Raw genomic sequence first — 72,089 nt, 5'->3', positions numbered from 1 at the left:
TTTCACATGACGTTTGTTTATGTCAAAGCCTGTTATTGTTGGCTGCCGTGCGTAGCGAATAGACATGATGTTCTCGATCGTGTCCGACTAAGGGAAATTCGTCAATTTTTCAAGTTTCGAGGCTGCTTGTGAAAAAAAGTAGATAGGTTCAGTAGGACTTCTTGCTATCATCTTGAAGTGTAACATCTTAACTTTCAATTAAGAACAAAGCCGTTGAGATATCTGGTCTGGATATTATTTTACAACATTTTGAACTAAATTACCCAATTTTGCGTCACGGAGGAGTTCCTTAACTTTCTCTATATAGTAGGGTCTTTGACTTATCAGCGTGCTAATTATAATAAATACCTATGGCTGAACGGTTCAAATTTCACAGTAGGAAACAGCAAGTGGGGGAATCCGTGTCTGATTATGTTGTGAGTCTTAAGAAATTAGCCAAAGACTATGGCTTTTAAGATTTTCTGAATCTAAACTACACGTGGTTTTTTTTTTTTTTTTTTAATAAAACCGGAAGCGACGTTGATTGGCTGCCACATCTGGCACAACCGTCTTATTGCACCACCAAGACTTGATATGTGAACTGTTGATTGGTTTATATAATATGGACCGTGTTAAAAGTGTTTTTCAAAGTGTTTGATAAAAAGTTGTATTTGAAAAAAAATAATGAAGATCAAGAAGGTCTTTTGAGGATAACTCTTATTCAGTGTAAATTGCTTTGTTTAGCAAATTTGTGAGACGATTTTAAAGAGTTCTGAACGATACATAGTGTGCTCTGAGTCAGGAATATACAGTAAACCATAAAAGGGGGAGGAGTGTATTGACATTATTAGTTCAATGTGTGCTCTCGCTACATTATGTTGTCAGTATTAGTAAAACGTCCGGTTCCGGGTTTTCTCTTAGAATAAATTTTGTTGTTAGATCACCGCCATTTGCATGAGTTGTGTTTAGAGTTTCGAAGGAACCCAAGATATTACAGTTAGGACTATGAAGAATTAAGTCTTCGGATCTATATCGCTTTCGTTCAGCAGCTCATGCCGTCATACCATCAATAGACTATATATAAAACGTGTACTAAACCTATAATTTGGATGACAATATACATGTAATTACAAAAAACCTGTGTATCGGAGATCAGAAATAACAGTTATTGTTCTAGATTTCCTGATATTTGATTAAGTAGATAAGCCATACATTGTATATACGTTGTATCGAATGTCATAAAACATAATGGTTAGATGTGGTACCTGTACAGATGTACGAAAAAATTACCTGTACAGATATACGGAATATTTACCTCTACGGATATACGAAATAGTTACCTGTACAGATAAACGGAATATTTATTTGTACAATTATACGGAAAAATTTCCTGTACAGATATACGGAATATCTACCTGTACAGATGTACGAACCATTTACCTGTACAGATATACGGAATATCTACCTGTACAGATTTACGAAACATTTACCTGTGTACAGCTGTACGAAAGATACATCGAACGTTTCTAGAGATACAGAATGAAAGGATGATAGGATTTATTTGCTATTATTTAATTTTATATACGAAATAAAACAATGCTTATAACAGCATGCAAAAATACAAAACAAATGTACTGAAATATATCCAAGGCATAAACATAGAATCGTGAATAAATTACACTACCTACCAGTCTCGGGAATTTTAAAACATCACTTTTTTAGCTTGATATTTGTTTACCTCCGCAAACTGTCCGTGTTTGAAAATATTGGAGATGATAAATCTAGCACAATAATCTTATCAATAAGTTAGGGTCCTTTGGCCAGTCTATGTATACAATACATCTGTGTTAACTGCAAATTCAATGTAATCACACGTACTGTATCTTCTTTCTCAGCATAACTAAAACAGCTATCTGGATTTATATATAAATACCGTTTTTATAAGCAATTAAGCGAGGTAAACGTTAATTATTTGTCTGATTTCTGTCTTTCACTACAAACAGACCGGTAACATTACATTGAAATATCGATTATTGTCAGTGGAGATTGAAAGTCATTCTTTACATCCCAGTGTCGTTACTTCGAGTGACGTTATAGATACGTCATGGTAATTAATACAGTCTCAGACGGCACTCAGGAGTGAAACGAAGGGAAGTAACTCTGATCTAACAGAGTGAAACGAAGGGAAGTAACTCTGATTTAACAGAGAATCTAACAGAGTGAAACGAAGGGAAGTAACTCTGACCTTACAGAGTGAAACGAAGGGAAGTAACTCTGATTTGACGAAGTAAAAAGAAGGGAAATAACTCAAATAGATCAGAATGAATATAGATAACGTCGATTGGATATATATGTCCGCGCTTCGGTGATATGTGTTTATGTTGATGAGGACATTGCCAAAAGCATTGGTCCAATCAGAATACACAACATTATAACCTGGCAACTGTCGCTATGGTGATGTCGATATACCGAAACCACCAATGAAAATATTCAGAACGGTGATGCCAAATATTAGACCGACGACACTGTTGTTGAGCTTACTAGCCCTCGGATCTTCTTCTTCGTTGTCCTCTGTGAGGCCGAGGATCAGGATGAGGACGCCCACACACACTTGTAGGAGGAGCGTAATACTAATTAGGACAATCAGTGGCCAATAGTATCTGTGGGAGGAGCCATATTCGATCACGCTCTTTAATTGGCTGGTATTGGCTATCATCAACCCCACATCCATAAGGCCTTCAGCCACCGTTTTCTTCTTGGCGTAGTACGTTTTTGACATATTTCTGAAACAGAAAAATTAACTAAAAATATTAGATATGCTTTGCTTTTAAACAATTTTCATTGGCTTATACATGGTCAGTGACGTTCAATATATTGCATATTGTTTCAGTGTTTCCATTTTTAGAAACACCGATGTTGACATTCCTTTGAGAACTCCATTGCACGAACACTGCATTCTTCAGGGTGCCGTTCTTTGACTAACGCTTTTTTTATAATTAATTTGCGCATTATATATTGTTTTTGACATTTTTGAAGAAAAGACATATTTAATATATTAAGACTTTTGTTGAGGTCTATAATTGATATTTACGCCCAAGTTTTCAATTCCAGAAGCATTGGTTTGCTTCTTACGAGATCCATTTTGTAGATACGTATTATATGACAAAAACGTCTTTAAAAATAAAGATATGTAATGAATCGTTACAATTATTAAGTATTCGATTTCTTTTCATATCACCGACAATCTATGTACAGTAGACGGACTTTATCTTTAAATTGAGATTGATCTTCCTCCTTTCGTGAGAAATTTGGCCATATTGATTGCAAGTATTTAGGGATGTCTTTAATTTGTTCTGTTTTTCAATGTTAGGCAAAACTTTTGTTCTTTTTTACCCTTTTTTCCAAATGTTGTAATGGTTTAATGATGTTACTAACTTAGCAGCCGAAACAAATAAAGTTATATGGGTCTATATATATTTCAATCTGAGAGTTCATTTTCAGTAAAACTACATAACTTTTAAAGTTATGTAACATCTTTTTTTTTTTTTTTTTGTCAAAATGAAATTTACCTCTGATCTAAATAGGAGCTTACCTTTAGACTCGCTATCCGTGGTTGTATAATTCTCTCCCGAGGTGTGATGCGATGGTATGACGTCAGCGAGTGAAGTCAGATACTATTTCAAACATTTGTAAACGTGCACAACGAGTAAACTTTGTCAAAGTTGTCCTCTTTGTTTTATTTATCCAAAATGGTTCTTAGTATTTCCTCTGAAACTACTCTGATGTTTAAGGTGAAAATATAATCACGATACGAGAATGTCTGAACATATACTGGGTAAAATGGACGTCAACTGTAGATTTGTTGTAGAGACACTGAGCCAGTGATTTAGAGGGGTTGTAATTTACCAGGGCCCAAATATGGGTGTCACCGCCTGGCGTATCTTAAGCCTAGGAAAGATTTATTTCTTCGCTGATAACGTGGATCAAAGTGTGGGTGTACATATATAGTTGAAGTCTGGTCCTATAAGAATCGATTTTCAATTAATCATCAGCAAGTGCTCGTACAAAATGTAATGAAAATTTAGTTCAACTGAATTCATACTTTTTCCTTATCAGACTTAAATATCCAGTGTTTCTGTGTTGTTGTGATCAGATGTACAAGACACGTACATGAATGAAATATCACTTTTGATAATTTCACTCGCTTTTGACATATCGGAATGCAGCATTGACAGTGAAAATATCATTTTGATTGTTACGTCTTTAGTTTTTGCTAAAAAAATGACGTCATATTTTTGTGTAGAAATACATTTGTATGACGTTATGCTCACAAAACAACTACGTAATTATCGCAAGGGCAAACAACTCTGTAAATTACAATGGCGGAATAACCTTTGGCGGAATGTTACTAATAAATAGACTATTCCTCGTTTCTTGATGAATACCGGTAACATATTATCTCGTGAGGTGGAAATTTGTGGAGTTTCGCACACGTGAAAAATATAAAAGTTTCCACCTCACTCGATGTAATATAACTGGTATTCATCAAGAAACAAGGAATATCCTCTATGTATGCATGATGTAAAAATCATAATGAATATGAAACTCGGTGCATCAAACCCGAAACATCATTGGCCATGAAACTAGACTTCGATATATATAAATTATGGACCTTTGCTGAGGTTCATATATGGTGTTATACCACCCTGGTAGAATAAATAATAACTGGGGCGTAGCCTGGGGAAATTACTTGTGATTCTACAAGTGTAGTACATTCATAACACCATATGAACCAAAACAAAGGTCCTTAAGTTTTATTTTAGATATGTAGTTTCTTTGACAAATGTCAATATAATTCTCTGGTGCGCAAGTTTATGCACAAGTGAAAAAGTTGGTCATAGAACGTCCACCTTGAAGGAACTCTTGGGCAATAAAAAAATTCACAAAGGGTTATTGACTTGGTGTATTCTAAAAATGCCGAGAAACACCGAGTCCGATATAACGTCAAAATTATTCTCTGATATCTACCTCCGCGTGACCATGTAGTAGCCAATGAGAATTCTGGCAAATAAGAGCATATATAATACTATATAATGACTTCAAATTAAATGATGTATTATGTATATGTGTTGGCGTGCCATTGTTCTCAAAACAATAAGTTTTGTTTGTGACCTTATACAATATTGATTTGTGTACATGTACATGTGGTTCCTCAGGGTGGTCTCCTATTAAATTCTGTATGTAAGTTTATAACAAGTACTTTGATTCGATGAAATCAGGGCAATGTTACACTATATGTCTTTACAGATCACATCCTTAAATGACCTGGCTGTTACTGGAACGTTAAACTGATTAAACAAAACAAAACAACATACTATATGTAACCATTAAATCATTATTCTCAATATCTTTTGGGGTTATGAATGATAAGACAAAAAACGGAAGGACAATAGACGCGAAGCGTCTAAGAAAAAGAATGTCCGTCCGTTTTTTGTCTATGACTTCATTACCCCATAGATATTGAGAATAATGCTTATGATTTAATTCAGATAACTCAATCAGGTACTAATAAGCCATATATTTCCGTGATTTTACTTACTTTTAACAATAAAACAAATTGAGTTGTGGCGCATTAATATTATCAATGTGTTTAATACGTACTTGTGGCGTACAACGGTCGATTTCAAAACATATTCGGTCCAAGCAGTTGTACTGCTTTCACGGTGAAACTGTTGACGCTGACGTTTCGGCTGGTTTTTATGTACATTATTAAATAGTTTTTCTAAAAAACGGAATCAGATACTGTGTAACTATATTTTGTGTATTTACAGAACATTTTTCAGTCGATAAACAGTTGGTTTACGCTATGTAAACATTTTCTTTGTGCTTTCATTTTTGGCACTATATTGTGACGTCGGCAATGTACGACTGTTATCGTTGTAAATAGTCTGGAGGGCCTCCACTTTGCCTCCACATTGCCTCCACTTTTTTCATATAAGGTAAAATGTGGACGCCCGAGGGGTATATAAGGCGGAGCGATTACTGTGATTTTAAACGTCTCCTCCCGGCATCGGATACGTATTCTTACGCCATTTTGGTTCTCATGACAAATTAGTAGATAGGCCTACAGGAGTTATCTCCCTTAGATTATAGGAAAGTTGGCATAACTTATAATACAAATCGTCTATTTATCAATAGGGATTATTACAAGATATTTAGAGATGAATCTTGTAATAGAGGAATTGATAACTTAATCAATTTCCATAAATAATTTGTACTGAGGTACAAGAGTCTAGTGTACTCTTGTATCTCTATTACAAGATATAGTTAATCTTGTAATAGTGAGATTGATTATTACTTGATCAATTTCTATAAATTATTCTTAAATTCTATAATATTTGTATAGGATAATACAAGAGTCTAGTGTACTCTTGTATTTCTATTACAAGTTATCGTTAATCTTGTAATAGTTGAAATTGATTACTTTGATCAATTTCTATAAATACTTGTTGTTCATTGTTCATTACACCTACACAGTGGTTTGGAGTATTTGAGTATTTCTATTGCAAGATATTTGGAATTGTGAATCTTGTAATAGGGAAATTGATGCATTGCTCAATTTTCCTAATTAATTGTAGATAATTACATGTGTTAATACAAGAGACTAGGGTTTCTCTTGTACCTTATCTATTACAAGATATTTGGGTTGAATTTCTTGTAATAGAGAAATTGATGCCATATTGATCATGCTGTAATTTTCTATAAACTACTAACTAAATATACAGAGTTAACTATTAACTTTATTCTGTTGTCGCGATTGTTGCTATTGCATCTTAGTTATCACTTTGTTGTTTCTTTATAAAAAGACACAAGTCATCATATTATAACAGGGCTAGTTTAACTATCAACTTAGATAATTGTACATTTGTACTCGCTACCATTTATAACTTTCTATATTCTATATTCTGGCATAATCTCTAATTGTACAGTAATTAGAGTGATAGAGAGTGTGATTACAGCGAGGGAAGCAGTGATGTTCGTTTCAATATTCTTATCAAATAATTCAGTCTGGCCAATGACAGTGCCGCTTTTAAAATTCCCCGCGAAAACGTTCTGTATTTATGACGTCATAGTAGTTAACATACAATACTTTGGGTCTATGGAAAATAAGTTCAAAGATCTAACCAATAAAATGAGTGTAACATATGAAATTAAATTACTTAAGCATTGAAGTCACTATTTTTTAATTTCATCGGGGTATGAAAGAAATTTGCAAACAAAATTTCTTTCATACCCCGATGGAATTAAAAAATAGTGACTTCAATACTTATAATTAATTTCGCAGGCTACTTTCTAAAATGAAATACATTTACAAGTACGATTCCATTGATTTTTTCCAATGGATTATTTTTTCCAAATCAATACGCAACGTCAATATTTCTATTGTGACGTCATGATAACGTCGGGATTTCCGCGCCATTCTCGGATTTTTTTTTTTTTTTTTTCATCGCGGAATGAAAAAAATGAATAGACCAATCAGAAAGCCAGTAACAAAGAGAAAATTAATTATAAGAATGTCAAAATATTTATTAACATAAATATTTGGACATACAAAAGTCTCCATAGACCATTTTAGGGGTTTTCGGGGTCTACTCGGTGAAACAGACTCTACATAGTGTATATACTTAATAAATGTAGCCAGAGAAGGGTGGATAGACACTGAGACAAAAGCATGCCCCGTCTTAACTTGTCGAGCCAAGGGTATTAGTTCGGTCCTCGTAGTAGAGGGGAGATCGGAATGTACCTTCATAGCTTGGCTATAGCGAAGTTGGCCCCGTCTATAGCACGACAAAGGCAACTCCAACAATGTTAGAGGTATAGCACGACGAGACATTTTTGATCATTACTTCGTGTCTAACTATCTCGGTATTGTACATCAGAAGTTCTCAATATCGAGATCTAATATTATTGGATTAGACAAAGGCAAAACATACATCCTGTGGGTCTTTACAAAAATCGTGAATACCGTTGACATGTTCAATGGGTTTTTTTTCAGACATCGTCCTAGACTACTATACATGTACATTGCATACAAAGGCCGTCACTATGATCTAACACACCATCGTTCTCAATCTGATTTTGGAAATTGGCGGTGGCACATTTGCATATATTGTAGATTATTTTCCTGATGTGCGTGTATAACGAGACAAACAAAATTTCATTTTTACAGTAAACCACCGATATTATTTCAGTGACTGGTTAATACACACATGGACATGTATATAATACATGCACATGATCCACTGCAAATTTCCTAATCCGCTTGAAGACAACTTTGTGCTCGTTTTGATGAAACGGAAGTACTACCGCCTTAATGACTGCACGTTGTAGATTTGTGTAGAATTGGATTGGATGATTGACCTTTTCAACAGTAATAACGTGAAGATGCAATACTAGCAATGTGATGGTTTGGTGTATGTCCATATTGAAATACACTGCAAAGCCAAAGCCTTGTGTTGTCCATAGATAGTTCCATAGAAAGGAAAGATAATCGGATAGAGACAAACATGCCACTTAATCAACTTGGGTTTATTGGTTTAATTTTAGGATGATTTTATTAATGTAGATTCGTGTCGTACAGGGGTATTGGAAGCCAACACTTTTGGTACAATGTATTAATCGATTTCATATATATTTCGGGAGTTGTCTCCCTTAAACCATATTTATTTTTAGAAACTTTCTTTGTATATTAATATAAAAAACAAAGCTTTTTTTTAAAATAGGTCTTATACACTTTAATGAAAATACACAAATTCAGTCATGACGACAAAAGCTAAAGACACGAACTCGTCCTATAATCTTCAAATATTGAATCGGCCACATAAGTATTGCACTCATGTGCGTTATATATTCAGGGCCTGATCTTGTTGTTTGTACAAACCAATATTGTATTATTGAACTACACACGTGCGTTACATGTGCTGAGTTTCACAGTAGAGATAGATGGCGGCATCCTTCAGTGCGGCCGGGGTGTAGTAGTGTAAGAGTCGGTCCTTCCACACAGCCCATGTCTGGGCGTCGGTCAGTTTAGGGATTGGTCGGTTCAGGAGGGTGATGGGGGTACCACTTACGTAGTGGTCAGCTACCCATTGGACAGCGGCCTTGACCCCGTTATTGTCAACGTCGAGGACACAGTCACACGTGGCCTGAGTTGGCGTGTTAGATTGAATGTCCTGCCATGATGTCGAGTATATCTGAAGGATAGAAGGAGGGTATGAAAATGGTCAATGTACATAGTGGCGAGGGGATTCCTTTAAAAAAAAGGTCTTTCTCTCTTTCTGAAGAAACACAATATGTGAAACATATGAATTCATGAAATTGAACTGAAAATGCAGTACATTCAGAAATGCTATTAAAATCGCTACATATTTTTTGGTCTCTTTTTCCATTGCTTAACATGATTTGCAATCACAGTGAGTGCATTTCAGGTTAAAATTCACAGTACTGGCTTTTGACTCGCTAGTAATTAACACACGTATACGTACCTTGTGCCATAAGTCCCACATGTGGAACACATGTGCCACACGTTCAATAGGTGACCAGTTTGGGCCGAGTCCGTCACTGGAATGGCCGATAGTGGACAGAATACCGTCGATAACGTTCATGGTCATAGTGGAGAATCCACTTCCGGTCTGAGTCTCTGGCGCGTAGGGCAGCACTTTCTGGCTCTGATTGAGATCCTGGTTGACGGTGGGGACCCTGTTTTTGGCAGTAGCCCGTGGGTTGAACAGTCTCAGGGCGTCCACTGTCATTGAATGGACTGCGTGAGCGATTGTTTCATTGTACTTGGTGGTGAGTCCAGCTTTGGCCAAGACATCTTTGCAGTGTCTGTATCAGAAAGAGGTTAGGCATTGATCGGAAACAAACAAACTTTGAAGAATTTTCATAATTTTGCGAACAAGAAAGACACTTCAGTCTCTCATTCCTTTTCAAATGCTATCGAATCTGCTGTATTTGAATTTGAACGCGCCGTAACAGCTAAGCCCAACAGATGGTTCTTTTTTTGTAGCGTGCCAAGCACTTTGGTCCAAGATGGCGGATCCACGGTTGTCATCACAATGTGTTTTCTTTGTTGAAAGCAAAACAGAAAATATTCATATTCGATAAAATTCTATTGATAATGTATTTCAACGTATACCGAAACTGTTTAGGTAAATGCTTTCATATCCGTTGTATTGTTAAAATAAGAGATACTTCTTTTTTCATATTTGAAGCGTAAAAAATGTACAGGTATCTTTCATATGAGTGACGCCATCTTAGACGCGTTTTATTTGATGACGCCGTATCAATTCAGTACAACTTGTACGAATCTGATAAGTGAATGAATGAGTGGATAATTTCGCCCATCACAGGAGATCAGTGTTATGGCACAAAAGTGAAATAAATGTTGTAAATATACCTGTTTGGCGCTCCCAAGGTCAGGGCCACACAAACAACAATAGTTAGAAGACGTAACATTTCTCTGATATACCGCAGTAATCTCTCCGGCAGAGATAAGACTACGATCTCTTATATAGCTGTCATACGTTCGTTATCTTGCTCAAGGTGATCTTATATATAGGTAATACGGCCAAACTAAATTCTGACCAATATTTGTATAAATATACACTAAGCGAATTTACTTTTGACACGGATACTGTACGTGGAAAAATGATATAAATGACATTGTGTCCTGGACAACAAATGTTGTTTTTCAATGCGTAAAACGTTGATTTTATCCAGATACAATTCATATCTGTAAAGCAGAAAAACATATAGGGATTGGATTTCGTTTTTATGTTAACCATGCTTGTATATTTACACTTGCTAGGCTTGGTCACTATACGCTAATACTAGCCGATTTTGTTTACCATAACTGCATGGTAACATTGAACTTTGAACTTGCGTAAGGAAATGTTCTGTGCAACGTAAAAGGACTACTTTTTTTAAAAAGAAACACATGGCTTTGTTTACATTTTGACGCAACATTACGTGTATATTGTTGTTTTTTCATAGAATTTTGGAAAAATGTAAACAATATATACATGTTTTATATTTATATATGATTAAAACAATTTTTAAATTAACAATGGTATAAAGAAACGGAAAAATATCCCGACCGGGGCGACGTGCTTTCATTTTTGTTAAAAATGATGGGTGTCAAATGTAAACATTACCTCTGTGCCTATGTTCGTCCTACGATCGAGCCTTTGGGGTGGACGGGTGTGAGACCCTCTGATAGATGTCAGTTATAAACATATCCTCTTGTCTTTGTTCTTTGAGTATTTAATCATGTGTATTATAAAACATGCACCGCTAATAATCCACGTGTTTGACAGTTCCGCGTCACCACAAATACATTGTATCCATCGAACACAAGTGAATTTGGATCTAAGCGTAGATTATATAATCACATGCTCCCAAGGAATGTAATAATAGATCAAGTCAGGACGACATCACGAGAACACAATTGAGCTACTTGAACAATCGGTGTTTTGACAACTCGGAAAAAGCTAAAGGAGTGTAAACTTGCGTCAGCCTCGCCTCCCTGCACAATAACGGACACAGCAAAGTTGGCCGTGTACAAATTCCGTTTAATGTTATTACTGCTATATATACAACTTTTTAGCAAAAATGTTAAATATCTATTTAAAGTTCTGATCTGATTAAATATAATTATCTCTGAAATTTACTTTGTTTGTCATGTATTATTTTACACTAAAATATTGAACTATTTAGTCGTCGCGGATGAATAATTCTACTTACGTGAAGCGTCCATCAATCGCTGTTCAATTGAGTAAGCACAGCGTAAGCGTTAGCGCCCCATATTGAAATATATTCTTAGAGGAATTGCTCCATACAAGCATGGTTAACATAAAAACGAATCCAATCCCTATATTAACACTCACACGACTTTTTTTATTTATATTTATGCAATAAAATCGTCATTTGAAAGTGACGTAATTATTCAATAAAAGTCGGTCAAAAGTGGGGGAGGAGCTTAGCACAATTGCACAGCGAATGATGAACGCTGCACGTAATTGTAGAATTATTCATCCGGGACTGACAAAAAAGTTCAATATAATTTAGTGTAAAATAAACATGACAAACAAAGTAAATTTCAGAGATAATTTTATTATAATCAGATCATTAACTTTAAGTAGGTATTAAATTTTGCAAAAGTTCATATATAAACGTAAAAACATAAATAGTATTTTTTTCACGCCACATGTTCGTGGAAACTTCGGTGGACCGTTATTGTACAGGCGAGACGAGGCTGACGCACGCTTACAACAGTGGAGTTTATCCGAAGTAGAACAAAACACCCGTGTTCAAGGAAGCTAAATTTGTTGAGATTTGACGTCTGACTTGACGATATTACATCCTTCGGAGCTTGTGATTATATACATGCTACGCTTAAATCCATCGCCATCAAGGTCTATAGAAGAGAAACAACTTCACGTTGATGTTCGATGGATACCATTGTAATTGTGGTGACGAATCGTAGACTGTCAGAACGCGTGTGATACCTGCGAGTTGAGCATGTTTTTTAATACACATGAATAACATTCTCCAAAGAACGAAGACAAGAGGGATATGTTTATAACTTGTCACTCTCTATCTGAAGGTCCTCACGCCCGTCCACCCAAGGGCCCTATGTTACTATTGATGATATATAGTAAGATAGGTCACGTCCTCATTATGACGAAAAGTGACCTATCTTAGAGGTAATGTTTACAAAAGACTTCGTATGACGAACACCACATACATTTTTAACAAAAATGAAAGCACGTCGCCCCGGACGGATAGATTTTTCCGTTTCTTTATACAATTGTTAAATTTAAAAATTGTTTGAATCATATATAAATATAAAACAAGTATTTATATGTTTACATTTTTCCAAAATTCTATGAAAAACAACAATATACACGTAATGTTTGCATCAAAATGTAAACAAAGCCATGTGTTTGTTTTAAAAAAAGTAGTCCTTTTACGTTGCATAGAACATTTTCTTACGCAAGTTCAAAGTTCAATGTTACCATGCAGTTCGTGTCATTCTCCACTAAATGTACAAATTCCATTATAAGTGTCCTCTATCAAAAACGGAGACTTAAAAACCATGTGTTGTATATCATGGTTTGTTTCCACTTGAACACATAATTGATTGATCTTCGAAAGTAATCAATGTTTGTACCTCTGAGCCAATTAAGAATTTTTCTCAACATCAATTAAATAGGCTCTCGGTGACGAATTTCTGACTGTCCTCTGTAAAGCTAAAATGTATTTCAAAAATTCATCTGTGACTAAGAAAATGGGGTAAATGATACATTTTTATTTCGATCAATATCATAGATATTAGCATATGCAATAGAAATAGACAAGTAATGGGCACACTAAAATGCTTAGTTATTTTTTTATATAACTTATTTTACTCATTGTCACAAACTATGCGTCAGAAATACGTAACCAGATCCAAAAAAATCATGATACACATTGATGTGTATTAATCAAATGTCCCACGTTTTTTTTCGTGATAATGAACTTTAATATGTATACTTACTTTTAACCTTAATGACAAGGACAAAACAATCGCATTTAACAATTAAATTGGACATGGTGCGATCTAAACTTGAAAATATACATTTTACGCAACGACATCAACATGATACCGTTAACTACTATGTACTTGAATTACCTAAGAATGCCACTTTCCCACAGAGATAAAATTCACATCACAGTTTGAAAAATATATAATAACAAAGTGTTGCAATGTTTGTGGTTTGGTCGACAAGTCACACGGTGTCCTTAAAATGATGAGAGGGGTTAGTGTTGCAGTACGTTACCCGACAGATACGTTATGGACAAATAACCCATATCGACAGAAATTCTCACGCTTGTCATAAAACAATTCGAATAAGCTTAACCACGTGGCAAGTGTCCGAGATATTGGTCCAATAGTTTACACAAGCGGGAAGATACTTAGTGTTGCCATGGTTGTGTGAAACTCGGAAAAACGAAAAACCTTTACTAATCCATTAGTAATTACCTGGACATAGTAACATATAAATACATTTCAGATATAATAATAACATATATTTCAACACTAGTATATAGACTGTATTGATTAAGAGCTATTAAGGTGTTAATATTAATTGTTAAATTATACATCACATATCAAAATAGTAACGTATCTGTAATAAAATGATCACGTATCTGTTTGATGAAAGATGTACCTTTAACATCTTATAATTTAAGTGTAAAAACCCTTTAAAATAGTGTTACATTCGACTATTCAAATATACATTTTAATATAGCCGATATATTGTTAGAATGTTTGTTTATACTAATGATACGGAAATTGTGATATAGACAACTAAAATAACGTATCTGTTATAATTATGGATAACGAACCTGTCATATTTGGTAACTGATCAGTACTTATTGTACGTAAACCTAATTAGAGTGAACTATGGTATTCATATGTGCAATTTGTTTCAGACTAGAATATGGGTCAGAAAATGTACTAGTTTAGGGTTAGTATTGTAGGCAACATCAGTATGACGAAGACTGATACTTTTTCTCAGGTGAAGGAAGGCGAGACAATGAAGAATGACTTTTACCTTTTCCTTCATGTCACATAACATCAAAACCAAGTGTACACGTGAGATTTCGTTGGCCAATAATATCCAGACGACTGTTTATCCTGAGATTATCACATCTACCGAGTACAGCAGTGCGAGCTTTTTTTTTTCCCCAACTTAAATTACAAAAACGCTGAAACCATCCGCAGTCAATGGGAATGACTGGAGTATACAGATGACGTTAGCCAATATGGTACAAACAATAATCATACCCCTTCATCGACGCCGTGCATTCAATAGTTTTGAATCTATCGTTTGATAATTTCGATGTTTAGTAAGATTTGACTACAGTTTGAAGCAGATTCGTGTTATTAAATTGAGTTTTATTTTCCTAATACTTCATAAGACATATACCCCAAGATCACAGATCTTTAGCGCTGGCTAATTTAGGCAAAAATCATCTAAAGTATTGAGAAGATAATGAGCACCCGCTGAAAAGTACGTTTATCTTAGATGCATTTCGACGTGAAATTTATGAAACAGTAAAAACATAATAATCCTGTCAGATTTCTACAGTCATATATTAAGTAAGTTGTGTAACATATACGTTACATGTTTAAAGCAGGATGTTTTGAATATCCTATACAGTAATTTGTGAGATTATACAAATACAGTAAATTACTGACATGTACTGAATGCAGATAAATGTACAATTTGATAATAAGGAAAATATAGTAAACAAAATACTTATGGTACAATTTTTAATATGAAATATTACGAACAGACTTATGAAATCATACAAACCAATATTCCACATAAATGAACTTCACGATAACTTGCAATTGTGATAAAGACAAGTAAGCTAGATTCGGCGAGACGGACAATATGGCGTTTGTAATGGAAAGAAAAGAGCCAAAACCAAAGCAAAAAAACAGATTAAAGTGTATATTATTATTGTGAGCATAACGAATGACAAACCTCAATTTAGTTTCATTTTAACAAAAGTCACGGTATACTGTTACTTTACCAAAAAATGATGGTTGACTGTAACAATTATAACTTGGTCTTTGAGTAAAAGATAGGAGCCAGCCCTTTTGGATTTAAAAAAGTAGAGATATTTGCCAAACAAATGGACAATACATAAGAACTTATTTCATTTTCATATTTTATGTATTTCATTTCTGAAAACATGCAAATTAAAAAAAAAAAAAGTATTGGAGAATGAACGAAGTTATGGAGAAAACAAAAACGGCTAGTATTAGCGTATAGTGACCAAGCATAGCAAGTGTAAATATATAGAGATAGAACATGATTTTATTACGTTAAAGGTGGATGAACGCAAATGGATACAGACATACGTATTCAATGTAGCGTCGTTAGCTCTACATGTAGAATATGTCTGTATCCCATTGCGTTCATACCACCTTTAACGCAATCAAAACAATATTCAATCTATATAATTTTGCATAAATAAATCCGCTTTCACGTCAAATTTAGAACGGTGATGGTTGTTAAGTTGGGTAACTGTACGGTAGTCAGGATGATCCGATTGTTGAATGTTATATAGCTGCAGTTTGGTTTATAATACAACATTGACACTTTTCAATTATTTTCAAAATATATATATATTTTTTTTTCAATTTGATAATATATCAATAATGTCCATTTCGAATAAAAATTGAGATAACCAACGCGGAACGACTACCGATATTGTATCGTTGTCAGGGTATTGAGGCGGTCCGAAGTGGAGCGAGCCGCCATACACTGTGACATAGCCTATTGATGGTATGACCGTTGAGTTGCTGTATGTTTGTCATGTATGTATTGGTCTAAGAACGCGATTTAGACTAAATTCTTAAATAGTCATGACTTTTATTTTATTGTACGGAGGAAAGTCATATGCTTGCGTGTGTGTAGGCCTATTTTGAATGCTGAGACGGGGCTATTTAAAACTGATGATACTGTTTCGGAAAGGCTACCTGTAATGGTATTTTTTCCCTGGAAACCTGTATTTGATCTGTTAACCTATTGTTCGCTTAGACGCTCCCAGAATTTTTCACTGACAATCAGATGTTCTGTATACACATACATGTAGGCCTACATCTGATGTAACTATGGGATTTCCGAACATTCCCGAGGAAAGTCCCCCGGTTGTAGTCCCGACCAGCGATTCATTTTGTATTTATTACCGTTTACAATGTACAAGTTTTTGTTATTACCGTTACAATGCTTGTTTGATGTCAAATACATATTTAATTGGACCTAATAAAAACCTTTGTTGTTATTTTGAAATCTGTCAACTTATGACACAAAATCTTATCGAAGCGTGAACTACATGTAGAAGTAGTCCGAACCTGCACTGCGTTTGTATTCATACGTCATTGCGATTACGCTAATTTGAACGCAACTCCCTCCCGTTGACTATACAGGGGCATATGTAAATATATAGAGATTGAATAGTGTTTTGAATTCGTTAAAGGTGGTATGAACGCAATGGGATACAGACATATTCAATGTAGCGCGTTAGCGCTACATGTAGAATATGTCTGTATCCCATTGCGTTCATACCAGCTTTAACGCAATCAAAACACTGTTCAATCTTTATATTTACATAAAAAAGTCTACTTTTATGTCAAATTTAAAACGGTGATGGTTGCTAAGTTGGGTAACTACGGTAGTCAGGATGACCGAAGATATAGTTCCGATTGTTGAATGTTATAGCTACAGTTTGATTTGAAATATAACAATGACACCTTTAATTATTTTTAAATTATATTTTTTTTCCAATTTGATAATGTATCAATAATGTCCATTTCGAATAAAAATTGAGATAACCGAGGTGGAGCGACTACCGGTATCGTTGCCAGGGTAGTGATGCGGTCCGAAGTGGAGCGAGCCGCCATATTTGATTTTCAACCGAGGAAAGTAACTGTGAAATAGTCTGTTGATCAAATGGTATGACTGTTGAGCTGCTGAATGTTTCTAATGTATGTATCGGTCTACGTACGCGATAAAGACTAAATTCTTCATAGTCACGACTTTTATTTTATTGTACGGATGATAGACAAGTGTTTGCATGGTGTGTGACTGACTTAATTAACTATGGAATTCCTTGAACATTCCTGAGGAAAGCCCCCGGTTGTAGACCCGACCAGCGATTCTTTTTGTTGTTTATTACCGTTACAATGCTTGAACACATATTCCCTGTTTTGATGTCAAATGCATTTAATTGGATCTGATAACAACTCTTTATTATTATTTGAATCGGCTTTGTTTACATTTCATACAGTAGGCCAACCGAGTAGGCTAATGACGAGCATGTTATTGTCTGTGCCGCCTAAGGATCACTCAAGATGAGCTTTTGATATGTTATTTATTACCAAAGTTATCAACATTTTGAGAATTTCAATACGACAAGGGAGATCACTCTGATAAGCTTCGTTTTAGTCTGCTTTAATCACGCTGCGAACACTACAGGTACATGTATCTCCATTGCGTGATATTGTTATTATGATACTTAGATAACGTTTTTTATCTTTTTTTCCATTCTGATTTTATTAAGCATTACATGTGCTGACCAACATTTGTATAAATTTATATATATTTTATATATATATCATATAATTTATATATATTTATTTTAATAACAATAATTTTAATGTAAATATTATATATATATATATATTAATAATAGCAGTTTTAATATAAATTTTTATATATTTCATATATATATTTATATAATTTATATATTTTTCAGTATGTTTTGGATTATCCTTATCTACAAATATTACTATAACTAGTTTTGTCTTGTTAACTCAAATTGCACATAATCAAGAAATACAAGAAACATTCTCCGATCGTTAACAGATTTTATGTTTTTGATAAAATATTTTCAGAAGCTCTCTCTAAGTATACACATGCGTATACATGTACCCGTAACTAATGATATACCCGGATCTCAGATTTTAGATGGTCCAATATCTTTCTTATAACAATGACAATTGTAAGTACATTAATATGTATGCATATCTAATGTATTTATACTGATTACGGAGCAACTAATGTATGCACATGTTGAGTACACATGTACCTGTGTATATCTGAATGTTCTGTGAGGTAAATCAATATACAAAATGTGTATGTTGTGATTTTCCAGTGATCTCGTTAAAGCATGTACATGCACTGTATACAACTCTTCATGACATTGTGGAGGTTAATATTTTAAATATTAATTTTACGTTTCTATTAAAGTTCATATAACTAGACTCTGACGTCACATTGCCCAAACGTTGAGTTCTACAGGGTAGTGTTCTAAGACCCTCGATCTTCTTTTAACAAACACGCATTTTATAAATCAATGTTATTGATATCTTGAATCTTAGGTAATGACCTCGGTCTACGCCCTCGGTTATTATTAATTTTACCAGGGTGGTACCATACCATATTAACCTCACTAAACATCCATAATTGAGAAATACGTGTATCTATGCATTAGAGGGTACAGGGAAAATAAAACTAACGAACAAATGCACTTCAATGGTAACCACTTCAAGGATGACAAAAAATCAACAGAAGTCGTTGACAATTAGCAATACACATTTTCTCCTAATCGTGTCCCCGGGGTGGGAGGTTTCCACGTGCCAGTAGATAGCACGTGAGCCGTGTCCGTCCAATCGATGTAATTTCAATACACATACCGATTTTCATGGTTTCACACTTAACCAGTGCCGACGGATTAACAATGTGTATATAAAATGCATGATTTTTATATACAGACTATGCAAACTTGGGTATAGGTGTACACAAGGACAGGTATATATCTACCTGTATATGATTTACCTGTGTCTAAGGTAAACTTGTTGTTACCTGCGTACAGGTGTATCTATCGGGAGACGAGGTATAGCCCATCATATGGATGGTATACTGAGTAGCCTGAAGTTCTCTCACAGCCGATAAGGACGAACAGTGATCGTAAGGTAAGGAATCATCCGTGTTTTATATCATAATCATTTAAAATTTGAAAGGTGACAAGAAATGCCATAATGTGTTCTTAAAATAAGGTAATAAGGGATTAATGTGTGTGGCAGGTATATTCATATGAATATTTATGAAGTATCGATAGGCATAATAATTAAATTGTTTCTCTTCCCATATCTTATACCTGATGCAAATAAATGTATCAAAGAACGTTTCATGGAGATAATTTAGAAGTGAATTTTTGATAAAAATAAATAAGAATCTTCAGAGAATTCTTTTTTCGTCTTAAATAAACTCACAAAAAATATTAGCTTTGAAATCTAGTATTATTAAAAAAAATAAAACATTTTAACAATCTACATAGTAATTCTTCAACATAATCGGAATCAAATGCTTTATTCTTTCGGATATTTTCTGGAATATTTCTATTTCTTATCAAAGCCAATGTTTATATTAAACACTTTATGTATAATACTTTAGAGTTAAGCTTGCATAATGCACCCCTAGCATGACATGTATATCTCATTACAGATAGCGTCGGGCTGTTTGTTACCCTTCCTCTGTTAATAAACTGTTTATTGCCCATGACCTTTGCTACGTAAACAATTTAATAACCCGCATGGCTGTGGAAAATGACACCCTGAGGAGTGAAAAAACAACATTAAATGAGTTTAAAATATCGATACATGCCGTAATATTTATTAGATCCCACCGTGTGTACTATCTATAATGGCAGATTAGTAACGATGTTAACATATATCTTATACATAGTACCATCGCACCGTAATCTACACAATGATTTATATATAGCGTTTCTAGACAGGTGCAGAATTCATTTTTAATCAAAGAATGAACCCTGCATAACTACCTTAGGCCAGACGCTCCCCAGGAATGATAATGACACATCAATAATGGTTTAAACCTATAGTGCTACAATGTAAATCACAGCAGTAGTTAACGATCTACAAGTCCCCCTGATCTACGGTGCACTATATGTTTCTCGGTAACTATTCGTAACAACTTCACTGAGATACGAGCAAAATACGCTTACGTATTTATATAATAAGTCACCATTAATTTCTAATACTTTATACTTTCGTTAGAATTTATTCCCGATTTGGCGTTGTGTCACTGAAGTTACAATGTAGTAGTTCTAATTGTTTATTTTTTACGAGGATAACATATAGTCCTATGGCCGCTAGATGCTCTCCTCGAAGACAGTTTAGTATTTTGTGTCAATGACTCACATCATACTATTACTTTATCTGTCTGAGTTGATCCCGCTGCTCCGTTTTCATTGAACTTTTGCTCACAATTAGAGTGTGGCTTTTAACATGACAATGTTATATTCCAGATAAATCAGACTTCATATCATTGATTCATATTCTTGATCGTTCGATGTCTTGGTTTCAAAATAATCCTTCTCTTTAACTGCAGTCAAGACAATTACTCCAAGACTTTTTATCCAACACATTTTATTTGTGAAACGAGAATGTTGATAGACGCACAATACTTCAAATCGAATGATGGATTATTTATCATTTTATGTATAATGAAATGTTTGTAAAGGGATTCTACTCGTCTAGCCGGACCCCTGATGTGTGTTACAAACATTCGTCTACCCAAACGGAAAACCTGTCACAATCAAGCCGGACAATGCACTTGATTTTCTCTCGACATTTATTGATTAGTAACTCCGTAAGCAAATAATTTAATTTACCCCCATTTCTGATTTCCTAGCACTTTGATTTCCCCGTACTCGTACAAAAACAGACAATAAGAAAAGTTCCTCAGCTCTCATATTTGTCCTTCCAGTTTGGCTGCAGAGCGTACCTCACAAGAGTAACCACATGTTTATATATGTACATACATGTAATGATACATTTAATGTTGAGCTAATATTTAGTTTCTTTGACGTTCTTCCGACTAGAAGAAAAATGAGTTGGGTTTTAATGAATATACCTTTCAGATTTGGTTACCTTCTGCAATTGTACATATGTACCACACTGCCAAAGGAAACACTCACATGTAGTACTTTTTGTAGTTATCGAAAACAGTCGAATAAATAAGATTATAATGACATACATGCATACAGTTTTTTATATTTTACAATGTATTTCTGCTAAAGTAATCAAATGCTATTTTTTCAGAAAGTATACAAGCTAGCTTATTTTCAAACCTGAAGTCACTTTTGCTTGTTTCCTTTTTGACGACATGTAACGTCAAATCTATTTCTGTTACGGTAATCAAATGCTCTTTTTCAGAAGCAGACTATTTCAAAACTCAGTTCACTTTTTTTCTTTTGTATGTACTGACAAATGTATTTCTGCTAAAGTAATCAAATGCTCTTTTTCAGAAGCAGACTATTTCAAAACTCAGTTCACTTTTTTTCTTTTGTATGTACTGACAAATGTATTTCTGCTAAAGTAATCAAATGCTATTTTACAGAACTTTATATAAGCTGACTCATAAATAAGTACAATATAGATAGAGATGACATTTAGATTGAGATTAATGTTCTTAGCCTACCTAGACATATCAGATACTTACAATGCTAACCCCGAAACCATCACATTTACATTATAGGTTTCCCAAGGTTATTACACGACACTGATGGGCGTTATAATACAGATCAGCGTGTCAAAAAGTGCACGATATTGTTACGCTCGCTACTGTTGTATCAATGGGGTAAAGAAACAGTATTACACCGAAGACTAATTCTGACGGCAATATTGAGATCTAAGTGTTCGAGGGACTTGATAATCGTTTTACACAAAAACGAATCAGTATTAAAGTTATATCACTGGGTATTTTATGATAAACATGTAATATTATTTATGCATCAACACTTATCTAATACTTAGAACTGAAGTTGTGACTATTTCTATTTTAAATAATCATCAATAAAACTCAATCCTTCCATAAGAACACGACCACGTAAGAATGTCGGGAAGTGCACATTTTGTCATAACGCTGAAGCCATAGTAATAAAAATATATTTTGGGGTTGTTGACTGGAATTAATATTGAAATTTCAACATTCAGAAAATTGTTAATTATTTTTCACATATCACCGCATTTTCCCGTGAAGATGACATAGGTCTGATGTACTCTCAGAAGATATTTCTATTTAAAATGGCGACATCATGTCAGTCCGAGAATTAAAGTTTTATCTATTTTACATAATCCACATACATTCTTGTGACCTTTTTGTATGTTACCCACCCTGTAGTTAACGCTCGCATGAACACCCCCTCCCTCGATATAGAAAGTCTGGCTTGACACATACCTACACGGTTCTGCGGAATGATTAGCTATATAATAATGTAGGTTGATAAATGAGTGGGGACATCGGATAATACCATCGAGAAGGTCACCTCACAAAATAAATAAATTCGCGGTTAATTCCTTCAAATGAAATATATGGAGTCTGTTACAGTGTATAGGACAAGGTGACTTGCGCCAAATTAAAATTAATTTGAAGGTCGGATGGTGACAGAGTATCGCTAGAGTTATTTATATGGTTACATCTGTGGCATTCGAATCATATAAAATTTTTAATGAATATTTATTTAATTGATGCAGTGAAACCCCACGATGAATTGCTGTTTATCTTCCTTCAGACCTTGTAAATGTATTTTGTAATCATTTGTAATGAGACCAGATGTTTAAATCAGGGTCGACATTTAGGAAATCTTTTGAGTGTTTAGAATTCCTCAAACCTTATATTTATCGTTGACTTGGTTTTGTAACGTTACGCAATGGAATTGGAAATATATGGTTTATGCAGGTGACACGAGGTGTATAGGCGATGAAGGACGCGTTAATCACGCATCATTTTAGAAAGGCTTTAGGAATGCATCATTTCCAAACTGAAATTGCAAATACAGGAAATATGAACACCATTACATGTACATTTGATTTAGAATGCCAGTGATTTAATCAAACAAGGCACAACTTTGCACATGATAATGCGATTTGAATGTGTATGCATATCGTTAATGGGGATGACTCCATAACATCAATAAGATCGATGTTCAACCAACACCCCTGTTGAAATTGTCAAAATTTTTGATAGTATTTATTTAATTAAACTTCACTATAAAAGTTTCATTTTAGCCAACATATTGGCTATGAATAATTTTCAAACTTATTCACTATAGGCTAATTAGTATGAAGTCTCTGTAATTCGTGTCGAAAATTCCAACAGGTTGGCAACCTCCGTTACTCTTCCATAACCGATGACCTTGGTTTTTCATGACTTCAGTTGAATTATATGAATGTGTTATTGGTTTAGTAAGACCAGAAAATAAGTTAAGGAAAAGCATAGCTAGGTCAGCATGTGTTCTTCAACATAGGTCAGTATGCGTTCCTCAACATAAGTCAGTATGCGTTCCCCAGCATAGGTCAGCATGCGATCCACAGCATAGGTCAGCATGCGTTCCTCAGCATAGGTCAGTATGCGATCCTGAGCATAGGTCAGTATGCGATCCTCAGCATAGGTCAGTATGCCATCCTCAGCATAGGTCAGTATGCGATCCTCAGCATAGGTCAGTATGCTATCCTCAGCATAGGTCAGCATGCGTTCCTCAGCATAGGTCAGTATGCTATCCTCAGCATAGGTCAGTATGCGATCCTCAGCATAGGTCAGTATGCGATCCTCAGCATAGGTCAGTATGCGATCCTCAGCATAGGTCAGTATGCGATCCTCAGCATAGGTCAGTATGCGATCCTCAGCATAGGTCAGTATGCGATCCTCAGCATAGGTCAGCATGCGTTCCTCAGCATAGGTCAGTATGCGATCCTCAGCATAGGTCAGTATGCGATCCTCAGCATAGGTCAGTATGCCATCCTCAGCATAGGCCAGTATGCCATCCTCAGCATAGGTCAGTATGCGATCCTCAGCATAGGTCAGTATGCTATCCTCAGCATAGGTCAGTATGCGATCCTCAGCATAGGTCAGTATGCGATCCTCAGCATAGGTCAGTATGCGATCCTCAGCATAGGTCAGTATGCCATCCTCAGCATAGGTCAGTATGCCATCCTCAGCATAGGTCAGTATGCGATCCTCAGCATAGGTCAGTATGCTATCCTCAGCATAGGTCAGTATGCGATCCTCAGCATAGGTCAGTATGCGATCCTCAGCATAGGTCAGTATGCCATCCTCAGCATAGGTCAGCATGCTATCCTCAGCATAGGTCAGTATGCTATCCTCAGCATAGGTCAGTATGCTATCCTCAGCATAGGTCAGCATGCGTTCCTCAGCATAGATCAGCATGCTATCCTCAGCATAGATCAGTATGCCATCCTCAGCATAGGTCAGTATGCCATCCTCAGCATAGGCCAGTATGCCATCCTCAGCATAGATCAGTATTCGATCCTCAGTCCTATATATACCCTTCCTTATCTGAAGAACGCATGCTGACCTAGCTATGCCATTCCTTAACTTCTTTTCTGGTATCAAAAGTGATAGCAGAAAATAAGTCTTGCCTTGTTGTCCCTGTAATCGTGGCGTTGTTTTTACATTTTTAGCTTTACTACCACTTCGGGAATTATGTTTCCTTCCTTGTTTGACATTGATACTTTCACTGCTTCTTGTCTTCTGTGTTGTTGTGTTACATGTGTTTTCTTACTTCAGAACGCAACTCATTTAAGCGAATCCGGCAAGTAGTTTTTGATTATATATTCACTTCTCTTCCTCCTCTCTCACACATTAATGTCCATTTTACATGTACCAATATATATTTTAAAATGTATTATCTCTGAATAACATCACAATTAAATTAGCTGATTTACCCCTTTTTTATGATTATGACACCGGTATACCATTTCACACAACACAAGACTTTAGTAGAACCTTTATAGATGTATTTACAGACAGGTGGGTCTGTGTTTACCTACGTCCTACAGTAAGTTTTCACACTTCCATGCAACTATTACATACCTAGGTAGATAAAGAAATCATTTCCTGCTGTGTTAATTTCACATGCATGTTTTATTGGGTTTTAAGCCTTCGTTATGATATCAGAGTGATGGCTGACCAGTACTGTAGTAATTTAGATATCTAGTCCATAAAATATTATTTGTGAGTGTCTTGAATCTATACTTCACATAATATAAAGGTCACGTTGTTTGTAAAAGTTCAATAAAGTGTCAACTACTGTTCACAGAATGTGCGCTATCAATATATGAAATAAACAAATTGCAATTTTTGCTTCAAGTCAAACGATCGGTAAAGGAAAGTTATACACATCGAGGGACTGCTCGGTCACATTGTGTAAAAGTACAAATCTAAGTGCATGAGCTGTGTATGATATGAGCTTGCTCGATGTAAATACAATAGAATCTATGAGAATATACAAGGCACATTAATTGATGATCCTCAAATTAAATGTGCAACATTACAACATCAACAATGGAATGGCAATCTTCGTTTTCTGGTAAAACTAAACTCTGAAAAACAAAAATTATTTTTGTTAAAAATAAGAGTAAGTGAACTTTATTTGATACTGTAACCGGACTGAATCAAATCAACATATTTTAAAGGTTTGAATTTTCACGTTTTATCGGAAATTTTTCCATTTTGTTGCTTCCTTTCAACCCCATTGTTACACATGGCGCTATCCTTGATGAGATGTCGCTATCAATTCTCACATAACAAAGGAGTTTATTGCTCTATGTCACTTCATACTTCTTGAAACCTTCCTGAAAATTAATTATGTTTGATTAACATTGATGACAGAAAAAAATTGTTGTGGAAAAGATTTAAATTAGTGTGGAATATTTTATCATACAAATGTTTGCTTCGACCCATGCACTCTGCATGATACGACAGATTGAACTATGAGGCTAAATTAACTCAGGGCCACGGGAAAGTCAAGTCAATAAAGATATAAAATAAATATTATATTTTGATAAAAGACCCAATCATAATGTGTCCATTTGTTACGTCAGCTGTGTTATTAGTTAACCAGAAATTTCATAATAAAATACATACAAATGTATTTGTACAATTATTTTTATCATTTATTCTATACATTTAAAGATGTTTTATTAATCTTTCATCGCAATTATGCCTTCTTTCTACCATTGTTCAAGTACCAAGTAGTTCACCTTTGATTTAATTTTTTTATTTAAACATATTTTATGACCATAGTCAATAGCAATAGGATCGGGCACAAGTTATTTCAACATACATCATATGGCAAAGAAAAGATCAATATAAAATATAACTGTGGCAGCATTGTTCCCTGAGTCATATTCCAATATTTACAATTCTTTTCAATACGGATATTAAAATCTATTACTGGTCTTAATGAAATAATGCACATTTCTAAATTACTGAGACCGTCAAAAAGTAAACGCCTCTCAAGATCAAAACGAAGGCAGTCGAAGAAAAAGTGGAATGCATTTTCACAAGGTTTGCCACATAAACATTCAGGGGTTTCTACAAGATGTTCCCGAAATAAATCATATCTCAAGAGAACTATTTTGGTGGCGCAGCTTTGTATGTATAATATTAATTTTTCTATCATCAACACCAAAATACTTCAGAGGTTGCAAATTGTCTAAATCTGGTGAAATAGATTATTTGAAAGCTTCAATAGTAATTGTCCCTGCCTTTTCCTCCTAACCCAGAAACCCTAAATGAACCTGGCTATAAGATGGCTGTTGATGCAAAACAAAAACTACTCATTTAAAGTAGAACAATCCATTTTTTTTTGTCACCGTATAGTATTTATTTATCGAAACTATAAGCCGTCTCTGTATTTTAATTACCAATATTAATGCCGACCATACATGGTACGTACCCGACATAACAAAAAATATATTGTTATGCATGTTTTATGTATCGTTGTGTATCCGTCGTGTGAAAAATAGCCTAGGCAAATATACTTGTACCGAGTATTTTAAATCCATATAAACGTGTGGATGTGCCTGGTGTGTTAAGATATCTGATTGATTTGTAAATACACTAACAAGTTCTCACGATCTACACTACAGATTCCGACGGCTCACTATCTTATATGATCCTGATCTCGACCACTAAACAAATTATATACTGTGAATGGCGTAGATATTTAACATTCTGTTTAAAAGATATCAGCGCTGAAACGTTACACCAATTTGAACTCCATTAGCGGCGATAATCATTTGTTTTTTAATATTGCTGTAACGTTACCCGAATACATACCTCATTATGCGATTGGACATTGTATTATAAATTAATGTTGTATGAGTAAAACAGGTGTATTTTTTTAAATCACTGTTTAAAAGCCATATTTAATGTATGATTTTATGAAGTTCAGAACAATTGTTAAACTATGATGAATTAAGGATTAATATGGTTATTTTTTATGTTTGGGAGATATAGCACATGTAGAAACTTTGAATAAACCACGAAGTTATTATGATGAAAAGTGTACTCAAACTTTTGTTTTAAATGTATATTTCCGTAACATAAAATCAATTCATATTGGCTCTTATATTACAATATACTATAGATTATCTCTTCTAAATAAGTCATCAATTGAATGACTGTTTCCCCTATGAAATCATAACGCCGTTTTATCAGCCAAAACAAACGCCAGCGTCACTTTTCCTTTACAGAATCATGAAAAGAAGTAATTTTTTAAGACAAATGAAAGATTTAATTATTTTCGTATAATGCATTTATTTGGTCAGGGGGTTAATAGAATTGCTAAAGGATATAATGTCAACATTTTTTCTCGTGCGATCGATTAAATTTCATGTATCTAGAAATTAGGAAACAGACATTCAAGTCGCTCGAAAATAAGTTAGGGAACAGTATCGTTCATTTCCTAAAATATCTTTACCCGAACCTAACACAAATATATTAAAAATAAATTATTTGGATATGATAGAAACCACAATAATTGATGAGATTATAAACATTTTATTTCATCATATATATATGATATGATTACAAAGGGTTAGAACATCCTGTGTGTCGCTTACAATCCTATCAAAATCTGTGATGGGTATGGCAGCCTTTTAAAGTGGGTAATGGTATTTTAGAGAAATAATGGTGATATTTAACCAAACAAGCGTCTAAATGTTACAAATGTATCCTTTTAGAAATGTGCACCAATCTGATGATCATTGGGCCAGTTTTTCGATGTGACATCTCACACAGGTAGTAGGATAACGGGACGAAAGTACACATAAACGACACAAATATTATTCATAATTCTGTCAAACGCATAGAGATGTTATTTGGTATTCCATGATGACCTTGCATTACTTACCTTATAAGAAATGAGAGAAATGGGTACGGTATGTAAAAGACACATTATGTTCTACCTTCCAGCTGGTACAGGACTGGTATAATTATCGTCTGCTACACTCTGTGTGTTCTACGCCAGAGATGCTGGGCGATAATTAAAACATTCTATTGATTTAAAGGACCGTTAGGTGTTAAAGGTGACAATAATTCCATTAAAATTTAAATATTTACTTACGATAACATGAAATGTTTTCGGTAAAACTAGGTACAGATGAAACTAGGTACAGCTTCTACACATTTTACATTAATTTATGATAATACAATGTATATATTAGAACTGAATCACTAGATATAGAATTTCAATAAATCATAATGACAGTCTCGTGACCAAATACACTCTTGGCGAACATTTAACAGTTAAGATATAAGCAAGTGCCTGGTACACAAAGAGGACGTATATAAAAATAACAAGATAAACGCAATTAAAAGTCTAAAACAAAATTTAAATTACATTGAATATATCGAAACAGTAAAAGTCTGTGATAGATTAAATGAACTATATAATGACTTGTGATCAATAATATATCTGTTACGTTTAATGTCAAGGAGATCATTTTGTGGTTATGTAGGATTGATATACAATATTGTATTGCTGGAGAATTTTGATTGTAATGTGATGTGTTACTGTGTATTACGTCATAAAAATGATGTATTTTTTACTCTCCAGCTAATGACGTAATACTAGATTCTTAGCAACAAAGGCGGATAACCATATAGTATAAAAGAACGGAATATTGTATGTCGTCTCTGATTGTGTGGCGTTTCATTACTTGTCTCATTGCGATAGCGAGAGCTATTGCCATCTCCATAGTGTTATAGTGTTATCTTACTCTAACAAACTGCAAAAACATAGAGAGTGTCATATTATCCCATCTAATCCGGCCGATTAAAACTGACAACTAAACATTCGAAAACCAGTTTAAATATGAAATTTCATCTACTTTGAATATGTAATAAATATACATTTTTAAAACATTTCACCAATATTTGCTTTTAAAGATAATATGGTTTCAAACTTTGCTGATTTTTCCTGAATATTTCCTTTCTGTCTTAGTTGATTGATATTAGATAACGATTTTACTTATTGTCCCTAAAATATAGAATATATTTAAGCATTATTCCAAATATCTTTTGTAGTTATGGTGTCATAGACAAAAAAAAACCTGAAGGACATTCTACATAAACTCGAAGCGTCTATGAAAAAGAATGTCCGTCCATAACATCGAAAGATATTGAGGATTATGCTTATAATTTAATTCAGATAACTCAATCAGGTACTAATTAGGCATAAATTTCGTGATTTTACAAACTTTTACAATAAAACAAATGGAGTTAAAGCGCCATTCTTTTGGTCTATGGAAAATATTTATCAATTAACATTAAAGATATTCATACGAAGGTGGTGTATAAAATATACGTTTAGACATTACCAATATCCAAACTAAGGATTATGCATAAAATAGTCGTGTACAATTCGAAATCTGCATTTTGTGGTGTTATAATTTTCCAAAATGTACATGTACCTGTAGGGTCTGAAGACACTTTATGGCGATTTAGAAGAGTTGTTTTGATATAAATGATAAAATTTATGTTTGAATTAATTTGTTTTATTTTCTTTTTTCTTTTTTTTTCTTGAAAAACTTAATGTTTAACATATTTTATCGCCTAACTTAAAACGACTGGATCCCGTCAGCTGTATTTGTTTCAAGAATTTTAGAGACTTCTAATTATAATGATATGATTCTAAAGTAGGCTTATCACCAGCTTACAGTAATGTTTAAACTGTTCATGTATTGACACATTCTTTTGTCTTAACGTACCAATACACAAAACATAATACCTACCCAAAACCTTAAACAAAAATGGAGGCCGCTTGGCACCAACTGATCCTTAACTGTGGACAATGCTAAAGAGGTCAGGAACCACATTCCCGATTCTTGTCGCGGATTTGACTAGTCTTCGAGCCGTAGTCTGTGAACCACAAAGCAGTCAATACATGACGGTCTTACAGGTATTGATGAAACAGTCACCCTACAGTTAACTGTTTGACGTTTAAATGTTTCTATTGTCATGTCGAGAACTCATGACTAGAAAAATAAACAATAAATGTGGAGACGGTAGATATCAGACTAAGTATATAGACTCGGGTACAGTTGATTTCCTGTACAGTACAATCGGGACCTTTAAGAGCTTCTAAATTGTAGTTGTCTGTTAAGAAGATGGAACAAAGACCATGGCCACGCGTGTGGTGTTTTAAGATATTTCTGTGCCAATTTTGCGAGTATGTTTGCAGTATAGAATAAACATTTTCGTTATTCTGCCAAATTTATTTTTGTTGATTGTTTATATTGTAAACAAAGTTCATTAAACCTACATAATATATCGCCGCGTGGGATTGGCATATTTACATGCATTTTTAAGCGCAAAAATCCGGTTAAATCTTCTAAACATCTACATCACCATTGTTACCGATTTTTTTAGAATGTATGAACACGTTTTATGAATAGCTATGTTAATCTTAAATCAACGGTGTCCTAAAAATCTGTGTTATCATTACATGTTCTAAGTGTTTGAATAATTATACATAACATCATTTAGAACTTAGAACTTAGTTAAATGCTTTCTTTCTTTATAACTTATGACGAAATAGTTTTTTATATGTTAGTACGTCTCGAATACCTAATCTAACGTCACATTATTATTTTTTTATTGCGTGTGTGTTTTTTTCTTCTTTTATTTCGTTTTTACTTTTTTACCGCTATTTACATCAATATGTTTGCTATATACATCATGGATGAGTCAAAAATAAAAGAGAAAAATATCACTGGACTATGGTTTCGCCCTAACTCAAATACGCTAACTTAGCTTAAACGCTGAATCTGATTCAAGTTTTTAACTTTATAAAATTATAAAATCTTCCACTAAAATGATTCAATGTATCCTGACAATGTTTGACACTGGTCCTTTGATTAATAGTGGACTCGCAATAATCCGGTCGTCGATAGTCATAGTCGGACGGAATTGTCAAGGAACAGATTTCCATAACATTATTTACACTCACTACATAAAAACGAGGGTCAACCGCATGATCCTATGCAACAAAATATGAAAAATTTAATTCGTATCGATCATGAAATAAAATCTATCTAATTTGTAATGATGATCAATCATATCAGACAATATTTGCTTTATTTTACATATTGAAACAATATACTCAGCTTTGGAATTTGAATATGTTCACCTGTCGTATATCTGACACATTGTAAACAACGGTATGTTAAAATGTATTTGATACATAAATCTCACGCCCTAAAGTAAACAATTCGCCCAGGTGGATTCCAATAGGTGAATCTCACGCTATCAGGATAAAGGGTATCAGTGTAAAATTAATCAACTAGACAGGTCATCATAGGTCATGCCTCATTTAACATGAAAATAAATTGATTTAAATGTAAACAATTTAAATGTATGGTTTACTCTTTCTCTTTTGATAGTAGAACAAATAGTTTCTTTATATACTTTTGAACGTCAGTTTGAAAGATTGTAAATGAAACACAATGTCAATATTGATATTATTTTCATTTAAACAAAATTTAGATCATTTTTGAAATTGACCGAAAGCATGCAATGTACAAATGTTAATTGGTAATTGGTAATATGAATGAAAGAACGTACTATGATCAATCTTGATCCGTGAATTCTGTAGACTCCCCATCTTATCAAATATTTAATTTTTTATTTCATTTTTTTTTTAATTTTTATTTCTTGTATATTTTATTTTTTATTTCTTGTATATTTTACTTCCGCATTTGTCTACACGAAACACCACACCATTCCTCTAATATAAACGTTTCATAAATGTATCAGAGAATATGATAAGCAGACCGGATATTGTTATTTGCACCCATAAGTACTTTTTTATAACCAGTGAATTATATCATTTGTGATTAATTGTAGATACATAATTACAATTTTAAAATGTGCAAACATCGGCCGATTTACTACGGGATAAATTACCATGATCCTGAAACTTAAGATGTTTTACCGACTCATCGATTGTAAATGTAATAATGTTTATAGCGTTATTTGTTGAATGTAATATCTATGCTCATTAGACGCAACCATGGCTTGTAAACTTATCTCCTCCAATATTCGTTAATTACCTGTTTATCGACCGCCCCATTAGCTGGTGGAATATCGAAAAATACTATCTATGTAACTATCTTATTTCTTTTATTCACAGTAAGAAACGTGCATACATAATTGTGTTTTTGATTCGCATATTTTGATCAAAGTTACAGATATTTTTAAAGCAAATTGATACATTTCAACAGCAATGCTTGAAAATCTTAAATCGCCCTTGAAATATGAGTTAAGGTTCATAGAGAAATAATGATGTTCTTTATGAATTATAATTATTCAACTTAATAAAAAAGTCGAATATACTGATATCTTTGGACGTGCTGACAGAAATTTGGCACTTCGTGAATACAACGGGAAACTATTAGCCTTAAATACTATACGACGATCATATTACAAAGAACATATCTATTGTTTTATCAGAACAATAGAATGGACACGGGGGCTGGTCGTGCAGGGAAGGTGTTGACCACATAGCACGTGCCTCTTAACAACGTTGTTCATGCGTACAGAACTTATTCGGCCCTTAGATACCGGGTCGTCAGACAAATGGTCTTAAAACAAAAGCTATAGGCGGAGAGCCCTCTATGGACGGGGTTAGCCATGCAGAAATCTGTCCGATATCACAGAACGCCCATTGTTGTTCTGTAACAATGGAAGTGTGGATGTGTAAACGTTTGTATCTTATCGAGACCGTCCAATATGGACGTCGCTGTCGTACTGTAGATTCGTCCTCCAATCTGGTGTATAGTATCATGCATGTCTCAAGGCTTTGTAGTTTCGAGGGTCTAGAAACAAACATAATTAATACAGAAGAAGCCACTTCATATGAACTCTAGTCTATGAAGAATGTCCTTCTGTTTTTGTCTATGACTTCATAATATTAAACGATATAGTGAATAACGCATCAGTATATCCTTGAGTTAAATTCCTGTCCAGAATCCACATATCTTCATATCTCTTTTCGTTTGATCCATTGTGAAATAAAGATAATTTGACGTCTTTATCAATTCCCGGAAAAAACCTGATATAACAACATAAATACTATACGATTGTAATTGAAATATATAAATACTCATTTTTATTGTTCTCAAATAATTCCATTTTTCTCATTATTTTCAATGAATTTTTGCTTAGCTGTTTCTGAATCATGCAAACATGGGGTCATCATTGTCGAAATGGAAAGCTATCGGTATTTCGAATAAATTCAATAATGTTCCCACTCGTTGTGACCCACATAGCGTCAGACATTGATATGATCGGGTTAAGAGCCCCTTTGTCTTAACCAAACACACCTGAAGTAACACGTCCACTGCCTTGTAACAATAGCTGAGTATTGTTTGTGTACAGGTTTAGGATATTTACCATAGAAATACAGAGTCTTAAGAGCTCTGTATACAGATTAGGTCCATGTTTTATTACATCGATTATTTATGAATCTCTTTCCAATATGTAATGAAGAGAAATGTATCAGATTATTACTCGCTATAAAACAATCGCCTGATTTTATGGTGTATATGAGTGAATGACATTAGCGGTGCATTTTGATTAACCATAATGATTATACCTAAGTAGGACCAGTTCTGTGTAGGCTTTTATCGCCATGTACACATGGATATGACTAATAACGGACTAGACGATACTTTTATTTACTCATGGATATGACAACCAACTAATTTAACATTGGAAAATTAACATTTTAAAAAAGGTAGGTTCCAAATAAATTATATGTTCTAGAGGCAGTAAAAACGCCTGTATTGGAGATATGGATATGATATTTGTGAATTATTTGGAGCAATTTAAATTGAATTTTGAGATTTTAAAACCATATTATTGGTCAATGACAACGTGTTTAAAATTATTTGCTCATGCACATTTTATTACTTTTGTATATAATAATACACTTAATGACAAATTACAAAACAAACTTCATTTCCATAAATATATCTCGCCAATCTACTACTATTGAAAACGTAGCTAAAATTTATTCTCGTGGACAAAAAAGTGTTTTGTGTTTAGTTTGTTTTTGTTGGTGTGGGTGTATGTGAAATCATATATTTATATATTATTACAAAACATACTGCTATATCTTGGACATATAATATCTTACCACTCTACTGTTAAGGAAAACATCCGATAAAAATAACGTTATCATGTAGGTCATGCTACATAAAGTTCAGGGGAACTCCCAAGATATCTATGTATCAATTGATAACGACCCACAGGGTCCTAGTAAGGAGGATTACTCCCTTTTACTTATCGACTTTCAGCAGTACGAGGGACGTTATTCTATTCATAAATCTTGTTAGTGGTAACATCTCTGAACAAAGCCAAACAATGGCGACCCATGCGTGTAATCAAAACATCAATAAAATCTCGCCTACTGGGTGACAAGTTATTTTATTGAAAGTAAATCCATGATAATTAATTTCCTTATCGCGTACGCTTCAGCCGACATTCTTGACAAGAGGAAATCTCAAGACGCTATTTTCATTTAGTACGGTGTAGATGTGATCACTTATTTTTAACATCCTCGTTAGATGCGAAATAACCTATTGTAAAAGTTAAAAATATGATGAATTTTAATTCGTTTATTATACAATATTTATCACGACAGATTGAAGTTAAAGACCGACATTTTCTAACGGACATATATATCTTTCTCAGCTTTTTACATTTTTAAACGCATATGTATAAAGTATAGGATAATAATTCATAATACATAATTTGAATTATAACTTTAGCTTATTTTCTTTAATTTAATGATGCATTGAATGGTTTGAAATACAGTGATACTGGAGATTGAGGAAGATTTTTGAAAACTTACTTTGCTGTTTGTCTTTGCAGGTAGAGGAAGCGGAAGCTGACATGTGAACGACAAAGGAAGTGTAGGACGTTTGTCCTCCAGATCCCCGTTTAATTTCACAGAAGGAGGCGACAAGAAAAATGGAGGACCCATTCCAGAGCAAACATGGTTATCTGCCTTCGTTGTATAGACAAGCCACGCAACAGCTTCCTAGCTCAAAGCTCAGGGATGAGATTGATTCAACCATGGTTAAAGTTCAAGAGGAATACCAAGCTCCACCGGCCTCCACAAAAGATGCTTTTTCAGCATGTTTCAAACATATCATCCCCCACATAAAGAACAACCAGTTTGGCTTAGAACTGAAGGATATGCCGATATACGCGGGTGATATTTCTGCGTGGAAGCCTTATAAACCTGAATGTCCGTGTTACTTATTGACAATGAAGGTGGGTAAAATCACAGGGAAGGAACTTGAACCGGGATATGTTGTGTTTCCAATGCCAAAAATGACGCCAAAGAGCATTAAAGTGTATAACTTGGATGTCAGGTCCGAGGATAAACAACACTTATGCCCGAAGAAAATGTATCTTGCCTTATTTCAAGTGTTGGAAACCGGACTTGATAAACTGAGAACAATAGTAGAGAAGGAGAAAATGCGGAGTAGACTTAGTCGACGGTCTGATGCTACCATTAGACCTGACGCTAGCCCAACACGTCGGACTGAATCCAAACGTAGTCGTAAAAAGTCTGACGCCAGTGCGGCGTACAAGTCTTCAGACGACGACCCGGATAACCAAAGGAAAGAGATTCCAAGTCGAAGTAGTGTTCGCACGAATATCAGTCGTCAGAAATCAGAACGATCTGCCAGTCGGCTGAGTAACATGACCAATCAAACTGCCACAACTACAACAATTGATGCCCCACCGAACGGAAATGCCAATGGTGCGTCAAGCGATCCAACTAAGGGTATTCTCCCTCAGCTGACAAGCGAAAGCATCCATCGAGCTGAAAACATGCGCACCAGAAAGCGATCTGATGCTAGTTTTGTTTCCGACAAGAGCCGCCCAATGTCGGATTTGACTTTGTTGCAAGTGCCTTTTTCACTGGAATCGCGTTCTAGTCGGCGAACATCGACGACATCTGAACTCCGTCGGCCTCCGTCAGAGGTAACTGTGATTCTTGTGCCACAGCCAACTGAGGAGAAGAAGCCGGAACCAGCAGCCAAACCGCCAATAGACAAACCGAAAAGACAGCCAAAACCTCTGGAAATAATAGAAGTTCCTGATATCAGTTTAATCGAGGAAGAAGATAATCGGTTTTTACTTATGACTATGAAGAACGGAAATGAAATCGAACTCATACCCACCATCACTGCCTCAAATGGAGGGGGTCCGTTTTTTGTGGCAAAACCACACGAGAATGACGAAAATGGCAATTCAGACATTCGGTGGAGAATTAGTTTCGCGCCAAATGAAGAAGTTATTCTTAAAGCTATCACTTCCGGTGATAAAAACCAGCGATTGATGGCAGCGAAACTTGTTTCCAACATGTGCCAAAAGGAGTGGAAACTTCGCTCTATCACCCCCTATCATATAAAAACTGTCCTGTTACACGATATCGACTTTCAGGTTGACAATACCCCGCGGTGGCAGCGCTTTTCTATCGACGAATGCGTGCGCAACATTCTCCTCAGACTTCTAAGCTTCATTCGGAGCAAAAATCTGCCACACTTTTTCGAGAACGAGTTCAATCTGTGGGGCCACATATCGCCTCAACAGTTTTCTATCATGAAAAATGCATTAGAAAGGATAATGAGAGACGAAAGAGAGATTATCCGAGTTCTAAAGAGAATGAGGATACCTCCTACTATTTATTCATAAAGTGCCAACATTTCAGAAAGATTGTAACTCGATAGGAACTTATTGGCTTTTGTTACAGTGTCGAGCAAGGCGTGTGTTGAAAGGAAGGTAACAATTGACTGCTATATATAGAGCTACGTCATTATGATATTCCAGAGTTAGTTACCTTCGTTTTACACAGTAATGACGGGTTGAAACGAAGGGAAGTAACTCCGTCAGTACTGACGGAGTGAAACGAAGGGAAATAACTCTGGTAGTTCAAAATGAGCTACATGAGACACATGTGATTTTTTTCTTATTACAAATATGGAAACAAACCAGTCAAAGCCAATGAAGCATCAACAGGTATAAAGAATGCTGCAATATAATTTATTTTGATTATCAAGTGTACTAAACTATACTATATGATAGACTATTTAAGTTAATGTCAAAAGAGACCTCAAAAACGAATGTTGTAAGGGAGATAACTCGCCCACACTTACGTATGGTAAAAGTCAAATAGTCGTGTTAATGGTTACATGTTTAATGTACTGTCGAGCGGAAAGTTTTGTTGAAATAAGTAGAGGTGTATATATTTCTAAATAATTCAACATATTGGGTACGGTTGTATTTACCTTCTAATCACTTTGCGTACTTTTTATTTTGTGTGAATAAGTAACACACTTCAGTCATTTGTAATAATCCGTGGGTTATGGGAGCATATAAATGTGTTTTATAATTGATTAAAAGTGTTATGAGAAATGTCTTGTACTGTATAATGAACGATACTGCAGTGTATCAAATGTATTATGTTACCATCTCTTTCGACTTAATTATGAAATTGAAAAGTCATTTTTGTTAAAGTATTTTGTTACATAAAATAATGAAGAAACAATATGAATCTGCTGTCAACGCCATGCGTAAGATTTTGGTACGTCAGTGTTCCATTGTTTAATATTCTATTTCTTAGTATGTAATGGGTTATATAGGATAAAAAGCACTGACATATAAGTAAATCCACTAATTCGAAATTAAGACCTAGTACTCCATATGTGTGCTCTTTGGTGCCTCAACATCCAAGCACAGCTGTGGCCAAATTTTCCATAAGATTTGTATTTTCTATTTTTGTGTACAAATATTTTTAATACAGCCTTCCTAATTCTTTGATCAATAATAAATGATTTGAAGAAAAAAAACAAGAAAAATATTAATCTTTCAAGGGCAATATAATACATTGGATTATCTGTGCATGTACAACATCGAAATTATTAGGGTTTTTTTATTTCATTCAAGGATTAAAAGAAAATATTGAGTATTGTAAAATTGTTAAAAGTTTATCTGTGGCATATTAATTATATATTATTTATTCCAAACACATCATATGGAACAACAGGTGTGGTAATTAGTCATTGTGATAGCTGTCTCAGAATGAATAATTCCGTCTTTGCATATTACAGAGTTAGCTCCCTTGCGGGTAGGTATCGATTGTTACGTCATTGTTTTGTGAGCGTAATTCACGTCGTTTTCATGGAAAGGTGTGACGTAATGCTCGCAAACACATGACGTCATAATCAATACCTATCCACAAGGGCAGATAACTCTGTGATATGCAAATACAGAATACGATCCATTACATTAGTATCACGTGGTATTGATGATTTTAAAATTTACTACATTGTAGTAGTAATAAAACGTTTTTCGTATACTGATTGCTGTCAGTATATAAATTCAATGAGACGTAAATAAACATGTGAGTTGACAAAATTTTGATATATTGATCCAATTGCACTGCAAAAAAGGGAACATTTATGTATATGTAACGTAACATTTAACTGCTCAAATGCCATTTAAAGTAATTTAATCATAATGATTATCAATATAAAAAACGAAATCAAGATTTACATAATAAATGTACAGAACAAGAAACTTCAAATTACTGCATAATATACATGTATAATAATATAAAAATGTTTTTATTTACAATATGGATTTCTCGGCCGTGAACATGGATATTATGTATATATAATAATATGTACAAAAAGATAAATTATTAATTATATAACAAGTAATAAAGTTTCTGTTGGTTTATTACAATGTTTGTTATGTATATTTTTTTATAATCATCCTTCATGTGCTCTGTTAACCAACTGATATTCGCGTGTTATTCTTGGCGTATTTCACGAGGAAATAAAAATCGCGAAATTGATTCGCCGTGAAAATTTGCAAGTATAGAACGCGTGATTCAATCACAGATATACAGATCGTAGTCATGGAAACGTAAATAACAGTTGGTTTACAGTATCTTTGTATTTTTATTTGTTTACATTGTACAATACTACTTCCCAAACACAAATCCACTCTCAGGTGAGATTATGATACTTCCACAATTAAGTTGGTTTCGTTGTCGCTGCTTTCATCTATATTTGGTTTCAGAAACATACACTGTATATTTACTTCCAACAAATGTATGATCTTCTTTACATTCTCATTATATGTTTTATGTTACCTTTATCTGTGATTCTTAAGAGACAAAATATATATTGAACTGTGCCATATCGATGAGGAAATCGGAACTAAAAACACATGCTATGATACAAAGAATTTGTCGTATGTCTCCATTTACACTGTCATATGATTCCACTAGAAAGTCATGTTGAATGTTTACATACCTCTCCTCTGAATAATAAATACCATTTTTTACAATTGTCAAACACAGAAATGTATGATGGCATATGCCTGCCAACGCTGGCGTTTTGGGAGGGAATATGCCATCTTTGTTATGTCATATTTTTAAGAGCTATAAAAGTAACTTTCTGTCAAACTAGAGAAAAATCTTATAGAAAACTTCTCAAACAGAAACTACAGATAGGTACATATAATTTACACAGTAGTACATCAGAAGCTGTTAAATCACATCACTGGTAGTTTTTGTATACTGTAAACCACATTATTTATAGCGTATGAAATATTTCACGTTAGTTATATTTGTGCATTCATATATACATTTTTTTACAATACATTTTATACAATTGAAACATTTGACATATCGCGAATATTTGTAACTCGCGACAATAAAATGGGTTATAGAAGTAAAACCTAAAATATATCAAAGTAAAAAAATTACAATTAAAACATGCATATGGATACAAATGAAGTAAATTTAACAAAATATAAATAAGAAAAACATACTAAAAGGAATAGGAAACACACCGTATGTTCTGCATTGGAGTTGTTTCCCTTTCCTAGAATAATATATACTTACTGTATTATCAAAAAATTATATTTTAAAAATACATTTAAGTCGGATTCCTATATTTATGCTCTCATTAGCATAAGATAATATAGATTTGTTTTTATTTAGAAAAGAACAATAGCACATTCAACTGGTTAGGGCTAACATTGGAAAGTTTGTTACAATAACGTAATTATTTCGATAATATCACTTTCTCTACGAAAACCAATTTCTTGTATTCCATGTACAGTAATGATATGATGTTGATGGACAGCAATGCTATGTCACTTTAATGTCATTCATCTGTCATCACACTATTACCTCTGGTAGAATAATAGAATTAGGGATATGTTTACTTTACTCGTGTGAAAAATTTGGATTCGTCAACAAGAGTGATGACGGCCAAATTCTTCACTAGGGTTGAGATACACATCTCCTGATAGTCTGCAAGCACGAACTCAAGGAGGAGGGTGAGGGTGACACATGCATCAGTGACAATTCGGTATCCTCCATTTGTAATCGCACACTCCCCTCTCCTGTACCCAGCCCGTCCCATATGGACACTGGAGCTCCACAGGTATGGTCCATACACAGGTAAAAAACTTGGTACAGTCCGTGGGGTGGGGATACACTGCCCCGGACGACTGACACACGGGGCGCATGTCCTTTAGTTTATCTGTGACCCAAACAAGGAGTAAAACATTACATAAGTTATCATTTCGAGCATTGAAACTAATCAAGATAGTATTAATTTAGCGAGAAAGTACTACAATTCCTTTGTTATACAACTATAGATATCTTCGATTGCGATTATTCCTGATTTTAAAAGAACGCATGTCGTTAAAAAATATCGACACGAAAAGATATCTACCACGGACGAAGCATATGTTTCTACATCGTGAAAACAAATTTCAATGACAAAGTATTAGACAAGAGCGTACGAAATCAAGTCTCCGCGAAAATAAGTTGGTTTGCAGTATGTAATTACATTTATCTTATAATTCATATACTGGCATACCCTTATCATTTACACCCTGATCAGATATCACCAAACTGTTACTTTCGATAAACTGAAGTCTTGGCTCTAAAACTTCCCAGCATTTCCAACGAATATGCTCCCAAGGATATTCAGTACGACACTTTCCTTGAGACACTAAAATTCATACTGAATACCCTTGGCTAGCAAAGTTGATTTTACACTTACCAATGCAAATAGCCTCCATACAATTCCGATGTGAAAATTCCAGCGCAGAACAGTCCGCCTTTCCACAGGACCGAACTCTCTGTAGAGACTGGAGGCCCGACCCACAGGACCGGGAACACGCCCCAATCTCCATCCAGGGGCTCCATGACGTACAGTTACTGTCACATGTTTCTAAACAATACATCAAAGATATTAGTAGATTTTGCTATATAGTCAATACAATCACTGTATGCTTAGCGAAATTATTTGAACACATGTACCATCTAAATTAAATTTAACTCCGCATTCAAATACAAACAGCAAATTGTGAAATAAAAAACCCTTCGAGTCTTATGAATTCATTTATTTTTAGACAGCTTCGGTATAAATACCCATATATGCTACATAAATAACACATTTGACATATTATGACATCAGATGCGTTTACTTGTGGTATTAATATTTCAGCTATTACAGCAGAAATCTGTGGAAATAATAGTCTCTAGTTTGAAATCAGTAATACATTTTACTTTATATACATATGACAGCATCATTATCAAGAGCAGTGATTATTCTTGTTTATTATAAAGCCTTATATTTTCAATAATTATGATATTATAGACTGTAATTAAATATTGAGTATTTAACCCTACCTGGACATGTCCCCATATTACAAGGCTCGGTAAGGCTCTCATACATCCCACAATCTCTGTTCAGAAACCGACACGTGCGAACTCTGGTGCGCGTGATGACGCCATTGTCACACGTGCTGGAGCAGACCAGGCCCATCCACTGACCCCATTGGCTACATAATCGGTCACATGTTGCTAGATGATTAAAACGGGATACTCTTGATAAATAGGTAGCTTGCAACGTGGAAAGTTTGCTGATTGTGACCAGTTTTTTCAGTGCAAAATTACATCATGTAAAGAAACTCAACTAGACAATTAAACTTGTTTAAACAGTTCTACAATTTTGAAAAAGGCGAGCATGTAGTATTCTTAAAAGGTTATTAGATTTGATCTGCGATCTATTTCAAAGATATCTTTCATACTACATGTAATTTATTTTATAACTACCTGGGCATGTTCTTTCGTGACAAGTTGTAGACTCTTGTTCTGTATGATGACAATCTGTAATTTTCGCAGGACAGTTCCGGAACCGCTTTTTGACAGCATTTCCGGTGTCACACGTAGTAGAACAATGACCTATTTTCCAATCACCCCATTGGCTGCAGTTGCCGTCACATGTATCTATAAGATAAACTAACTGTGTTAGCATAAACCTACAGCTATGGTTATACAATGCGATTACAGGGAATAAGAGGGCGATCAAAGAGGATTTCAAATAATTACAAGGTAAAAGGGAACATAAAGGTGAGGCGATTATTTGATATATTAATCTAAATCAAGGGATGAAATATATGAACAACATATTAGGAATTAATACATCCATGTTTCATCGATTTTTTTATCTATCAAAAAGATGATTTTAACAGCAGATGAGTCGATGCCCTAGGGAATCATAGCAAACCGAGTCATTCACCATATTAGTATAGATGTAATAAGGTAGTTTACCCTGACAGGTCTTTAGATAACAAGGAGATTCTACTTCTTGTCTTTGACGACAATCTCCGACAGCTTCCGGACACCTTCGGATCCTTGTCCGAATCACTACCCCTACATTACATTCTGTAGAACATTTTCCTTCCTGCCATTCCTCCCACGGACTGCATTGCGAGTCACAGGTGCCTAAACAACAAACAAATATCATGATCAGTTTCAAGGGTATAAAAAGTTACAATGTAATTGTGCGACAACGAGGCTCACATACACAATTGTCTACTACACCAAACACACTAAACTTCAGGTTAGGTCAATTATTGGATGTGTTGCGGCGTGTATATGCCTGTATTGTTTTAGGAAGCTGCAATGTTTTTTTTTGGTTTTTTTTTTTGTAATACTGGTAGTTGGACGCTTGAAGAGAAGAGATTAGATCCAAAATTTAGTCACTTTTTACGAACATTCAGTGGGAGAAGCAGGCAACAGGCAGCAGAAATAAATTTAACGTCAAACCTACAGGACAGAAGTTGTAGCTGACATATAGAATAATAATACAAAGGAAAGAATATAAACTCGGGATCACAACTAAAAACCTTTTTTTTTCTCGTTAATAATGCATCCATGTTTTAATACTTTACTGATAACAATTATGATGATTGAACTATGATGATTGAACCACACCGTGGTCAACATTTATTACTTGTGAACAAAAAATATGTACAGATATTAATTTGTTGTGGTATCCGGAAAAAAGTTACCTGCACATGTCTTGTTCCTGCACTGAACTGATGTCGTATCGGTTGTGAGACAATCCTCATTGTCACATGTCCTTGTCCGCGTGCTAGTCACCGCTCCATCATCACAAGAAACAGAGCAGGTGCTATTCTTCCATTCACCCCAACTACTACAAGCCTCTTCGCAAGATGCTACCATAAACAAATTCAAAGCACAGAATGTATTGTGTGTCGTAACACAAGTAAAGCACTAAGAGCTAATCAAACTCGGTTTAAAGGCTTTTTATTTGAGAAGATTTATCCACAACCGACCATTTTAAATAACCATACAACTAGGTGGATCTAAATGTCTACCTCCTCTTAACGAGGTAGTTATATAATAAATTACACGAAAAGAAATGACAACAAGCTCGCTTGCAAGTCTGTCTTGTGATATCACTAATCCATAATAGAATATAATAATAGTATACATCAATTCTAAAAAACGCCATGTTTGCAAGTACAATGTGCTTAGACAGAAGACTACAACAGTGCGAGGGACCTTAGGAAGGCAGTTCTTACTTTCATCTAACAACACTATTTCTACTTCACACATTCAACATTTAAAGAATGAAAATTAGAAGAAAAAAAAGACAAAATTAAAAACGTCAACGAACGAAATATCGAGAATAGAACAGTAAACAAAATGTCCACGGCTTGCGGTTGACAATTTTCAAACAATTGTTTTACGGCTTGAATAGGGTAGGTATTTTTTAGACGTTGAAAAGATCATTACTTACATTTACACGAATGAACATTACAACTTTCCTCCATGACGTTTTCGCTTACACAGTCTGGGAACGTGCAGTTCCTGACACTGGTGTACTCTCGTGTGCCACCTCCACAAGTCGTGGAACAAGACGAGACGGTGGCGTTTCCCCAGGAGGAACAGGTTCTCTCACACGTAGCTGGAACAAAACATCAAAATATGTTTGGATCTAATTCATGATGTTACGAGGAATTTGTTATGATAATGCCAATTTTATATTGAAATTAAATAGATATGTTGTGTTATATTAGAATAAAAGTGTTACCATATATATTTGGTGACTTTGTCCAGTCAAGTATTTCTTTGTCTATTTTTTGTGACATGACTGCGGATACATAAAGGAAATTACAAAAAACGTATGTTATTAACTCTATCTGCATGTTACATTGCCGTGACCAGGGTTTAGGATAACTGTTATTACTCACATCACTTGCGACAGAAAAACGCTTAATAAAAAGTGTCACCTTTTAACATTTTAGACTTGTATTTATGCTTGCATATCCAATGTCTGATATAATTATTAGCCATGGAATTGCTTTATAATAGTCTGTTATATGTATAAGTTTGTTAAATACAACTGAGATTCTTATAATTTTAGTAAAAATTAGTAAAAATTATTAACAAGAATTCCCTGAATAAGTTGGGTTTTTTTTTTTTTTTTTTTGCATAAAAAAATCACGAAATATGACAACAAATAGCATACAATCACAGTGCGGCAATACTGTGATTTCGAGATCCCAAAACAACGCGGGTGAAGTACGATTTACCGTCGATTGATGCAACCTTCCGGTGGTTGTTACGTCATTATCACATAAAGACGGGGATAATCAACGGTAAATTGTATTTTGCCCTTTCGGGATCTTGAAACCCTCGTTTTGAAACTCTACATCATTAAAATGTTTTAAAAATGCGCATTTTTAAAATAGGAAAGTATGCATCGATTGAATTAAGTGCAATCATTATGATGGGAAAAAAAAAAAAAAAAAAAAAAAAAAAACAAGAATTCCCTGAACAAGACTTAACTCTAGTGGATGAAAGAAATATCTCATGCAACAAACATGATTTTATTTTTTCAATACTTTTGACAACTGCAGAAAATTGACTTACCATAGTTCTACTTTTGAAAGTTCGATGTACATTACAAATATTGAATGTTAAGAGGAATTGTTATATAAAATGAATTCATAATTAAGCAGATTTAATAATTGAGTTTGTGTATCTACAACCTGCGGCACATTTCACACATGCTTATCAAAGTATAGATATTTGTAAGTACGAGGGGTGTTCCAATATTATTGTTACTTTGGTGATTTCTCTTTGATAGAAGTAATTCTGATCATTTTACTTTGCCCTGTCCCTCGAAGTACTCCCCCTCTGCATTTATGCATGGTTTCAACCGATCGATCCACTTTTGGAGACAGTTTTCGTACTCTTGAATTGGTATACTCATAAGACACTGGTAAATGGCAGAGCCAAGGGCATTTCTTGATTTATATTTTGTTCCAGACAGGTGAAATTTTAGTTTGGGGAACAAGAAAAAGTCACAGGGGGCCAAGTCTGGTGAATATGCAGGGTGGGGGAGGACAGTGACCTTTTCTGCCTTCAAAAACTCCGTTACAATGCGCGCCTTGTGTGCTGGCGCATTATCATGTAAGAGCCTGAGGTACTTCAAGACTTTCTTAAGTTTTCGAAGTACAACGTCTCTTTAATACTTCGCTGTGACAGTTTTGCCTTTTGGAACAGGGATTTGAATGATTGGACCCTTGTTATCAAAGAATATGACATACAAAACCTTCCTCACGGTGCGTATTCTTTTAGCAATGCTAGGGCGCCTGGCGTTTTTGTTTGCCCAGATTCGATTAGAGCATTTTCTTTTGGGTTCGAAAAAATACACCCATGTTTCATCACCTGTGACCAAATTATCAAAAGCCGTACGTATTCCCACAGAAAATCAATGTTAGTATTTCGCTCTACTCTTCACAAATTTACAAACATTTGTATTAGTGTTATATTGTGAAAAACAATGTCAAAGGATAAATGAATAGGTTTTCTAAAAATTGGAAATCAATTGTTAACCATAGTCAATATACAAGGAGATGAATATATTTTCCAACTTCGTGCGCTTTAATTGGGTCATTTAGATAAAAGAAATTAGGGAAATATTAAGTAATCAAAACGGTGTTGTTAATATCCAAGATGAAAATACTTGACGAACTAAAAATAATTTTTAATAAATCGATCTTCAGATATCTCATTCCGTATAAAAAACGAAGTATAACTGCATTACCATTCTCATGTATAAACACTTAGAATGTTAAGATATAAAAATACTCCGGAATTGTTCAACAAACATATATCGATAAACATCTTAAGAAGGCTAACGAGAAATAGAACACACAATATAATCAGCATAGTAGTAGTTTTCCTGGCCTGGGTTATCAATAATTTAATAAGAGACAAATATTTGAATAAAGAATGCTTCGAAGAATATGCTATCTACTGTGAAACAATCTATTTTCGTTGTGATTCATTTTCGCTATAAAATTTGCCAGCTAAATACGGATATTTGATTCTTCATCAAAAGGTTAGCTTATTACTTCAGAAATAAAAACTCAAATTCTAAAAGGTAAAAATCTGCAGACGGTATTACTTAAGCAAAATAGTTAGATATCGCTGATATTTGTTTCGGCTGTGAGAATCTTGTTAATTCTTGTTATTAAATATACAAGCTGGTCTTCTTTAAAAAACACACACCAATTTGTACATCGTATGCAATCGAACTATACTCACATAGACAGGTTTCCTTCTTGCATTTTTCTTCTTCCGATTGGTGATCAGCACATGACTGAAGTGGGCAAATTCTTGTTCTCGATCTTGTAAAAACACCTTCATCGCATGTCACTGAACAAGAATCGTTCCGCCACGAGGTCCAAGGCAAGCAAATCTGATCACAACCTATTTTGAGTGAGACCAATCATATGTTGAAATTGCTTTTCATAATATGTGACGCAGAAGAAACAATTTTCCATGACTTATTGGCTATGATTTTGGAGCATTAATCATACCAAAGAGGCTTGGATTATGAAGTTTTGCATAAAAATTCTGAACTTGTGCTTTGGGTTCAAATAAGCTTGCGTATTAGGCGCATGACATATATATATGCATTTCATACTATTATTTATACTTACATATCCCATAGTTACATGGTGATGTACTGATTTCTATGGTAGCCGACGTACAATTTTGACCAATGGCAAGGGATCTACATGCCCGTTTCCGGTTTCTGATTTGTACTCCTTGACCGCACGTGGTGGAACAAAGACCATAGCTTGACCAAGATGACCAGAGATCGCAAGAACATTCTGTAGAAAAAAACACCACCATAACAGATATTTATAATTAGAAATAACTAAAAATGATCACAGTATCTTGGTTAGATCAATCGATTGAAAATATTTTTGTTAATATCACGCAAATACCCATGGTATCATACCAATACAAAAATATCCAAAATAAAGGAAATTGATGTATTGTAATGGACATAAATTTGCTGGGACATCAGATAAGTTGTGAAATTTTGAAAGGAAATTCTTTTAGCTATTAGTGGTATAATCAATACAAATAAGTGTGGGAAACTGATGTATGGTAAATAAATGGTATCCGTTCTAGCAGTGTTGTGGTAATTAGTAGAAATGGATCGATTTATGAAATTTGAGAACTTAAAAAGAGTTTTCGGTACATCAATGAGTATATCAGAGTTTGTTGACTGAAACAATGATTACATATATATTCCAATCAAGTTTTTAACACAAATAAGGATTTAAAACCATATTTATATGAGGAATGAATTCACATATCAACAAATTTAAATCAGGAGTAATTATTATCATTATTATTTTACAATCTAGTTAAGGATTGAAGTCTCTTTCTGGTGGGCCTGTCGAAGGATAAAGTTAAGTAGGGTATCGATATTTCGAAGCGGTCCATGAAACAGATATCGATACCCTACTCAACTTTATCCATGAGAAATAAAGTTGAGTAGCCTTTGATTGAAATCAACGGGGTTTATACTATCAATTCACCACTGACTGTAAATGATATTGTATGAAGGAATCTATGTTTGATCGATTGTATGAAAGTGTACATGTATCAAGATACTCGATGGCTTAGATGTTTACTTTTCAGAAAGTACAGCGTTTACAATCTCTACAAGCTTTACAGACATTCAATATTTCAAGCTTCAAAACTGTACAAGATAGACATTTTTAAAGTCTAAAGTAATCATCCTCTGAACTGAAATATCACAAAAAGTAACAGTGATGCTTACGTGAACAAGGTTTAACATTACACGCTAGCAGTTCCTGATGTCGTTCTGGGCATCCCTGGTTCCCTTGGCACTTCCGGTACCGTGTCCTTGGTAACGAACCTCCTCCACAATACACAGAGCACGTGCCATTGGTCCATTCGCTCCATGCACCACATACTACGTCACATCCTGTGAAGGTATTGTTGAAATATATATAAGAAAACAAGAATATCACTGAAATGGGTGTGTCGCCTGCACAGCAGTTTAAAACATCACAAAAAATAGTTAGGCCGCCGAGACCGCCGAGGCCGACATAGTGTGTCGCCCTTTGAGTTGCAGGTGGACACAAAAACATAGAGAATGGGAATGATGAACCCGAATATCATTCTTTCCTGCGCTTTTGCAAAAGCAAATCGTCTTAAAAAGATATAAAACGCGAAATAAATTCAACGCAAAAATAAGCAGGTTTACATTAAGTAGTTCCACAAGATACGATGTAAGCACCATAATTTCCTGCGGACTACCCGCACCGGAAGCAAAATCATACGCATTCTATGATTTTGTAAAGTAAATTCCATATAACCCGTACTGACAGATTGCCCGCGAATTATACGACGGTGTACGTAATCCTGGAAAGTACTGTACATATGTAGTAAATACATGTATATACAAATGATAGTACTCGAGTCTATATAATAAAAAAATATATATATATAGCTCACGAGAAAATACTTTAGAATTATAAGAGGGTTAATTGAGCTGTTTTCTGTGTATTTGATACAATTTCCACATATAGCCCGCATTGGCATACAGCCCACATTGGCATGAAATTACGGTAAGTTTACGTCCAAATGTCATGTTGAAATAGATAAAGGAAAGAATAACAATAAGGACATTTAAATAATTAACATAACCTACCACAGTCCTGTGTGTTACAATGGCGATATTGTGTCCGGTTCCTGGTACAGGCCATTTCTCCCTGTGACGTCATCACCACAGTTTTGTTACAGTGACGTGTTCGACTTCGTCCCTGCTTTCCACCACCACAGTGCTTTGAGCATGCGCTAAAGTCGGACCAGGCATCCCAGTCAGAGCATTCACATTCCGGTGAACTGAAAAATCAATAAATAATGATCATATTTTTTTTATATTTCTATCGTTTAAAAATACGGAAAAAGAATTTAAGAAAATAACAAATTATTAATATCATACGGTTGAACGAGCGCGAACATTTACTGTAAGTCTTCTTATTTTCATGCTGATTTAATGTCGCGTCTAAACACATGTGGTTCCAATGGACTTTTGCATTTTCACGGTGACTAATTTTCAGTCTAGATTAAACGTGCCATTCTTGACATTTACGCCAAATACATTTGCAACAGGAACTGATAGATATGACTCTACATACAGTGGATGTCTGCAGTAACTTTGCATTGAACTGATTTCCTGAATATGATTTTGAGAATATATGGCTTCTTTTTCATTGTTCTGAGGTGCAGGGTCAGGCCTAATACACTGTTGAAGGTTCATTTGCAAAATGTATGGTGACAAGTTAATTCTTTAGTGTTAGATTGTAAATTTACATCTAAACACTTATTTCACTCACATGGGAAATGCGATTTCGCTGATATATCTGAAAATTTTATATGACACAATTTCTTGTTATACTAAGAGGATATTTTCACAGGAATGATATTTTCGCGATTTCGCAACAAATCGTTATGATCGCGAAAATTTGATCCGCGAAATATTGAGAAATCATATACCCTTAAAACCATATCGCGAATTTTTAAAACCGCGTATTTTTCCCGTGTTTAGTAAATCGAACAACGTTTGACCCATGTACACGGTTTACATAATATTCCCATGTACGTTACTTAACCAAATGTATGAATTATGTGGTTATAATTTTTACCTAAATCATTGGAAAACAGAATAAATGAATATTAACAGCTGTTAATCAGCCCAAGTATCGTTAGCGCTTTGTAGCTGACCTATAAATCACAAATTAGGCCAATGTTTATTGAATATTTCATCTTAACGCAAAACAAAGTAACATTAAAAATCGTTAACGTCCTCGTTATTGATTAAATTACTGTTTATAGCGGTATGACTTCAATATTTTTGTGGAAACAAATCTTTATGGAGACCTCTAAATATCAGGGATAGTACGATTAGTAGAAAGCTATTGTAAGATATTAAATCAAAATCAATTAAATTACTCTAATGGTCACTACATATAGTGTATCAAAACTATTGTCTAGGTATAGTAGACATTCATGTGGATTTTCAATAATTTCAATAATTACATACGTGTAGGTTCAACCTAAGCATCCCTTTGAAGTTATTGATTTGTCTTAAAGACGGAACAGTACACAAGGTTCAAATAGAAGACATGTAATTATTTTTATCATACTTCGGTGCGATACTTCACGTCGCTTCAAGTGTTTCTGTTACGATGAAATGAAAGAGCGTAATACGCATGTGACTGTGATGTACCAAACCCATTATAGACTGGATGAGAGGGCACTATTGCCCCATAGTATTATCTCAAGATAGAATAATTCTGTTACATCCCTCGACAATAATATGCGGCAATAGTGACCCCTCAACCAGGCCATAATAGATATTACATGTAATCAGCTAATTCTGCATCTGATTGTCTCTAGGATTGACATTTGGAATCTTTGGCTTTCACATATATATTGGATGGAAGGGATGTTAAGCTAGGAGATGGATAAAAGAATCATGTATTAAGAAATCGATTTCATGAAAATCCATACTGTTATTTATAACTAAAGATATTTTTCAAAGCATTTTGTATTTGATCATGTTTTCTACAATAACAGGATTATATTAATCAGGCGGAGGTTTTTTTCTCTCTACTGGATAGGTCTGCTACTAATTATGACATGTCGATGAATGCGTGTGTTTGATCTTGTACTGGATTCAATTGGCATCTCCTCGTAGCATTAGCGTTCATCATACTGCTGAAAGACAACAGAATTTGTTATCTAATCCTATCAGCTTTATAAAGATCTAATTAAAATTACATTATCGAAGTCGCTCTTTTTATATTATCTACTACTCAACGTATATGCGTATTACAATATTGAAAAATGATAAACCTTTCTTTCAGTTCTAATCCGTTCATTGTTTTTGTAAAATATCTAATCAGTGCTAAAATGCACTCATGCATACAAATGCGACTTGGCATTTGCTTTTGTAGAAGCATACAAAAGATCTATCGCGCATTTACATCTGGGTCATCGGGGATAAACCTACCTATATTATTAGGCTTTAAAAAAAATTAGGCAAAACAAATAACAAAAAAAAAAAAATATATATATATATAGGCAGGTTTAGCCAAATCTGTCCTACGATTTCTCATTTTTAAGAGGTTCCGCGAGCTTAATATATATTAGGCAAAAAATATAAATAAATAAATAAAAAAGCCTAATAATATAGGCATTTTTAGTAGAATAATTATTTGTATAATTTACATAACTTGTTTCAAAATCGACGTAAAGAAGTTAGAATAGGAAACAATAGACAGAGTGGGTAAACATTTAAACATATAATTATTATTCCTAATTAAACCTACAAGTATATCGGAAAGTAGCTTCAAATTATATATATAGTGGTTGCGCGCAATGCCATCTGCTGCATACTGACGAAAAAGATATTGATGATCAAAACAGTGTCTTTATGAAAGATAATGTTCGGAATTTTCACAAACCTTTATTTTCTGTAACATAAAGGCTTGTTATATCAGATGGAATACATACCTGTGGATATTCGTATCATCATCAATGTCATCGTTCTCTTCCGCTCTCGTATATCCAGCATTGATACAAAGAACAAGCATCCAAATCCACACTTTTTTCATCACAACGCATCAGCAAACGTAACAATACTCCGATAACACGTGCAATTTCGAAATATCATGACTTGACCATTTCACATTAAACGGAAAATGTCATCATTCATTTGATGATATGAAGACAATGTTAAACAAATGGTTTTCGGATGTCTGACTTTGGTGTTATCTCAGATCTTTTCAGTAGGTCAAATATACGGGTCACTGACTCCAGAGGGCATTTCAGATCTAGGTGATAATTGCAATTCAGTTATGTATGGTAATGATAGAAAAATCAGCCATCCATGAAATGTTCATTCCATGTTAAATTATTTTGCTGCAAGCAAGCAAGAATACGTAAATATTATACATGCTGTCAAGAAACAAGTGCTGCTATCGTGGTTAAGACTGCAAAGGACATTAACATACGCAGCATGTTATAATTCTTTTTTGTCACTTATTCATTTCGCTGTAAAGTGCTTTGAAAATTTGTATTAATTTTTATTCGTATAATGTATTCATAGTTATAGGTTGGTTTCTGAGTTAAACATTCAAGGGTACTTGTATTTTGTTTTCTGGACTCAGTTTGAAATGGCATTACTTTGTAGAAGTGCGAATTCACTATATCTGACATATATGTAGATACAATGTTATCACTCTTTTAATCACAGACACACGCATTCTTTATATATTCTGTATTTACATATAACACAGCTCTCTACCTATTGCAGGAAAGAATTGATTGTGACGACGTGTGTTTGCGGGTGTAACGTCAGACTTTTAAGAGAAAACGACGTGAATTTCGCTCCCATAATGACATCACAATGGACACCTATCCGCAAGGGAGCTAACTTTTTAATATGCAAAGACTGAATAGATCTAGGTTATTTTCTTTTTACAAAATATACCTTGACAGCTGTTTAGACAGTAAGACAATCATTAGTATACCCGATACTGTCTTTGCATATTACAAAGTTAGCTCTCTTGCAGGTAGGTATCAATTGTTACGTCATTATTTTGTGAGCGCAATTCACGTCGTTTTCGCCGAAAAGTATGACGTTACACTCACAAACACATGACATCACAATCAATACCTACCCGCAAGGACAGATAACTCTGTAATATACAAACGCAGAATATGTTATTATTTCTTTCAAGTATGAGCCTGATGTTAACGTCTATCCAGCTTCTCACGTTAAAATGTCCAAAATGAAAGAATAAGTTGCACAAAATGATATACTGTATTTTGTAACACGTTATTATACAAATAATGTATTTATTTTGCCTGCCATGCCTTAAAATTGAATTATATATTTATGTATACACAATGTGTATAGAGTAATAAAATTGAATTAAACTGTTTAACACTGCAAGTGTGTGATAGAAATGAATGGTAAATTATATATTCGATATTAAAATCACAAACAGAATGCAGCCTTTCCGTTTGGGTGTTAAATAATGCGTGAGTTTATATTTGATCATTACATAGACATCCGCGGTACCTACTGATGTTACGGGCCCGCCACTGAACCATGAAGTCAATCTCCCGGAGCTAGACAAGCGATATACAATTTCGATAACGGTCATTTCTTGAGGCAATATATCTGTAATGTCTTTAGATAATCTGTCGTTATTGCATGTGTATGGTATAAAATGTATAATTGCATAGTCAGGAAACATTTATATAGCATGGAATCTAAAGGTGGGAGTTCACACATTCTATTGCACATAATCTATTTCAATATGCCTTAGTTCTCAATACATTTAGATGAAATTGAAATTGAAAACAAATCATGAACACTAAAATAGCTGACGCAATGTTCTTAAAATCACTTTTTTCCCAAAAGTTTTCTATTTATTTAACTACAAAGTTCTATATATATGGCTGACAAACAAACTATATATATATATATATATGCATCCTTCCCGTACAGTTTAGGTGCAATGGTATGGTTTGGGTAAGTGTATCTCCGGTCCGTAGACCACAGCTAGGATGGGCATTGTCACGTTTTGCTAGAACCATACCCCTGGGGAGCACATTTTAGATCGTATCTCAGCAGCATGCATATATTTAAACGGAGATTGATACATTTCACAGAAAAAACAACAGCCTTTGGGCTATTTAAACTCCCAAACGACTTTCGCGTCATATTCGGAATAACCAATCAGATTGGCTGTTATAACGGTGAAACACCAATCGTTTCATGTGATTCAAACAGGTCATGCCTCCAGCAGATTTGTATCTGAATATTTTACTGATGTTAACCAAATTATCAGTAGGGTTTTTCCTTTTGTACGACATGACCTGGTCTGTGTTAGACCTAGAGGTTTTCCTTGGATGTAAATCAGTATAAAAGCGTTTTTCGTATATTCATACTTTAGTGCAAATGAAAATGTGTATGAGGAAAATCAATAAGAATAAAGTTATGATAATAATGTACATTGTCATTGAGGTATCGATAACATAGTAGGTGTTTTTTCTCCGGGTATTTCGGTTTTCCTCCACCAACAAACCTTGCACGTCCTTACATGACCCTGGCTGTTAATAGGACGTTAAACTGATTAAAACCAAACAATGCAGGTATTATTGTTGCGAACCCATGAATTCCAAAAATGGATCGACGTTGCTCCCAGTAGATGATGTCACATGACTATTTAGGATTATCCTCTTATATTGTGGGTTGTAACAGAGCAATGTCTTTCTGGAGTAATTGTACAACTTTGTGCCACTTCCGGTAAAATGCTTAGTGCTTGTTCCGATATATAATCTTCAAGCTCTACCATGACGATGGAAAGGTTTTGTGATAATAACACAATGATAGTGTTTACTGTATTGTTGTTATGTGATGTTGTATTGTTGTTATGTGATATTGTATTGTTGTTATGTGATGTTGTATTGTTGTTATGTGATGTTGTATTGTTGTTATGTGATGTTGTATTGTTGTTATGTGATGTTGTATTGTTGTTATGTGATGTTGTATTGTTGTTATGTGATGTTGTATTGTTGTTATGTGATGTTGTATTGTTGTTATGTGATGTTGTATTGTTGTTATGTGATGTTGTATTGTTGTTATGTGATGTTGTATTGTTGTTATGTGATGTTGTATTGTTGTTATGTGATGTTGTATTGTTGTTATGTGATGTTGTATTGTTGTTATGTGATGTTGTATTTTTGTTATGTTGTATTGTGTATGTTGTTATTGTTGTTATGTGATGTTGTATTGTTGTTATGTGATGTTGTATTGTTGTTATGTGATGTTGTATTGTTGTTATGTGATGTTGTATTGTTTTGTGTATTGTTGTTATGTTGTTTGTTGTTTGTTGTGATTGTTTTATGTGTTTTATTGTTGTTTTTGTTTTTGTTATGTGATGTTGTATTGTTGTTATGTGATGTTGTATTGTTGTTTGTGATGTTGTATTGTTTTTGTGATGTTGTATTGTTGTTATGTGATGTTGTATTGTTGTTATGTGATGTTGTATTGTTGTTGTGTTATTTTTTGATGTTGTATTGTTGTTATGTGATGTTGTATTGTTGTTATTGTGATGTTGTATTGTTGTTATGTGATGTTGTTTTTTGTTATGTGATGTTGTATTGTTGTTATGTGATGTTGTATTGTTGTTATGTGATGTTGTATTTTTGTTATGTGATGTTGTATTGTTGTTATGTGTATGTTGTATTGTTTTTGTGATGTTGTATTGTTGTTTTGTGATTGTTTGTATTTTGTTATGTGATGTGTATTGTTGTTATGTGATGTTGTTTTTTTTTTTTTTTTTTTTTTTTTTTTTTTTTTTTTTTTTTTTTTTTTTTTTTTTTTTTTTTTTTTTTTTTTTTTTTTTTTTTTTTTTTTTTTTTTTTTTTTTTTTTTTTTTTTTTTTTTTTTTTTTTTTTTTTTTTTGTTTTTTTTTTTTTTTTTTTTTTTTTTTTTTTTTTTTTTTTTTTTTTTTTTTTTTTTTTTTTTTTTTTTTTTTTTTTTTTTTTTTTTTTTTTTTTTTTTTTTTTTTTTTTTTTTTTTTTTTTTTTTTTTTTTTTTTTTTTTTTTTTTTTTTTTTTTTTTTTTTTTTTTTTTTTTTTTTTTTTTTTTTTTTTTTTTTTTTTTTTTTTTTTTTTTTTTTTTTTTTTTTTTTTTTTTTTTTTTTTTTTTTTTTTTTTTTTTTTTTTTTTTTTTTTTTTTTTTTTTTTTTTTTTTTTTTTTTTTTTTTTTTTTTTTTTTTTTTTTTTTTTTTTTTTTTTTTTTTTTTTTTTTTTTTTTTTTTTTTTTTTTTTTTTTTTTTTTTTTTTTTTTTTTTTTTTTTTTTTTTTTTTTTTTTTTTTTTTTTTTTTTTTTTTTTTTTTTTTTTTTTTTTTTTTTTTTTTTTTTTTTTTTTTTTTTTTTTTTTTTTTTTTTTTTTTTTTTTTTTTTTTTTTTTTTTTTTTTTTTTTTTTTTTTTTTTTTTTTTTTTTTTTTTTTTTTTTTTTTTTTTTTTTTTTTTTTTTTTTTTTTTTTTTTTTTTTTTTTTTTTTTTTTTTTTTTTTTTTTTTTTTTTTTTTTTTTTTTTTTTTTTTTTTTTTTTTTTTTTTTTTTTTTTTTTTTTTTTTTTTTTTTTTTTTTTTTTTTTTTTTTTTTTTTTTTTTTTTTTTTTTTTTTTTTTTTTTTTTTTTTTTTTTTTTTTTTTTTTTTTTTTTTTTTTTTTTTTTTTTTTTTTTTTTTTTTTTTTTTTTTTTTTTTTTTTTTTTTTTTTTTTTTTTTTTTTTTTTTTTTTTTTTTTTTTTTTTTTTTTTTTTTTTTTTTTTTTTTTTTTTTTTTTTTTTTTTTTTTTTTTTTTTTTTTTTTTTTTTTTTTTTTTTTTTTTTTTTTTTTTTTTTTTTTTTTTTTTTTTTTTTTTTTTTTTTTTTTTTTTTTTTTTTTTTTTTTTTTTTTTTTTTTTTTTTTTTTTTTTTTTTTTTTTTTTTTTTTTTTTTTTTTTTTTTTTTTTTTTTTTTTTTTTTTTTTTTTTTTTTTTTTTTTTTTTTTTTTTTTTTTTTTTTTTTTTTTTTTTTTTTTTTTTTTTTTTTTTTTTTTTTTTTTTTTTTTTTTTTTTTTTTTTTTTTTTTTTTTTTTTTTTTTTTTTTTTTTTTTTTTTTTTTTTTTTTTTTTTTTTTTTTTTTTTTTTTTTTTTTTTTTTTTTTTTTTTTTTTTTTTTTTTTTTTTTTTTTTTTTTTTTTTTTTTTTTTTTTTTTTTTTTTTTTTTTTTTTTTTTTTTTTTTTTTTTTTTTTTTTTTTTTTTTTTTTTTTTTTTTTTTTTTTTTTTTTTTTTTTTTTTTTTTTTTTTTTTTTTTTTTTTTTTTTTTTTTTTTTTTTTTTTTTTTTTTTTTTTTTTTTTTTTTTTTTTTTTTTTTTTTTTTTTTTTTTTTTTTTTTTTTTTTTTTTTTTTTTTTTTTTTTTTTTTTTTTTTTTTTTTTTTTTTTTTTTTTTTTTTTTTTTTTTTTTTTTTTTTTTTTTTTTTTTTTTTTTTTTTTTTTTTTTTTTTTTTTTTTTTTTTTTTTTTTTTTTTTTTTTTTTTTTTTTTTTTTTTTTTTTTTTTTTTTTTTTTTTTTTTTTTTTTTTTTTTTTTTTTTTTTTTTTTTTTTTTTTTTTTTTTTTTTTTTTTTTTTTTTTTTTTTTTTTTTTTTTTTTTTTTTTTTTTTTTTTTTTTTTTTTTTTTTTTTTTTTTTTTTTTTTTTTTTTTTTTTTTTTTTTTTTTTTTTTTTTTTTTTTTTTTTTTTTTTTTTTTTTTTTTTTTTTTTTTTTTTTTTTTTTTTTTTTTTTTTTTTTTTTTTTTTTTTTTTTTTTTTTTTTTTTTTTTTTTTTTTTTTTTTTTTTTTTTTTTTTTTTTTTTTTTTTTTTTTTTTTTTTTTTTTTTTTTTTTTTTTTTTTTTTTTTTTTTTTTTTTTTTTTTTTTTTTTTTTTTTTTTTTTTTTTTTTTTTTTTTTTTTTTTTTTTTTTTTTTTTTTTTTTTTTTTTTTTTTTTTTTTTTTTTTTTTTTTTTTTTTTTTTTTTTTTTTTTTTTTTTTTTTTTTTTTTTTTTTTTTTTTTTTTTTTTTTTTTTTTTTTTTTTTTTTTTTTTTTTTTTTTTTTTTTTTTTTTTTTTTTTTTTTTTTTTTTTTTTTTTTTTTTTTTTTTTTTTTTTTTTTTTTTTTTTTTTTTTTTTTTTTTTTTTTTTTTTTTTTTTTTTTTTTTTTTTTTTTTTTTTTTTTTTTTTTTTTTTTTTTTTTTTTTTTTTTTTTTTTTTTTTTTTTTTTTTTTTTTTTTTTTTTTTTTTTTTTTTTTTTTTTTTTTTTTTTTTTTTTTTTTTTTTTTTTTTTTTTTTTTTTTTTTTTTTTTTTTTTTTTTTTTTTTTTTTTTTTTTTTTTTTTTTTTTTTTTTTTTTTTTTTTTTTTTTTTTTTTTTTTTTTTTTTTTTTTTTTTTTTTTTTTTTTTTTTTTTTTTTTTTTTTTTTTTTTTTTTTTTTTTTTTTTTTTTTTTTTTTTTTTTTTTTTTTTTTTTTTTTTTTTTTTTTTTTTTTTTTTTTTTTTTTTTTTTTTTTTTTTTTTTTTTTTTTTTTTTTTTTTTTTTTTTTTTTTTTTTTTTTTTTTTTTTTTTTTTTTTTTTTTTTTTTTTTTTTTTTTTTTTTTTTTTTTTTTTTTTTTTTTTTTTTTTTTTTTTTTTTTTTTTTTTTTTTTTTTTTTTTTTTTTTTTTTTTTTTTTTTTTTTTTTTTTTTTTTTTTTTTTTTTTTTTTTTTTTTTTTTTTTTTTTTTTTTTTTTTTTTTTTTTTTTTTTTTTTTTTTTTTTTTTTTTTTTTTTTTTTTTTTTTTTTTTTTTTTTTTTTTTTTTTTTTTTTTTTTTTTTTTTTTTTTTTTTTTTTTTTTTTTTTTTTTTTTTTTTTTTTTTTTTTTTTTTTTTTTTTTTTTTTTTTTTTTTTTTTTTTTTTTTTTTTTTTTTTTTTTTTTTTTTTTTTTTTTTTTTTTTTTTTTTTTTTTTTTTTTTTTTTTTTTTTTTTTTTTTTTTTTTTTTTTTTTTTTTTTTTTTTTTTTTTTTTTTTTTTTTTTTTTTTTTTTTTTTTTTTTTTTTTTTTTTTTTTTTTTTTTTTTTTTTTTTTTTTTTTTTTTTTTTTTTTTTTTTTTTTTTTTTTTTTTTTTTTTTTTTTTTTTTTTTTTTTTTTTTTTTTTTTTTTTTTTTTTTTTTTTTTTTTTTTTTTTTTTTTTTTTTTTTTTTTTTTTTTTTTTTTTTTTTTTTTTTTTTTTTTTTTTTTTTTTTTTTTTTTTTTTTTTTTTTTTTTTTTTTTTTTTTTTTTTTTTTTTTTTTTTTTTTTTTTTTTTTTTTTTTTTTTTTTTTTTTTTTTTTTTTTTTTTTTTTTTTTTTTTTTTTTTTTTTTTTTTTTTTTTTTTTTTTTTTTTTTTTTTTTTTTTTTTTTTTTTTTTTTTTTTTTTTTTTTTTTTTTTTTTTTTTTTTTTTTTTTTTTTTTTTTTTTTTTTTTTTTTTTTTTTTTTTTTTTTTTTTTTTTTTTTTTTTTTTTTTTTTTTTTTTTTTTTTTTTTTTTTTTTTTTTTTTTTTTTTTTTTTTTTTTTTTTTTTTTTTTTTTTTTTTTTTTTTTTTTTTTTTTTTTTTTTTTTTTTTTTTTTTTTTTTTTTTTTTTTTTTTTTTTTTTTTTTTTTTTTTTTTTTTTTTTTTTTTTTTTTTTTTTTTTTTTTTTTTTTTTTTTTTTTTTTTTTTTTTTTTTTTTTTTTTTTTTTTTTTTTTTTTTTTTTTTTTTTTTTTTTTTTTTTTTTTTTTTTTTTTTTTTTTTTTTTTTTTTTTTTTTTTTTTTTTTTTTTTTTTTTTTTTTTTTTTTTTTTTTTTTTTTTTTTTTTTTTTTTTTTTTTTTTTTTTTTTTTTTTTTTTTTTTTTTTTTTTTTTTTTTTTTTTTTTTTTTTTTTTTTTTTTTTTTTTTTTTTTTTTTTTTTTTTTTTTTTTTTTTTTTTTTTTTTTTTTTTTTTTTTTTTTTTTTTTTTTTTTTTTTTTTTTTTTTTTTTTTTTTTTTTTTTTTTTTTTTTTTTTTTTTTTTTTTTTTTTTTTTTTTTTTTTTTTTTTTTTTTTGTTTTTTTTTGTTTTTTTTTTTTTTTTTTTTTTTTTTTTTTTTTTTTTTTTTTTTTTTTTTTTTTTTTTTTTTTTTTTTTTGTTTTTTTTTTGTTGTTTTGTTTTTTTGTTTTTTTTTTTTGTTTTTTTTTGATGTTGTTTTTTTTTTTTTTTTTTTTTTTTTTTTTTTTTGTGATTTTTTTTTTTTTTTTTTGTTTTGTTTTTTTTTTTTTTTTTTTTTTTTTTTTTTTTTTGTTTTTTTTTTTTTTTTTTTTGTTTTTTTTTTTTTGATTTTTTTTTTTTTTTTTTTTTTTTTTTTTTTTTTTTTTTTTTTTTTTTTTTTTTTTTTTTTTTTTTTTTTTGTTTTTTTTTTTTTTTTTTTTTTTTTTTTTTTTTTTTTTTTTTTTTTTTTTTTTTTTTTTTTTTTTTTTTTTTTTGTTGTTTTTGATGTTGTATTGTTGTTATGTGATGTTGTATTGTTGTTATGTGATGTTGTATTGTTGTTATGTGATGTTGTTTGTTGTTTATGTGATGTTGTATTGTTGTTATGTGATGTTGTATTGTTGTTATGTGATGTTGTATTGTTGTTATGTGATTTTGTATTTGTTGTTATGTGATGTTGTATTGTTGTTATGTTGTATGTTGTTTGTGATTTATTGTTTTATGTGATGTTGTATTGTTGTTATGTGATGTTGTATTGTTGTTATGTGATTTGTATTGTTTTTATGTGATGTTGTATTGTTGTTATGTGATGTTGTATTGTTGTTATGTGATGTTGTATTGTTGTTATGTGATGTTGTATTGTTGTTATGTGATGTTGTATTGTTGTTATGTGATGTTGTATTGTTGTTTGTGATGTTGTATTGTTGTTATGTGATGTTGTATTGTTTTATGTGATGTTGTATTTTGTTGTTATGTGATTTGTTTTTTTATGTGATGTTGTATGTTGTTATTGATGTTGTATTGTTGTTATGTGATGTTGTATTGTTTATGTGTTGTTATGTGATGTTGTATTGTTGTTATGTATGTTGTATTTGTTTTAGTGATTTGTATTGTTGTTATGTGATGTTGTATTTGTTTTATAATGTGATGTTGTATTGTTGTTTGTTTTGTATGTATGTTGTATTGTTGTTATGTGATGTTATGTATGTTGTATTGTTTATGTGATGTTGTATTGTATGTTGTTTTATGATGGGTATGATTCGATGATATAGGTTATAACATGTTGACCTGACGTTTAGTCTATCTTTATGTCTTTAGACAAACTATAATATTTGTGTTTGAAATAGTTAATGCAGCTTTCATCTCGACTGCTGTTGCCCATCCATGTTGTTTTTTTAATATTTTTTTCGTGGAACAGGCTAGGGTATACAATATTGGAACCAGGACAAATCGACATTAGATCTTTCCATTGTGTCCAATTTGAATGAACAAACATATTTCATGTCTGTTTTGTTTGGTATCATTATTGGATCCCGACCCAAGCGAAAGACAATAAAAAACAATTTCCGTCACTGGGACACTTTTAAGTTTGAACAAACTATCATTTATTTGTGCAATGTTCTGGGTAAAGAGTCTTTCATTGATAATGTTCTTTCATTGTTTTTTTTTTTTTTTTTTTTTTTTTTTTCATTTATAAGCCTTCATGTTATTTCCCGCTGTGGCTGTGTTTCAATAGGTCTACTTGAAGATGACGGTTTTGAGTAGCAGTGATACTTATGTGAAGATATTATGGGAAATGTTTTAAAATAAGTATGATCTCCCATAAATAGTGACATAACGACGGATAAGTTTAGAATTAGCAGTTTTAACACGTGGCTTCTACCAAAACAGTTAAATTACTTAATATATACCGAAATAGAGAATCAGGTAATTAAATAATTTGTGATAGCGGTATTTCATCGTTTTGTTTTATGTAATAATACCTGAACTAACACCAAACGAAGCTGATATTCTCTTCCACAAATACAGAAATGTAAACATGCGTAAAAGTACCATTGCCATAAATTACATTAATATGGTGTAAGTAACAAACACTCATGTGATCTAGGAGTTCAATGGTGTCGCATCAATGGGAAACGTTTCTACAAAAACGAATTCCCTTTCGATATGCAGAATTTGAATTTATGTTTTGGTAGATAGCATGATAAATTGCATTAAAGTGAAAAATGGAAGTTTAAATACTCTAGAGAATAGATATGATCAAATAATACTAAGCACCTCGCTGATAGCTATCAGCAAAATCGACAGGTACATGATATTTTAAAGTTTATTGCTAATAAAATGACAAAGATATTTAATATACGCCGTAAAGTGTATCAATTCATAAACTTATCTGCGTATATATCATAAAACATAAATAATTGATAAGATGCGGAGTCGATCGAACCATAACCAACTCTTTTAATTTTTCTAACGCTTGAAATAACTGCCATAATCAATAGGCCTATATAAATTATGAAATTAAATTATGTTTGTACGTGACTCTCCTCTCAACCTGAAGTCAAAAAACAACCAATCATATAACCATAATATACGTTATTAAATCATTCGCTAAATGCTTCCCGCATAGATATTGACTTCTGTGCCAGTAGATTATGTACAAGAAGTGTCAAGTACATATGCAAATAACAAAACCGATGCCCATAGTTTCTACAAATTGGCACAGTTCACTGATCCATAATATATATTTCTTATTACTTATTATGGACAAATATCCTATCTGTCTGTTCTACATAAAAACTATTGTATCAATATCTATTTCTGTACTTGATATACATGTTTTGCAACTACGACATCTTTTCTGCGGATCGTAATTATGAAAGAGCATGCAATATTTATATTGTTGATCGATGATATTTCCGTTTTAACCTGGAGTATTACCATAACTCCTGTCTTAAGCTTTATCTTTATTCTTATGAGGCTAAATTATATATCGCTAATATCCCATGCCAACTGAAGAATATGTTAACATTTTCAAATGAATTAAAGTCAATGTCTTTGTTTTTAATTCAAAAGTCTTCATTTATATGTCAGTTAAGCAATAGGTAGATTTCCGGAAAGAAAAAATATATACTTAATTTTACAAGAAATATTGTTATACCTTTCGAAATTTCCACAACGAAATACAGCATATTTCATGTAATACCAAAGCGAATCTACACCAGAACTAAAGAACCTTTTAAATCACAGGCCAACAGATGCTTCCGTTGTTAATTACTGGGAAGTGATCACCAACTTCAAATTCAACGCAAGTGATACCAGCCCACACATGTGATAACACCAATTAAAACATGTGATAACACCAATCAACACATGTGATAACACCACCCAACACATCATATAACATCAGTCAAACACATGTGATATCACAAGTCAGCACATGTGATACCAGCCAACACATGTGATTACACCAATCAACACATGCGATAACACCAGCCAAACACATATGAAACAACAATCAACACATGTGATAACAACAACCAACACATGTTATAACACCAGTCAACACATGTGAAAACACCAGTCAACACATGTCATAACACAGCAAACACTGATACACCAATCAAACATGTGATAACACCATCAACACATGTTGTAACACCAGTCAACACATGTTGTAACACCAGTCAACACATGTGATAACACCAGCCAACACATGTGATAACACAGCCAACACATGTGATAACACACATGGATAACACAATCATGTAATAACACCAGTCAACACATGTTGTAACACCAGTCAACACATGTGATAACACCAGCCAACACATGTGATAACACTAGCCAAACACATGTGATAACACTAGCCAAACACATGTGATAACACAAATCAACACATGTAATAACACCAGCCAACACATGTGATACCAGCCAACGCATGTGATAACACCAGTCAACACACGTGATAACACCAGCCAAACACATATGATAACACCAACCAACGCATGTGATTACACCAGTCAACATATGTGATTACACCAATCAACACATGTTATCACACCAGCCAACACATGTGATAACACCAATCAACACATGTTAATACACCAGCAAAACACATGTGATACCAGCCAACACATGTGATTACACCAATCAACACATGTGATACCACCAATCAACACATGATAATACACCAGAAAAACACATGTGATAACACAAATCAACACATGTAATTACACCAGCCAACACATGTGATACCAGCCAACACAAGTGATAACACCACCAAAACACATGTGATATCACCAACCAACACATGTGATTACACTACTCAACACATGTTATCACACCAGCCAACACATATGATAACACAAATCAACACATGTAATAACACCAGCCAGCACATGTGATACCAGCCAACACATGTGATAACACAAATCAACACATGTTATTACACCAGCCAAACACGTGTGCTAACACCATTCAACACATGTGATAACACCAACCAACACATGTGATTACACTACTCAACACATGTTATCACACCAGCCAACACATATGATAACACAAATCAACACATGTAATAACACCACTCAGCACATGTGATACCAGCCAACACATGTTATAACACAAATCAACACATTTTATCACACCAGCCAAACACATGTGATAACACCACTCAACACATGTGATTACACCAATCAACACATATTATCACACCAGCCAACACATTTGATAACACCACTCAGCACATGTGATAACAGCAGACAACACATGTTATCACACTAGCCAACACATTTGATAGCACCACTCAACACATGTGATAACACTTTTCAATACATGTTATCACACCAGCCAACACATGTGATAACACCAGTCTTCACATGTGATAACACCACTCGACACATTTTATAACACCAGTTAACACATGTGATAACACCAGTCAACGCATGTGATAACACCAGCCAACGCATGTGATAGCACCAGCCAACACATGTTATCACACCACTCAACACATGTGATAACACCAGTCAACGCATGTCATAACACCATTATTCGATTAACTGATATATGTTATGTAACGTAAATGACGAAACTACCCTGCTTATACACAATATGTCGCACACACGGCCTTCAGTACTACTATTACACAGTCCAGGGGTGAAAATAACGATTAAAGTTAAAGTCCATCCCTCACGCTCCTCGACAGGATTACCCCGCGACTGCTAAAGAAAAAAATAACAACATTCCACTACATGTATTATTATAGCACATTCAATGTGAAAAAAAATACATCAGAAAGCGATCAGGTTAAATAAAATCATTCACTCCCTTAAGAGTGAGACAATGTAAATCTCAATGATAGGAATCGGATTCGTAAGCTGATAAACAATGTAATTTGACAATTTAAAATCTTAGCCCTCGGGATGGGATATTCTTTTCATTTACCCCGGACAGGGATATCCGCAATTTTACATGTGTGAGATTCTCTATCTCACCTTAGGTAAAGACAGCTCCACGATACCTTGTTCACATACGGTAAGAGAAAAATAAGCATTCACCCTCTTTGGGGTGAGACATGAGATCTCAACCCCCAGGATAACTGTCAAGAGCCTTGTGTTGACAACTTAAAAATCTTACACCTCGGATCGAGATTCTCCTGTCTCGACCCTAAGAGGTGAAATATTATATTAGTCTTACCATCGAGTTAAAGATTTTATTCGTTTAACGGGGACAGGAGAAAGATAGATCACACGTACTAGACAATCAAGTGACGTCTTCAGTTCATGCAGTGTCCATTGTCGACGATACGATCACTACTCCCCTATGATGACGCTATGACATTGCTTCTGAACAACTGAATGGTAATATTAAAGAAGGAAAACAATAGAGTAAAAATTGGATCTGTCAGGTGGACAGGAATATCTCAACCTTCCTGAACGGCTTTGATTTAAAAACATTCGGCAAGTCCTGTGTTCACCAAGCTTACTCTTTCCTTTTGGTTGAGACATCCCAGTACTAGATACCAATGTATAATTCTTTTTCTTTGGAATATCGAAAAATATCCACATATATCTCTATTTTATTATTCGACCGATTCCACCAGGTCGCGATCGGTATAAAACCATATTTACTTCAACAAAAGTCCATAATTGATAAATATGTATTGAAACAAAACACTTGAATGTTTGATGATGACTTTTTATTATATACATATTTCAATATTGTTGTCATTTTAACAATTGTTCTTTTCGATTATTGTTTCAGCGGAAACGGGTTGAAGACATATCAATATTGATCGTAAAATAAAAATTAAAACTGAATCGTAACATCAACTTATCAATAATTGACAAAAAATTTTGTTTCAGTGATATCAACCTAGCCATTTTCATAGTTGTCATCTTTGACGTCGTAAACAGTTTTGTTTTATTATTATTTTACGTTCATGTCATGTCAGTTTCGATTTATTACATTATTGGTTTTGCATAACGCACTGGCTTTATTCAAATTATAATATTTCAAATAATAAAACGCCCAATAATACCGTGAATGATATCTTATCTTATTCAGTAGCCACTTAATGCATGTTTCCTTTGTCTTCAAATGCAATGCAGGATCCATTATCATAAATCATGAATAAATAAAAAAAAAACTGCATTATGTTTAATATGGATAGATTTGTGACAATATACCAGTAAGACAATGACACAATATAGATGATTCTAGGATGTAAATAACGATTGATCGGATCATACTTGATGCCTTCGAACCTTTGTCAATTATCAATTATATATGTATTACAGAGGGTTGTTAATACATCTTGAAGTAAACTACATGATTACGTTAAGAAACATAAATTATGAAATTAATCTGATAGGTTGAGTTTTTGCGTCGACCACTAATATACTAAAAATGTGCTAGTTGAGATGATGCTGCCAATGTCCCAACAAAGAAGTCTTTCTGAAATATGAAACTCGAGCAAGCATTTTCCTCCATTTGTGATGGTAAAAGTGTAGATAATAGGGATACAATTCTATCCTATGTAATTATGTAAACATGATAATAAATGAATCACTAAATGGCACACAATGTTAATCTATAGAGGTAATGTCTTAATTGCTAAAATCTCTATATTTATTATTTTCACATTTTACAGTCTAATGTATTACAACTAAAGGTAAAATAAATATTCATGACACTCTCAATCATCCAAAGTTATTGTTCTAAATCACAAAAAAACACTAAATGATAGTCCTTCAAGAATTTAAATGAACATAAAATAATTATTTAAACATTAAATAATGAAATAATATTTGAATATAAATACATTTTATAAACTTGTAACAGGTTTTAATTGTACAGTTTCGCGCTAGAGGAAACTTCCCTTTAGATCAGTCTGACCAGTAAGTTCCTGTTACAAACTTATCTTATTTCACAAATAAACAATCTCGCTGATTCACAATTGACGTCGTATAACTGAGATCCAACCCCGAATATTGCACAGTTTTCTCCTGTTCCGCCATCAGGTTCGCCAGATTTAAATAACGCCATGTCCACGCTACTTCCGTCGGAAAAAACCCAGGTTCCTTCTATGTCTAGATCTGAGGCGTCCGTGTAGTACTGCCCGGACGCGAGATAGCCGGACAGCGCCGTTTTCCTTGCCGTGGTATTCACTTTTACAAGCCCTGCACCCAGACTCTCACAGTGACTCAACGCATTCGAGTAAATCATATTTGTTGAAGGAAATACCCTATACATCATTTGTGTCCCGGGATGATAAGAAAATTCATCTTTAACACAAACTAAACTTGGGTCTGACCACTGGAAGGAGGATTTGCAAGTCACCTGCGTTTCACCGTAAGGATAATACCCGAAAACACAGGAATATGTAGCTGTTGATGCGATGAAGTAACTTTGGGCAGTTACAACTGCATTTGAAACAGACGAAACTGGCTCACCACATTGTCCGACTATGCATACGGGTAAACCACTTTTTAAACGGACGCAATAAAACCCGTTCTCACACTGGTGGTTATAGCATAAGAAAGATGAATCAAGATCTGCTGCGATGTCGGTTCTAAGTTTCACAACGAAATCTCTCTCTGTTGATGGAGTGTTACTAACATTTACCATCTGAAAACATTCCAGATTTTTTAAGTGGTATACCATGACTTTGCAGTTAGCATTTGAGAAGCATTCCCTTTCACATTGCTGGAGTCCGAACGAAGATTTTGGTACTAGAGCAGTTGAATTATAAGTCGTTAACAATGGCATCTGTCTACACTTACCGTCTGACATGCAAATAAACCATGCTAACGTTAATCCTGATAGAAACACACGATAGAACACTTCCATGATGAATTTGATCAGGTCATTTGGACATAGTGTTGCTACTACAATTTACAATAACAAAGTGTAAAACAACAGTAAGGTTTCCATGAAGCTCTGTTTATACTGCCTTATATTTTAGGGATTTATGTCACAAGTCTCCGTCTGTTAGTGATATATCTATTTGTATAACAGACGAAAGACAAACTCATCCTCCAAAAGTGACACAGCCACCATCCGATGGTGATACTAGAGAGGACGACGTTTACTACCGCATGTCTTCTTAATTACGCATGCCACAAATCTCCATCTTTCAGTGATGCCTCCTTTTATAACAGACGACAGTCAAACTTAACTTCCAAAAGTGCCACAGACATCATTCGATAGTCCTACCAGAGAGGTAGATGCCTGATAGTGCTTTTCCTTTTATGGACATATGTCACAATTTTCTTTCTTTTAATGATGCCTACTTTCACAAGCGACGAAGGTCAAACTCGTTCTGTAAAAGATCCTAGAGATGCAGACGCTTATACTGCCTTCAATTTTATGGACACGTGTCACAATTCTCCCTCTTTAAATAATGTCTCATTTTATAAAAAAACTAACAATAAAACGAGTGTCAAAATCTGCATCAAAAAATGAAAACGAACATCACCCAAGAGTGCTACATCGATAGTGCTACTAGAGAGAGCTGAATGATCGTTCAGCTTCAGAAAAGGCTATGAAGCTTGAACAGGGTACATGCGCGATTCGCCTACACCAAGATATAGCAGTACGATCGCACCTGGAATCGATAAACTGTGTGTGTAACAATGGTCCTCTTAGACATTGTTTCCTTGTGAAAGCCGATAATAAACAAAATGACATATTAAGAAATGTTTGTAGTAATTTGCACCACATTTGCATATTTAAAGAATAACAATGTCGCTATTCCCCCTTGATCTATCTTAATTGGATTAGTTTAATTAGTTAATGCATTACGCTTAATCTCTCATATTGAATTATCCTTTGAAAGCCAATATTAATATCGCAGGTTCATGTGTCATTTATGTAATACAATATTTAAAAAATAAAAGTTTTTATTTCTGTTGACGCAAAACATTCAATTAACCGTGTTGTTATATGACTGTGAGTTTTGCCGTTTTCTGATTGGTCTAGACCGCTCGAACAGGTCTTGACAAAATGCAATGTCAACCTGAGACTGATGAACACCTGTTCAGAGGTTGACATTGCAAATCCGGGAACCTGCCTATAAATAGTCACAGGGAATGTCCTGTCTCTTTCACATTTTTGAACAATCAAAATAGAGAATTGCCGATTATCGGGCAATAGCCAAATCCAACATAGCAGACAACAGTGAGGTAGGATTAGGAAAGATGTTTTCACACATTTTGAATGTAGCTATATGTTCGAAATTTATATTGTGAAGAAGTACAGCAGAAGTACTAAAAATACTTACTAAGGATACATGGATGAAGATTTTCTTGATTTTTTTAATAAGTCATTGCGCTGTCATTGCTTCAAACTTGTTCCAAGTAGCAAAACTTGTATCATTGTGTCATTTCATATAACAAAACAATTATTGATATTTTGTAGGTTAATACGAGGAATTGTTAAACCTTTGAAAGTGATATTTCCCTCGGCCTTTGGCCTCGGGGAATATCAACTTTCTTAGGTTTAAAAATTTCTCGTATTAATCTACAAAAAGGCATTATTTGTATATTATCAACCTTGTATCAATATCTCATGGTAAACACATGCACGATACGACTATATCAGTTTATAAACAATGTTTAAGGTAAGGTTAGGACTAAATTAATTTACATTAAAACTACATGGTATGATTTCTAATATTATTTTCCGACTAAAAAGCGATCAAGCGAAGAACTATTCCGTCTTTGTATATTACAGCGGCTAACTCAAAATCCCTTGGAAGCTTATCCCTTGTGGGTAGGTATCGATTGCTATGTCATTATGTGAGCGTAATTCACGTCGGATATTACGCTCGCAAATATGACGTCAAAATCAATACCTACCCATAAGTACAGATAACTCTGTAATATGCAAACACAGAATTTTATAATGAGTATAGTTCCTGAAAGTCCGCTTTAATTAATAAGAAGACAGTGTATTTAAAAACCATATTAAATCGACATAATGGTCACTGTATATATCAATGTAAATAATTTCCATGTAGACATTTTTCGTTTGTTTACGTAGAGATTTAAAGTAGCCGACATTGCAATTAATGGAATAGAGCGAATAAAATAAATTTTACAGTTCTTTGTAGTTATCTAAAATATCATTTTAACTTCAATGGTTAGATAAAAGCATTATAGGCCATCTTTATCATTATTTGAACATTCATCAGTTCTTTCATTGAATTTTAAATTTACTGCAATAAATTCAGCCCCTAGTTGGATTGGGATTGAACTCGAA

At 32.1% G+C, this 72,089-nt stretch overlaps 6 protein-coding genes across 6 annotated transcripts in view; 2 read left to right on the top strand and 4 right to left on the bottom strand.

Moving 5' to 3' along the window:
* The window catches only part of LOC138336299 (UPF0739 protein C1orf74 homolog), a 3,551-nt gene extending 3,302 nt beyond the window's left edge, over nt 1-249 (top strand). Inside the window, exon 2 of the mRNA XM_069285734.1 lies at nt 1-249. This exon is cut by the window's left edge and continues 1,806 nt beyond it. The gene's annotated coding sequence lies outside the window, so the exon portion shown is untranslated.
* Nucleotides 250-8,759: 8,510 nt separating this feature from the next.
* Nucleotides 8,760-10,566, bottom strand: LOC138304606 (uncharacterized). The gene is made up of 3 exons (XM_069244774.1): nt 10,439-10,566; nt 9,525-9,867; nt 8,760-9,233 (listed from the first exon to the last, which is right to left on the bottom strand). The coding sequence occupies exons 1-3, from the start codon at nt 10,495-10,497 to the stop codon at nt 8,952-8,954; spliced, it is 684 nt and encodes a 227-aa protein (XP_069100875.1). The 5' UTR covers nt 10,498-10,566; the 3' UTR covers nt 8,760-8,951.
* Nucleotides 10,567-19,327: 8,761 nt separating this feature from the next.
* Nucleotides 19,328-39,432, top strand: LOC138336066 (uncharacterized). The gene is made up of 2 exons (XM_069285349.1): nt 19,328-19,576; nt 35,871-39,432. The coding sequence occupies exon 2, from the start codon at nt 35,970-35,972 to the stop codon at nt 37,707-37,709; it is 1,740 nt and encodes a 579-aa protein (XP_069141450.1). The 5' UTR covers nt 19,328-19,576; nt 35,871-35,969; the 3' UTR covers nt 37,710-39,432.
* LOC138336658 (A-kinase anchor protein 5-like) lies at nt 23,907-32,598 on the bottom strand. Its single transcript, XM_069286189.1, has 2 exons — nt 32,559-32,598; nt 23,907-25,030 (listed from the first exon to the last, which is right to left on the bottom strand). The coding sequence occupies exons 1-2, from the start codon at nt 32,596-32,598 to the stop codon at nt 23,907-23,909; spliced, it is 1,164 nt and encodes a 387-aa protein (XP_069142290.1).
* Nucleotides 38,875-53,421, bottom strand: LOC138336065 (A disintegrin and metalloproteinase with thrombospondin motifs adt-1-like). The gene is made up of 12 exons (XM_069285348.1): nt 53,281-53,421; nt 50,411-50,604; nt 49,514-49,681; nt 48,375-48,548; nt 47,977-48,141; nt 45,158-45,325; nt 44,403-44,570; nt 43,660-43,833; nt 43,162-43,335; nt 42,736-42,909; nt 42,104-42,274; nt 38,875-41,575 (listed from the first exon to the last, which is right to left on the bottom strand). Exons 1-12 carry the CDS (start codon nt 53,379-53,381, stop codon nt 41,388-41,390), a joined length of 2,019 nt encoding a protein of 672 aa, XP_069141449.1. The 5' UTR covers nt 53,382-53,421; the 3' UTR covers nt 38,875-41,387.
* A 15,164-nt stretch (nt 53,422-68,585) lies between these two features.
* On the bottom strand, nt 68,586-70,493 carry LOC138304750 (uncharacterized). Its single transcript, XM_069245004.1, has one exon. The coding sequence runs from the start codon at nt 69,675-69,677 to the stop codon at nt 68,745-68,747; it is 933 nt and encodes a 310-aa protein (XP_069101105.1). The 5' UTR covers nt 69,678-70,493; the 3' UTR covers nt 68,586-68,744.
* Nucleotides 70,494-72,089: the final 1,596 nt, after the last annotated feature.

This window comes from Argopecten irradians, chromosome 12 (assembly GCF_041381155.1).
Source record: "Argopecten irradians isolate NY chromosome 12, Ai_NY, whole genome shotgun sequence".
Taxonomy (NCBI): domain Eukaryota; kingdom Metazoa; phylum Mollusca; class Bivalvia; order Pectinida; family Pectinidae; genus Argopecten; species Argopecten irradians.
The sequence above is the reverse complement of the archived record's forward strand: the minus strand, read 5'-3'. Positions and strand labels throughout refer to the sequence as shown.

Excerpts from the sequence above, each read along its gene's own strand:
- LOC138304606 (XM_069244774.1), bottom strand. The coding sequence starts at position 10,497 with ATGTTACGTCTTCTAACTATTGTTGTTTGTGTGGCCCTGACCTTGGGA. Across the intron at positions 9,868-10,438 it reads ACCTTGGGAGCGCCAAACAG|ACACTGCAAAGATGTCTTGG; the intron begins GTATATTTACAA and ends TTTCTGATACAG. Across the intron at positions 9,234-9,524 it reads TGTGGGACTTATGGCACAAG|ATATACTCGACATCATGGCA; the intron begins GTACGTATACGT and ends TCTATCCTTCAG.
- LOC138336658 (XM_069286189.1), bottom strand. The coding sequence starts at position 32,598 with ATGGGGAGTCTACAGAATTCACGGATCAAGATTGATCATA. Across the intron at positions 25,031-32,558 it reads ACGGATCAAGATTGATCATA|AAAAGAAGTTAAGGAATGGC; the intron begins GTACGTTCTTTC and ends TTTTGATACCAG.
- LOC138336066 (XM_069285349.1), top strand. The coding sequence starts at position 35,970 with ATGGAGGACCCATTCCAGAGCAAACATGGTTATCTGCCTTCGTTGTAT.
- LOC138336065 (XM_069285348.1), bottom strand. The coding sequence starts at position 53,381 with ATGAAAAAAGTGTGGATTTGGATGCTTGTTCTTTGTATCAATGCTGGA. Across the intron at positions 48,549-49,513 it reads TAATGTTAAACCTTGTTCAC|AATGTTCTTGCGATCTCTGG; the intron begins GTAAGCATCACT and ends TTTTTTCTACAG. Across the intron at positions 42,275-42,735 it reads TAATATGGGGACATGTCCAG|AAACATGTGACAGTAACTGT; the intron begins GTAGGGTTAAAT and ends TGTATTGTTTAG.
- LOC138304750 (XM_069245004.1), bottom strand. The coding sequence starts at position 69,677 with ATGGAAGTGTTCTATCGTGTGTTTCTATCAGGATTAACGTTAGCATGG.